General features: G+C 37.9%; 1 protein-coding gene across 3 annotated transcripts; it reads right to left on the minus strand.

The window, feature by feature from the left end:
• Positions 1–3,339: 3,339 nt before the first annotated feature.
• On the minus strand, positions 3,340–59,833 carry GPR63 (G protein-coupled receptor 63). Of its 3 annotated transcripts, XM_033093921.1 has the most exons (4): positions 59,631–59,818; positions 11,768–12,334; positions 5,946–6,001; positions 3,340–3,421 (listed from the first exon to the last, which is right to left on the minus strand). In XM_033093921.1, the coding sequence occupies exons 2-4, from the start codon at positions 12,182–12,184 to the stop codon at positions 3,385–3,387; spliced, it is 510 nt and encodes a 169-aa protein (XP_032949812.1). In that variant the 5' UTR covers positions 12,185–12,334; positions 59,631–59,818; the 3' UTR covers positions 3,340–3,384. The 3 variants fall into 3 exon arrangements, with proteins under 3 accessions (XP_032949812.1, XP_032949796.1, XP_032949804.1); XM_033093905.1 differs by lacking the exons at positions 3,340–3,421; positions 5,946–6,001 and having other exon boundaries at positions 9,622–12,334; positions 59,631–59,833; XM_033093913.1 differs by lacking the exons at positions 3,340–3,421; positions 5,946–6,001; positions 59,631–59,818 and adding an exon at positions 12,836–12,901 and having other exon boundaries at positions 9,622–12,334.
• Positions 59,834–72,089: the final 12,256 nt, after the last annotated feature.

The raw sequence follows: 72,089 nt of genomic DNA on the forward strand, positions 1-72,089 counted from the left end.
AGGGGGCAAATTCCCAGGAGTCCCTGCTTCTGAGACTTGAGGACTTTGTAACAAGAGCCATAGCCCCTGAACATTCCATAATCTAAGCTAACATTTCTGAGGAAGGAGGCATCTGCCTTTTGGTTAGAAGTCTGAGTGGAAACTTCACCAATCTGAGTCTCTTTCCACTACCAAAATCTTGCCTGCCTTTCTGGTGGTCACCATGTCTGTACATCTTTCTAGGAAGAACCTCAACACAAAGAAACTACCATCATTTGGACTGTTTAGATCTTAAAAGTCTCTTATTGACCCTGGCCTCTGGGAGCTATGTACCCTCCCGGCCTGCAGGATTTCTGCCCTATATTCAGAAGTGCTCTGAGGATACCAGGACCAATAATACTTAATAAGGATCTTTGGTGCATTTCCTGTGTTTCCTGCTTGCAAATGAGAAACACATGACTTCAGGCCATAATGAGGATATTCATGTTTTATCTTGTGCAATAGCATCTATGCAAATTACCTCTGCTGAGAAGTGTTTAGGAATGCTGAGCCTAGGATACCAAGATGAAGATGTAATGAACAATGTAGCCAGATCACCAAAGCTTAGGGCAGGAGTCCATGGAAGAGTTGAGGACAAGCTTAAGGCAGGACCGGAGGCAACAGGGTGAATTACCAAGTGCAAGTTAGGTTGAATGGGACAATCAGATTCTAAAGGAAAATCCTTCATGAATGGAGGAAAAAACAAGGTGAAGGAAACAAGAAAGTATAGGTAAGATGATACTACAATGTGAAAAAAAGCTGGAGTTCCAGTGTCCACTCAGATGTTGGTCTACATTCTTGTCTCATGAAGTGTTGACTTCATGCGTCCCATGGCCTCTTAAAATTCAATTCACCACTTGGAGCACTGGAGGATTTGCAAAATAATATCCACCTTCTAAAGTTATAAGAGTCAAAGAGTATATATTTACATAGCTATAGTATACTTGCGTCATCTAGCAGGCATCAAATAACTAATGGCTGGCATTAATGTGATTATTTGGTTGTGAATGTTCCATAGCAGGGGTGTCCAAACTGTGGCCTGAGATCCATTGTTCATTGGCCCGCAGCAAATTCCAAAAATATATTTAGTTTACTTAAATAAACCAGGTGAGGCAATTCGTACTTCACCTCGAGTGAGTGGCCCGGCTGTTTATGTATTTTACCGCATATGGCCCTTGGTGAAAAACGTTGAAAAAAGTGTGGACACCCCTGTTCTATAGGCTTTAAACAGCAACAACGGTCTTAGCCAGGAGCTGATGACTGAAATCATTATTGACAACACTTACCTTGCTTCAGCCAACAATGAATCGTTATTTAGTATTTAAAGCTTAGCATTTGTTCACGGAACAAAGCAAACTTTTATATGCAAAAGTCTGAGTTAGCTGCCAAAAAACATAGCACCCCATATATACACCATAATATTATTAATACCTGTTTTTATGTGACCATTCATCTTTATTTTAAACAGCCAGTATTTTAAAGATTTGTTACTAAATATAAGTTCTCTTCATTTCTATACAATACTACAGTGATTTGGCTGAAGCAAGGTAAGTGTTGTTCTCCTAAATTTTCTTTTTTGTGCTCCTAAATTTTCTTTTTTTATTGAATCAACCCTTCATTCTGGCACCATGTTAACATACCTTTTGGTCTATTTATGTATGTGACATCTGGATTGACTCTTTATTTCAAGTTTCTTCGTGGCATAGACAATGAGCACAGTGAGCATACTTAATAAATGTTACATAATAATAACTATTAAATGTTCTTTTAAAATCTCAAACAGCTTTTTATCTTTAGCTTCTACTTTGAGATAATTATATACTTCCCCAAAGCTATTTATAGCTCCCATCAGGAAGAACAGCTGAAAAAAAAATGTGTTCCCAGTCCTGCCAAAAGTATGGTGAAAGTGATTTAAACTCTGAATTTCTATTGCAAGTGTTCAAATGACATTCAACATATGGATGTCTAATTCCAGCAATAGAAGACTTTTCCCATCTAAATCTCCTTGATGGAGATTTACATTTTCACCATATCACCGTCGTCATTTAATTTATCAACAAACTGAGGTTACACAAAACAGTTACAGAAATATGCCTTTTATTTGCCGTTATCAGTCCATCTGTATTTATGTTCCTCAGCTAATGAGTCAGCTCCTCCTTTTCCCCTTTGAAGCCTGAACCCCTGCACATTTAGTCAAGACAGACAAAATATAGTCACATATCAGCCTTACAATTAGGAGGTAAAGAAGAACTTCCTCCATGATGTGATTTGCACATCATACAGTCAAAAAATTGTATACATATGTGCACTCCTCTTAGGGTTGCCAAGTGTAGCAAATAAAAATTTAGCAGCCCTAGCCACTTTACACACTCATTCCCCAAACTGGCAGATGCAGTGTCAGAGAACCCCCAGACTGCCTTCTCCCCTAAGTCAAGGAAGCAGATTGATTTGACTAAGTCAAGTAAGCAGGTCACTGCACTTGGGGATTAAAGACCTGGTCGCTGGTCTCAGATCTTGCCACTTAGAACCCACTTGGTTTGGATAAGTCTGTGATAATTTTTACCACCAAGATTCTGTCATCAAAATGTCCATTTCCAGACTTTTGGAAATCACTATTCTCTGTGAGCCATTATGCTAGGTGCTGGGGAAACAAACAAGCACAGTGCCCTGCTATCAGGGAATGTAGTTTCTAGTGAGACAGAAACATTGAAACTCAAAGGAGAAAGGTGAGGCTAGAAATCAAGACCTAGCTGATGTGGTGTTTTGTTGTTGTTGTTGTTGTTGTTGTTGTTGTTGTTGTTGTTTTGGGGATGTAATCTCACATCTCTGTCAGATTACATTGCTGTATTTCCCTTCAGTGTGCATCTTGTTGTACTCTATATTTGTTTTCCTAAGAAGCCTTTGCCCTCGAAAGAGATCAAATAGACCTGTTGCTTGGCAATAGTAGCCCTCACATGGATGAACATAAGGTATTGTGAAGTCTTGCAATCTAAGCTAATCATAGCTTTAGAGACTACAAATACCTTTGGGGAAGTCAGACAAGAAAACTCTACCTTTCTTTCTGTTGGAGAAAAGTGTCTCCTGTGCTGTTTGCAGTTACCTTGCTCATTAGGTGAGTCCTAGAAGAGGAGGTGAAAGAAATGCCCTAGCTACTGACAGTTTGCTGAGGAGTGCCCAGAATCCAGAAAGGAAAAGTTCTTCCACTGTAAGTCTGGAGGGGCAAAAGTGATAGCAACACTCACCTCGCTTAGGTCCCCTCGGAAGTTTAAGTCCAGACTGAGGAGAACAAACTGCTGACCCACATACTGGGAAGCAGTAGTTCCTGGCCTTGTCACAGCGACCTGCCATATTCCTTTGTCCGTGAGCTCAGCTGGTTTTTAGTGGTTTTTGCCTGGGTGATGAACTGAAAAATAATAACAATAAAAATAAATTTCATTTTCTTAAAAATGTAAACATTCCATCATTCTTCTTTCTACTAATAAACATGTACCTATTAAATTACAATACTTTCCAGGATCATTTATCTGGTCTCTGTTTACTTGATTATTGGTTTTTCCAAACCTTGCAACCTCATTATCCAGCCTCTCTCTCTCTCTCTGACAGTAAAACCTTACTGACTTGAAGTGAAATGGGAAAAGATCTAAAGTTGGGAGCTGTCAAGCTGTGTTTGAATCCCAGCTCTACCTCCTAATTGCTGTGAGAATTTGGGCAAGTCACTTAATTGCTCTAAAACTGTTTCTTCGTCTGCTTATTAGGGTATAATATATTTGAAAACCTGTATAAGGGGTACTGTCACAGAACAGATGGTAAGAAAAATCACACAATTAAAAATGTTTTTCATCATTTTCGAAAATATATAATAAACTACAGTAACAGTTTTCTGGTACAGTTTTTGTTTTGTCTTGTTTGACACAAATGATTCAATTGATTAAGCAGTTCTGATTCCTTTACCAGTCAAAAGTTAATGGGTATCTTAAAACACTGCCATTTTATGTCAGGCTGAAAGAGTTCTGGTGACACAGCAGGAGTGTCAAAGCTGGCACAAGGACCTGGGGCTTCTGACTTTATCACCGCCACTTCCTCTCTCAAGTAGTCTTGGCTACAAGATTAAACCCCAGTACTTCAGACAAATCAGTATATAATTGAACCCAAATTGTGCACCAGGTGACAGCTTTTCCAAAAGGGGTTCTGGGATCTATGCAATTTAAGGTAAGTGTCTGGGAGTTAGAGTGTCCCTAAAATTTTGGCCATAGTCAGCAAGTTCCATGAAAGTTCTAGAGACTTTAGAGACGGTGTGCCCAAGGTTCCCAGGGACCCTCTCAGCCTGACAGCCTCTTTCCTGACTTAGCCAAGTATCGTCTATGAGTTCAAACCAAGAACAAACCAACCTAGGCTTTGTGTTAACATCTACAACTTTGTGTGTAGGTTTTGCTGCTATGATTATTTATTATTTAATGCATGGAAAGTCGTAATCATTCAGTATGATGCTTAGAAAGGTCTTCTTACTAGACTCTCAGTTCTCTTATCAGAGGATAATAGGATCAAAGTGGCCTAGAAAAATATGACGTTAGGCATTGGTTTGAATGCAAGCTATGTCTCAAAACATTACTTAATCTCTTAGGAACATAATTTCCTCAGTTGGAAAAGTGAGAAAATACTGTGAATTAAAAGAGATAAAGTGTATTTTTTACTGCAATACGTGGCTAAAAAATGGCACCCGTCATCATTATTACGATTTACATACTTTTATCCTGAGAGTTAACGTTAGAACTATCAAAGCTTTCAAATTCCTTGACAAGTATCATCCTTGACAAGTATCACTAATAATGAAAGCTCACACAGAAAGGAAGTTGGTTTACATAATCATCTGATCAATTATTATTCCCTTTTGAGAACTTTCAAAATAGATACAGTGAAAACCAGGGATAAATATTGTGCCTCGTGATTACGTGAATCTGAATGGAATGCGGTCAGAATGTGTATCCCATCCTCGGCCACAAGCTTACCTTGGTCGTTTTATTAACCTCAACCTGAGATTGTATGACTGAGTTTTTTGGACTACCACTACAGCATCATGAAGAATTTTATTACGTTTTAAATTTGGGTATCATCATTGTGATGATCTTTTGATGTGTCAGTTTGGCTAGGCTACAGACCCCAGCTACTGCATCAAACACTGATCTAGGTGTTGATGTGAAGGTAATCTGCAGATGTGACTAAAGTCCATAATCAGCCCATATCAACAGAGATTATTTTAGATAATCTGGGTGGGCCTGATTCAATCAGTCCAAAGGCCTTAAAAGCAGAACTAAGGCTTCTTTGAGGAAGAAATTCCATCTGTGCAGCAGCTTCAGTTGTGCCTGTGATTCCCAGCCTGCTTTACCTGATGGCCTGCTCTTTGCAGCTCAGATTTGCGTAGCCAACCCTACAATCATGTAAGCCAATTCTTGAAATAAATCTCTTAATAAATCTCTCCTATACCATGTTTCCCCGAAAATAAGACCTAGCCGGACAATCAGCTCTAATGTGTCTCTTATGGAGCAAAAATCAATATAAGACCAGGTATATTATATTATATTATATTATATTATATTATATTATATTATATTATACCTGGTCTTATAGTAAAATGAGATCAGGTCTTATATTAATTTTTGCTCCAAACGACACATTAGAGCTGATTGTCCGGCTAGGTCTTATCTTCAGGGAAACACAGCAGTTCTTCTTCTCTGGTTAAACACTGACTGATAGAGCCAGGAATTTTTTCTGTTATCTTTTTGCATTAAATCTAACTGCACCTTGATATTTAAGGTAGAAATTGCTCCTAAATATTCTCTTTATTATGAATGAGTTGAGCAGGGTTCGTTATTTTCATGGTAGTTATGAAAAGTTCAACGTGTTCTTCTATTTGGCTATATCTTTCTTACCTTTCCGTTTCAGAAGGAACTGTCAATGTAGATTCAATGACAACCTTCTTTTGTAACTTAAAAAAGAAGAAATATATTTAGCTATTGCATATGAGTGGAAAAGAAAATAAACCCCCATGTTTAATTGGCAAAACACTGAAACTCTTATATACAAATAAATATTTTCTATGGATGTAAAAGTGGATTTTAGATAGGCCTTAGACTTTAAAAATGGGAGCACAGTATGAAATCATGTTGTCAAAATAGGAACAGCCACTGCCATTGCTTTGCCAAGTGACAATATAATTTTAAATGATTCAACAGTAAAATTTTCATAACTCTTCTAGATAGAATTTCTTAAAACTGTCTCTTAATACTAACAATCTCGTGCCAAGTTTCATTTCATCCTTAACTACCCTGAGAACTTCTAAAACCGGAGTATAGTTACACACACAGGTTTTGAGAGCTAATTTGAAAATAAGAACCCAAAAGGAAGCAGGACATTAAACTAAACTCAGATTTTAATTTAATAGAAAGTATTATTCATGACAAATTTCTCTAAGATAAGATGAAGTAGTCCTTAAAAAAAAACAACAACTCCACTTTTAGAAATATTAAACATTTATTTTTCTTATTGGGAGCACTTTTCCTGGTTGTAATAAGAATATGCACAAATAACCATACTTTCCGATTTCTAAATGTTAACAACCCAAAATTCAAAGTGGCTTTTTTTTCCCCAATACAGGTCGAGTACTGTTTTAAAATAAATTAATTTTAATTACAAAGTACTAGTACCAATATATATCTAAGAAATGTATTACCATTTACCTGTAATAACAAACATGTGCTTTGATATTTTTATTATAAAAATTGAGTTTTCAATGAAGGCAGTTTAACAGGACTATGGTTGACAAAACAAATTTGAAATAAGCAGATCTTTAAACTTTAACTAAAAAACATGGCAGAATAAAATGTCAAGCGAATGAAAAACTTTCTGTGATATATGCATAAATATTTTATGTAAACAAAAGCAAAGATCAAGAAAAAAAGTATCTTTGTTAGCAACCAAAATACATAGATTAAAAAGGTTATTTTATTTTTTTCATGCTTCCATTGAATACGACTGGCATTAAGCAGAGCAGTAGGAATTAAACGAATCTTTACATTACCCTTACATTCTTCAGAAGGTTGCATACGATAAAGACATCTCTAAGAGAAAAGAAGGTATTAGCGGAATTAGACTCCAGAAGCCATGACTCTCAAATATTAAGTCAGTCTTTTTGCTCTACTGTTAAGTGAGATGGTTTATCTGAGTTTGGCCAGTTGAAAGAAAGTAAAGCTAACACTGGCGAGATCCAGCACTAACACACATGGCAGCAAATTAGGCACAATGATGCATACATTTTTTCTTCTGGATGTGGATTATCCATGCACTAGGAGATAATGGCTTCCAACACAAAACCAACATCTTTGTATAAAAAAGACAATATTGAAATGGGTATATTTTTTGACAGGAGTGTTTCTTGAAGTGTGTCTCCAAGACCACCTGCAGCAGAAACCTACAGAGCGCTCAACAAAATAAAAGTGCGCATTCCTGGGCCCAATCCAGCCCCTCTGGGAGCCCTGGGAGCCTCTGGGAGCATCTGCATAGTTAACAAGACCCCTGGGGATACTTAGACACATATTCATATTAAAGTTTGAACATCACTACTCCAGACCATTGGGGATTTCTTTTGACTCTTTTGACTACAAATATTTCACTATCCCTTTCATGCTTCTTACTTATTAGCCAGAAGGAAAATAAAAGCTTTTCTGATTATGTCAGTCAGCAGTGATAATTAGTAGTGGTATTTTTTTTTCCCCTCAAGAAAATATAGGGGAATAGGCAACAAACGAGTCTGCACCTAAATTTTTCAAAGGTACCCCATAGTACTTCTTTTTTTTAAAGCTTTCACATTATATACATAATAGAAATGTTCAAAATGATTTGTAAACTGTCATCTGATCAAGATTATCCAGGGTAAGGGCGGCCGGATGGCTCAGTTGGTTAGAGCACGAGCTCTGAACAACAAGGTTGCCAGTTCAATTCCCACATGGGATGGTGGGCTGTGCCCCCTGCAACTAAGATTGAAAACGGCGACTGGACTTGGAGCTGAGCTGCATCCTCCACAACGAGATTGAAGAAAAAGGACTTGGAGCTGATGGGCCCTGGAGAAACACACTGCTCCCAAATAAAATAAAATATAAAATAAAATAATAAAATAAAATAAAGTAAAATAAAATAAAATAAAAATAAATTTAAAAAAAAAACAGGTGTGGCATAGATTGAAAAAAAAAAGAAGATTATCCAGGGTAAAGGGAACTGCTGTTCAGTGTTGCTGAATTCTCACAAAGGCCCCTTTCTTTTTTCTTTCACAAACACCGAGCATCTAAGCAGGCACTCCACAGCTCTCAATAAACGATGCACTGCCTACCAAGCAGCACAAAAGTACCGAAGGATTGCTCATAAAAAAAGGACAAAGAAAATAAAGCTCAGTTTCAACTCCAATCAAGAGTCTCAAGACCCACTGCCAATATGTAAGATGAATACAGAGCATGCTAACTTTCCTTAGAGAAAGTCTAATTTCAATATACTTATTAATATCTGCTTGAAATCCAGTTTACATTGAAAATGGAAAGCATGATACACTTCAGTGTGTTACTAGAGTATTTATGTTCTATAAGATCCACAGGGACACAGTAATTTTACCTGCGAATAATATAAACTAGAAACCAAAGAGGTAGGTGACTATCATCAGAAGATGATCCCCAAACAACATGTTAAATGATATGCATGAGTCCCCAAAGAGTTCTTGAACTGGAAAATGCGTTCCAACACCATTGCAATTGCCTCAAGAGCAGCATTTCCCAGGTCTTTTGTGATGTCCTCTATCTTCTGAAGTCCTAACTCCTGACACTGTACCACTTGCTCTTCAGATGTTCAATGTTGAGAAATAACTAGTGAAATAAAATGTAAAGAAGTAATACTGGAGACCAGAGTAAGGCTGCTGTCAGCTGGGCTCTTCAAAAATCTCCACGCCCACATGGAGGAATGCCCATTAGAGTTGGGACAGACCTCAGATTCACCTAATCCAACTCTCGTAGTACAACTGAAGAAACAGAGGCTCATTCTTCCCACCGGTTCACAAAGCACTAAAGTTCTGAAAAGATGCTGTAAATCCAGAAAGTGTTCACGGTTAACATACCTATTTATAAGGCCCATGACGTAGCCAAGAGGCGACACTTTCAGCCCTTATGGCCTTAGGCTGCGGCCCCATCTCTGTCAGCTGTTCTATAAAGTGGATGAGTGGTTACAGAGAGAAGGGAACCAAAGGGTCTGGATGCACCGAGCAGTACACATCATCAGCAAGAGAAAAATAATTTGAAACCCCAGACCTGCCCTAGTACAACTTGCTCTATGCTTGGAACAGGGCTGATTTTTGCTTCTCTGTAGGACACTCACCAACTGAGCACATTCACAAACTCCAGCTCTGCTATGGGCGAGCACCGGGCCACAATGCTGTTCTGCCTTAGAACATTTAGAAACAGCTGGAAACTGGAAACCTCCGAACCTGCAAGGCGAAACCTACATGCAGCTGTATGTAACTTCTCCATAATCACCTGTCACTTGTTTTTCAAACCAAAACAAGCCAAAAAATCACCTTTCCTTATAGCTTTATTTACCTAAGACTTTAAAGTTCCAGTGTAAAAGGGTGGTTGTAAATGATTTCATTTTTATATTTTCCAGACTTTCTGTAATGGTCTCACATTTCTTTTGCTAATTAAAAATGAAGGAAATTTTAAAAAATGTTTTAGTCTAAAAAAAAAAAATATGAAAAGACATACAAAGTTCCCTCTTGACTACAAACATCTAAGCCTGCCAGATGTGTCAGTACGGCCCAGTGAATTAGCCGTCTCAGGACTCCGACAGATTCCCAGCTCTACCAGTAAACCTGGGCAGGGTTTTAGTCTCTCTGAGACTTGCTTGCTTTATCTTTAAAAAGGAAGAAATAATACCTGCCTCACAGGATGCTGTGAGGAAAAAATGATACACAGTGCCTGGCATGTGGTTGGTGTCCAATAAATGGTAGGCCCTTCTCCCCGCTGGACTCAGTGAGAATCCTTGAGTAGAAGGAATCACCACAGGCTGCACTACTAGCCACCCCCTCACTGCATCCCATTTAAATTTGCAAGGGTGTTCTGTCTCTGCAACTTCGCCCTATTGCTCTAAAGAATCGCTTTGTGCTTTGAAAATTTTCTATGTTTATGTTCTCTCCTTTAAAACTGTACATGCAGATAAAACATTTAAAAACTATCTTCCTACAAATGATAATGCAATATTCCTAAAGCATAACATGTCACCTGTAAAATCAATTCTGAAAAACATGACTGAATTAGTTGATACGCTGTTTCTTAAAGTGCACCAAAGAAAATATTAATGACTTTTAAAATGTCACTAACCCCCTTGGGTTTGTTTGTTTGTTTTTAATAAAAGTAAATATTTATTTACTGAGATGTATGTGGTTTTTGGCTCCAATGTGATGGCAAAAAGCAGCAGTGTCTTCCAGAAAAACAAACAAAAAAAAGAATTAATAAAGTCAATTAAGCATACCTTAGCAGCATACAAAACACCTACAATTCAGTGTAACTGCAGGCTCAATAAAGCCCAATCCTGATTCCTACTTCAAAAACAAAGTCAATCAAAGAACAACAACAACATAAAAACCATCTCCCCACCCTAAATCTAGACTTTCTCTTGAATCCAGGAGGTAACATTTGTGATTATTTCCATATTGTGTATCCTGGGAAACAGAATTATAACTAGTCACAATTCTTTCTTTACACTGCACACACAAACCTATTAAAAACACAATCAAGTGGAAGTGGAGAAGCCATGTAAAAGAAAATTCAAAGTCAGATAAAGAACAACCATCACCCAAAATGTCAGTCAGTTCCAATATTCACACCACCGTCCGATGCTCCCCACACACGTACACAGCACTGGGGCGTATCCGGCGCCTTGTGTGACCAGGGAGCCGCGGCAAAAATTTGAAGGACTTAGGCATCATGTCCAGGCAGGCGTCATGGAATTTCTTAATTCTCCAGTAGTAAATCAGTGGGTTCAATGCAGACTTGAGGTAGCAGAGCCAAAGTAACCAAGTGCTGATCTCAAAAAAGTTGTGCTTATAGTAAAAGTGCTTACTGAACGTCGCCACAAGGCTGTAAGTGGTGAATGGGGCCCAGCACACGATGAAGACAGCAAAGAGAATCAGAATGGTAGTAAAGGCACGCGTTTTAAAGCCCATGTCGATGCTCATCTGGAAGGGTCTCTGGAGACTCATGAGACCCAGTTTGCTGGCCTGGCGGAGGCATATACCCTCAGGGTAGCTATGGATCCTCAAGGCGTTGTGCCGAAGGGTGTTGAGTATGCCCATAAATGAATACAGTATCACCAGGAAGGGTATAAAGAAAGACATGAGAGAAATCAGCACCACATAAGCCTGGTAACCCGGATTAGTTGTGTATCCAAATACACACTGGGGGGCTCGGGAAGGTATCTGTAGGTCTGGGTTTCCTACAGCCAAAGGAAAAGCTACACAGAAGGACGTCGCCCAGGAAACTGCAATCAGAACCTTAGCCCTATATGGATTTAGCTTATCCTGCCTCTGGACTATAATAAGGAACCTATCAATGCTAATGATGAGCAGGATGGTCACTCCCTCTATCACAAACAACCAGAAAAACATAGCAGATACCCTACAGAAGAATTTCCCAAAAATCCACCTGGTAGTAAGAATAGTTACCAAGGCAAAGGGCATGTTCAGCACTGCTAGCGACATGTCTGCAAATGCCAGGCTGGCCAGGAGGATGTTAATGGCAGATCGCATGGCAGCCTTTTGGTAAACCATGAGACAAACCACCAAGTTCCCAAGAAAAGACACGAACAGAATAAATATCATTATAGCAGAAAGGATGATCTGCAGAGGCAAGTTTAGGCTCTTATAAACTGCTGGTGTTGGGGATACAGCTGTGCTATTCGCTGTCAAGGAACTCATCCCAGTGGGAGCCAGGGTTTCAAAACTGTATCTAAGCAGCGGACCGATGCCAGCTTGCTGGAATGGTGGAGGAACCGTAATATTCACGTAGGTGTTTTCATAGACCACGAACGTTGTGTTGGTGGCCCCAGTTTGGGACGCAGTCAACACCGCGGAGAAGACCATGGTTTCAGTAGGATGGAAGTGGCCAGCAGATAACAAGATGTTCTTCAAGCATTTCAACACAGAGCAGCAGTATCATGTTTCATTGATGGGCTTGGAAACACGCTCTGGAAAACACACACAGAGTTCCATCTTCCACAGGAGTCCTTTTGCCTGAAAACAAGCCCAAAACATGAAAAAGTAAATGAGAAATGAGCTTTGTAAACAACATTTGACTTTTTACCTTTCATCATGAAGGATCAGTTTGGCTTTTCTTTAACCCTTTAAAAATATGTAAGACTAGAGCCTAGTCAGCATTAAAATATTGTGCTCTGTTGTTTTATTTTTAGTCAACCATAACAGAAATTTCATGACATTCATATATGAAGTGAAAGTGAAAAAATGTATTAAAAGTCAAAAGTTCTAATTTTCTTCTTATTATTAATTAATTAATTTATTTATTTCCAGTAGCAAGATGGCCTTTCCACAGTAACTATTAATACACATTTTATTATCTGGTTCTCCTGAGAGTACTAATGTTTTTCTTAATAGCTCTTTGGTACCAGTTCAAATTCCATTTCTACATTAGCACAAAACTAATTGACAAAAATCCCTGAACTCAGTTTCCTATTTAATACTTTTGTTATAACACCCTTATAAGTAAGTACTACGTACATAGGTTATTTTCTATGGAGGTCCAAAAGAGTTTCCTGGCTTTCTATTTCTTTGTGTTTCTTCTCAGAAATCCCACCATCACCATACTAGAAAAGTTATTCAAGAGAAGAAAAATTATACATAAAAAGTCTTGGTTATATTTTCAAGAATTCTTTTCTTTCTCAAAAACTCTCTTTGCTGCTCATATACTCTCTTTCTGCCCATGCCCTCCCATTTCCATTCTTTATTTCTGATACAGGTACTTCTATTTTCTCAATTTATTCTCCCTAAAACCGACTTCATTGTCTGTTGGAAACTTGATAGAGATGTCAACCAAATAATAAGGAATTCTAAAGGAAGTAACCAGAAAAATACTCAGGAGACTCTATTCCAGAAAACTTACAGATATTTGGTTATCTTACTCCAAAAAGTTTCTTAGCGCCTTTCTCTTATCCTTACCCCAATTTCTGCAACACTAGATTTTCTGTAAGGGACTTTATTAAACTACTATCTCACTAACCCATTTTTGTGGTGTTGGCTCTTCCTTCCTTATTGCAGAGGTAACCTTCATTAATAAGAATTCTCTTTGGATTTCTGGGTAGATTCCTTTAATAAATCCCAAAAGATCGGGAAAACATAAATGCATAGCAAGTTTAAAACAACACTGTAATTTGCTCTTTATTTGGACTGAGAATTAGTCATTGATTTACTAATTTCTTGGGATATAGAGGGTGGAGGCACCCAAGTTGAGAGACCCAAGATCCAGCACTGTATCCAAATAATGGGCTCTCAACCATACTTGTCTCTCTCCAATCCCCTTTGTTGTCAGGGCTACCTTTATGAATAAGAATACTAACACTAATTTTACTATTTATTCTCACGTTTATAGTTTAATTTTTTTGTCCCTACTAGACGTTATCCATCTTTACATATTCACTTAGAAATGCAAAACATATTTGGGTAAGATGCGACTCTCTCAAACTTTATTAACTACAATGGGCCAATGGTTAGGGGGCAGTGGTAGTTGGAAACCTGTATACCATAATCACCGTAAGTCTCTTTAGAACTACCTAAATATACATACAAAGAAGAAAAAGACTGTGCTTGCTACATAAATCAGCCTCAATACAAGTGTATCTCTACAGAAAAATTGTAAGTAGGCAAATGTATATACTAAGCTTAATATAACAGCATAATTGTGCTTGACCAAATAAACAAACACATATCCATTCCAAAGTTACACAGATGTTCTCTTTGAGTGTGGACTAATTATCTTGATATGTTTATTCCTTTATGCTTCTGAGTACTTAAAAACAAATTTCTAAATGTTTTAAGGCAAGTTTTGTGCCCTATGTTGTCAGGTTGACTATTCAGTGGCTGTGGTCACATTGGTTGTGGTGAGTGGAAATCCATATTGCTGAGCCCATGTACAATCTTTGTTCCTGCAGCAGTGGCCACTTTGTTCGTAAGCCCTTTGAGAAAGAACAAGAATGGGGGTAAATGTTGATTGACCTCTGCGGAATGGATCATCTTGTCTACCTGATTATTTAGCTCCTTCTCTTTGAGGTTGCTGTTTAGTGAGTATTTACATGACCAGCCAGCCAAACCATTAGCTGAATGGTCCATGAATGTGTGTAGGTATGTACCTCTGGCATGTCTCTTTTAAAATGAACCACAAGGTACTGTTCAAAGTTTTCACCACCGGGAGGGTTTCCCTTTGCTATGTCCTTCAGGGCTCCTGAGTGAGGCTGTCGTATTAAAACTTTTTGCTCTTGCAGGGGCACCAACATGTCATATAGAGCCATCTTTACATTGGGCTTGAATTTTTCTACTTTAGTTAACTGGTCATAAGGAGACCACAGGTGAAGTTTGAAGAGAGGATCAGTGTAGCAAGAATAGGAGCTATGGGAATCTGAGCCACTTGCTCATGTTACCTAACCAGGCCCTTAGAACCCGCCAGGCCTGATTTCATACATATACTTCTACTTAAGGTTGATGTGCTCTGTGCACATACAACTTATCTTGGAAGGTTCCATAGCACTAAGTTCATGTGGACTGCTCCTGCTCCATAGCTTTGTTCCAGAATCCTAAAGGTCTGTGTTGTGATGCACTTGTAGCGGGCTTGCAAAATGCCATACAAAATTCCTGTCTTCCACAGGGATTTAAAACACCAGTGAACTTTTTGTGTGATATAGCCCAAGAGGCAGAGCAGCTGCTATGGCAGTATGGACCTGTTGCTGAGCCTTCTCTCAGTACATGTTCTATGCAAACCTGGCAGCTTGTCAAGCTACTTGATAAATGGGTCAGAATAACATACCCACATGAGGTACATGATGCCTTCAAAATCTAAAAAAGCCTACCAAATGCTGTGCCTATTTTTTTAATGGTAGAAGGAGCCAGCTATTGGAAGAAGTATCTTGACACACTACAAGACCCCTAGAAAATTTACAGAGATGGCAGGCCTTTGAATTTTTGTAGGAATTCTTCCCCACCCTGTCATACATGTGTGTTACCAAGGTGTATAAGGTAGTCACTACTTATTGCTCAGTCAGCATAGAATGGAAAACGTGACATTTTTATGGAATGGAGAGGCAATCAAAGTCCCTGTGGATTAGATTATGGCAGTGTGGTAGAGAATTGATAGAGCCTGAGGTAGAAGAGTAGGGTGTCAGCTGGGGGCAAACCGCTCAGGTGTTCTTTGCAACACATACTCATATAAAGAAAAAATAATAATTTGTCAGATTAATAGCTACTCGTATATACTGGATTCCAGGGAATATGTTGATTTATTTCAGCAGTGAAATTACATCTGGTGCAACATCTGAACTCTACAAAATTCATCTGTTTTCTGTAAAGCCAAATAGGCAAGTTGAATGTGGATGTGATAAAACATGAAGTGCCATCAAAATACAACATATTATAAGTATGATCTTCCTACAGCACTTCAACTACTTTATGCAATCAATATTTTTATTGTACAACATTGGTGGGAGTATAAACTGGTACAACTTTTAAAAATGATTACCCAAGAAGTATTTTTCAATATTAACAATAAGCAATTTAAATATTGTCTATAATTCTGTATTATAGAAATAATAGTAGAAACATGCAAATAAGGATATTTATTGCATCATTATTGAAGAGTGAAAACCCAGACCCCTTTTAAATGCTTATCAATAAGATAATAGATAAATGAATTATAGTACACACATACTAGAAAATACCATGCAGCTATCATAGACAATAAGTTTATAATAGAGACACTAAAGAATACTCATCACACACTGAGTGAAAAAAAAAATCAACTTGCAGAATGACATACAACATAGCCCCATTTTTTTTGTTGTGTATATATGTAGATGTATTTATGTGTATGTACATGTATATGCATAGGTATATGTAGATGTATATGTATTAGACAAATAGAAGAATATACACCAAACTGACAAAAAAAGATTTCCTCTCTGATGTGAAAGGGTGTAAAATTTATTTTCATTATTTACTTCTGGTTTTGTAGAATTTCTTTCACATTAAACCAATACTGATCTTTACTATTCTGTCACATTTTCTTCACCTGTTTCCTGTATAAAAGTCCTTGAGGATGCAGGCTGCAGCCCATCTTCTCTGTAACCTATCAGGCCTAATACAAAGCTGTGCACTCTAGTAATGCTTGAAATGCAATAACCACTTATCATACCCTTTAAAAATGAAGAGGAGAAGCAAACCATTCAGTTTGTGGATCCTCTCGACTACTGGGCCCTTGATTCAAGCAAAGGCCCTTGAATCAAGCTTCTCAGGCTCCCAGCAGAGATCTCCCAGCTCTCTGTACACGCTCTAAAAGTTGGCCTTAAATCCATAGAGCTCAGGTTGCTGGAAAGGGTTGAGCAGCACCACTCTGAAACAACTGCTGTTCTGGAATTCTTCTGTCCATTAAGGAGAAAAATAAACACACGATCGGCTGCCAGTAAAGATCAGCAGAGGACTGATGGAATAACCCAAGTGCTCTAGCAAATTCATAACTGACATAGCAGAAAAAAAAACAGGTGAGAATTTGAAATACTGGCCTTACTTAAACTGTCTGCTTTTGTCTGGGAAACAGCAAAAGCCCAAAATAAAGGAAAATGCCTAAAAGAAAGGACACCTCTTTTCTTGGCTTCCTGAGCATCTCTCTCCCATTCTGGACCAGAGGCTGTGCTACAGGAGAAAAGGTGTCCCACAACTGTCCTCTTCTGAGTTTTGTCAAACTCTCGGCCAAGAAGAATTTCAGTCGGTCCTAAAGCCTACCCTTCTTTCACCCCTATCTTTCCTCTCATTCAGGAAAGAAAGAAATTGAAACTAAGAGAGGAAAGAGACGATGTAGCACACACAAGTCCACATTCTTTGCTTATGACAAGCCCTCACTACAGTGTCTAGAGACTCTAATTAGAAAAGGGGCATATCAGACAAAGAACACACCCGGATCAAGGCAAGAATACTCTGAGTATACTCCTGAATTCTCTTACGAGGTAGGTGGAACCAGAGGTAAAGAACCAGGCATTTCACCTCAGAAGCAGACAAAATTTCAACTTTATTTCATTCAAAACAAAACAAAAAAGCAATCACTTTCATTGGACAATCTGCTTTAAAATTAAAAAAGACTAGTCTACACATAAATTCATACCACTATGTCAATGTCTACTTTTTTTGGCTAAATTATGTTTCATTTATCTGTAGGTAGTGTAAAAGTACGCTTTGGATAAACTAACCGAAAGAGAATATGTAACAATCAAGTGGAGTGGGTGGGGTAGAGAAGGGCTTATTTTAAGTTATTTTTATAAAGAGAAAATCATCATTGCACTAAAATTTCACTTATTTTCAAGGTATATCTAACTTTTTAAAACCTATATGCAACGAAACTAGAGGGAAAAATGCTGTGTGCACATTTTAAGTATGAACCATAAGCAGTGTTCTGTTTCTACCTCCAGTCCATTTCTAACGTATTTCTAATTCCAACCAGCATACTCACCACAAAAAATGAGTTTTTCTCATGAATGTTCAAAAGAACATTTAGTTCTTCCATGGACATTTTAAAAATTAGATTATTAAGCATGAGGATTTATTTGCATTCATATTACTTTTCCCCACAAATACTAAGAAGAAATTAAACTAAACGTCAGCACATCTTCTGTTTTAGAGAATATTCTAAGTGACTTCTGATAACAAAACTGAAACTCAAGTGGCAAGAAAGATCAGCATTTAATAGGACAGTACATTAATTGCAATAAAAAACTAGGAAAATGTATTTTTTTAAGTGGCTAATAGAAGCTTAACCTTCTGGAACCTTTCTAGAAACACAAAAAGCAAGAGAAATGATGAGCCTATGGGTGATGGGTTCTCTTCATATTCCTTTTCTCTCCTGTTTCTTATTTCTTTTTCTTGGGCTCACATGCATTAGGTCACTGTTCTACTGAGAATCTTTACGTGCCTTGAAACTATTATTTGGGACAATTAGTCCAATTTAATTCCATCAGCCTTTCTGAACAGTTCAGGCATATTATTTACCTGCCACAGATATTTTTCACAATGGTATTTGACTACTGGGTTTCCCCAAAAATAAGACCTAGCCGGACAATCAGCTCTAATGTGTCTTTTGGAGAAAAATTAATGTAAGACCCGGACTTATTTTACTATAAGACCGGATCTTATATAATTAATATAACATAACATCACATAATAATACCGGGTATAATATAATAATGTAATACCGGGTCTTATATTAACTTTTGCTCCAAAAGACACATTAGAGCTGATTATCCAGCTAGGTCTTATTTTCAGGGAAACACGGTATAAATTCAACATTTGGAAAGAAACACCAAGTCTTAGATAGCGAACCTGGATTCTTAAAAAAAATCATTATCCTGCCTAGATCTATAACTGCTCTGTTAAAACTTGAATATCTCCTTTTATTGCCTCTAAAGTATTTGCATAGGGCAAGAGTGAAAAGTTTTGTTTTGTTTTTCACACCTAAGGGAGTACATGGGCACTCAGACTGAAATCCGCATGCAAGTTAAAAGCAATATAATTTAGCCTGATTTTAGAAACACACATAAAAAAGAAAATAAAAGGTTTAAAACTTTGTCCTTTTCTTCTCATGCCATAAGCAATCTCCACCCGCCCACTCCTTCAATTACCTGCATGTAGGTACCTGACAAGTATGTTTTAATGGCCCAAACCTCACTTCTTCTGAGTTCCAGCTTCATATACCCAACTATTCATTTAACATCTACAGTAGGATATCTCAAAGGCACCTCAAATTCTGCAAGTCCAAATTAAACTTAGGGGGATGGCCCCTCCTCCTCCAAGCTACCCCACACCAGTGTTCCCATCCTCAGTGACTGGATCACCACTCACCTAGTTTGAAAAGCCAGAAACCTGAGTCCTCTTCCTCCCTCAGCTATAATTCATTCCATCCTCCAATAACTGTAGATTTTAACTCCTAAATATTGTTCCTATAGGGCCACTTCCCTCCAACCCATCCGCATTATCCTGTCCAAACTACCAACAACTCTCACAAGACAGGATTTTTTGCCTAGGTTATTCACAACAGGATTCCCAACACCTACAACTGTGCCTGCCACACAGTTTGATGTCCAGAAAACATTTGTTAAATAAATACACAGCCTCCCGCTAACTCTTTACCCATCCTATTCCCCATTCATTTTGGGACTTCTTACTCTTCCATTACTATGGGAATCTTCTGTGGTCCCCTAAGCAAGCCAATCCCCACCCCTATTCTGTTGTCTCATTTCAACATGCAACTTCTCTGTGATAACACTTAGTCAGCAGTCATTTTACAGTTCTCCTCGGCATCCCTTGATTCATTGTGCTCGTGCCCACCCCACTATCCTCCTGCCCCTACTAGAGAGCAAACTCCAGGAAAGCAGAGATGTGATTTTTTTTTAGTTAAAATTTATTGGGGTGACAATGGTTATAGGTTTCAGGTGGACAATTCTGTAATACATCATCTATATATCACATTGTGTGCTCACCACCCAGAGTCAGTTCTCCTTCCATCACCATGTATGTGATCCCCTTTACCTGCTTCTACCACCTCCTCTCCCCCCTGACCTTCTGGTAACCACTAACTATTGTCGGTGTCTATGAGTTTTTCTTTCTTTCTTTGTTTTGTTCCTTTGTTGCTTTCAGTTTTATATCCCACATATCAGTGAATCATACTACTCTGACATAAGGAAAATGAAATAGTGCCATTTGCGACAACATGGATGGATCTTGAGATTATTATGCTAAGTAAAAAAGTCACATAGAAAAAGTCGAGATGTAATATTTTTTTGCTCAGCACTGTATCCTGAAATCCAGTTAAGAGCCAGGAATACAGTACACATACACTCAATAAAAAGCTACAGAGTCGTTAACTTGAAAAATTCCGTCATTTTTTTCATAACATAATGCCTCCTTCTTTTTATGAAACTCCTGTTTATGAAACTCTTAAAAAAGAGTTTGACAGCATCGCGTTTTACTTCTTTATTGGGACATTTAGGATATCTTGTCTATTTGGCAAGCAAGCTACAGAGATTAACATAGTAATACACAGGGTGTAGATGAAATCATGTACCTAATGGAAATCATGACCCTTAGGGTAGTTTTCTGTCTTCTAACTAATGAGTCAGAGAGTTGCTATAGTCTGCATGTTTGTGTCAGGTCAAAATTCATATGCTGGAAACCTAATGGCCCCCTGTGATAGTACGATGAGGTGGGGCCTTCAGGAAATGGTTAGGTCAATGAGAGCAGACCATCCATGAAGGGGATTAGAGCCCTGATAAAAGAGGCATAAGGAAACTCCTTCTCCCCTTCTGCCACGAGAGAATACAGTGAGAAGTCAACAATCTGCAACCTGAAAGAAGGCTCCCACCTGACCATGGTGGTACCCTGACCTCAGACTTTCCGCCTCCAGAACTGTGAGAAATAAATTTCTGTTATTTATAAGCCAGCAAGAAGTCTGTGGTATTTTGTTCTAGCAGCCTAAACAGACTAAGGCAAGAATAGAGGAACACAATTATATTAAACCCAGCGTCTAGAAATTATGTGAACGGAGGCATCAAGTGCAGAGAAACTAGGGGAATATGAGTCTAAGGTTAAAATCTGAACAGTAATAAAAATAAAACACCGCAATAAAATTCAGAGCATTATAAAACTCTTACAGAGTATAAATAGGAAACCAGGAAATGAGAACAGGGTTGAGAGAAGTTGGGAAAGTGCTTTGGACCCTGTTTAAATGCCACTCTATAGTCACTCAGCCCCACCTGCCACCTGGGCCTCCGTAAGTTCCCTGGACCTCAGCTGCTTGCCCAAATCCAACCCCCCACAACCCAACGAGGTCCCAGCTCAATCAAACACTTCACAAAGCATATTACAGGACACTGTGAGGCATGAAATCTGCTTTCCACTGGCTGCCCAGAGTGGCTCTTTTACCCAGTCTAAGAATGAAAGTGGAACAACACTCCTTGGGGTGACTTTTGACCTGGGAGACATAGGAAACAAAAAGGATGGCTCTCCCTTACATCCCTGACCGATAACCAGGCCGATGGAGAGTTCTTTAAAGTCTGTCTAGAAGACAATTCACTTGACAAAGCTGTGGCCAGATCAGTAACACAGCACCTTGCATTCACTATTCCTTCCTCCCTGCCTCACTTCCCTTTTCCCCTTACTCCTGCTGCCCTGGGATCACACTTCCCAAGGCAATCTTCCAATAGTATGTTAGGTTTGCCTCAGGCTATGGTATCTAGGAAACCTCAGCTAAGAAATATAAAAGCACTGAAAAAGAGATACTAATCTAAAATACTCCTGCTAAAATACTAATTTAAATTACTCCTGCTACTACCTTTCTTCTGTCTCCTAATTGCAATTAATGACCTCACCATCTATTTCCTCTAAACAAAAACCTGGGAGTCAAACATCATTTCTTCTCATCACTCTACCAGCACACCAAACCAGTCCCTCTAGCCTGGCAGTTTTACCTCCTAAGAAGTTCTTCAACTGTTTCCCCTCCTTCCCATCCCTTTAACCATGTCTCTAGTCCAGCTGTGAGCCTCCTAAATGGTCTCTCTTCCTCAGTCTTGCCCTCCCCTTTTTAATCCACCCACCAAACTGTAGCCAGATGAATATTTTCTTTTTAATCACAACCCTAATTATATAAACACTTGACAGATTCCCATCAACTACAAAAATGATCAATTGTTTTTCTCCTCAAACTTAAGGGATCCAACACCCTCATAACTGATAAGAATTCAGGGGCCAAGGGGATATTGAAAAGAAGGGTCACCAAAAATACAGGTATAAGAATTTTTAAAGTATGCATGTATAGCTGTGAGAAGCTTCTCTCCTGTCTGCTCTCGTAGGTTATAATCTATCCACCTATTTGTTGTTTGTTTGTTTGTTTTTCCTGACTAGTGTCCCTTCTCCCATCATACAGTAAGAACAGGTCCCTGGGCCATGGCGGTAGTTATGTGACTGCCAAGTACTCCATGTCCATGCAGTGACCATTCTGAGGATTGGCCCATGGTACCTGCTGCTCCCTCTAACGACATTTCTACGTCAGGTCACTCTTACCATTCCTTTAAGAGATCATTCTCTCCAGGAAGTCTTCTCCAGGCTGCAGACTGGACTAAGCATCTTCTCTCTGTGCTCCAAGTATGCAAATGTCCAACTTAGCCCTGGGCTCCAGATACATTATCTCCCCAGGAGCACTGCACCTGTTAAGTTTTATTAGGTCTTTAACTAAGGCCAGGTGGTGAGGGAAGACCGATTTTAAAAAGTAATCTGGATTCCTTTGGATTAAACACATTCTACCCACCAAACAAAATACCCATCTCTGTGAATCCCTTTAATAAAGTAACAGAACTGTCTCACACGTTAAGATTTAGAGATAATTTTAAACTTAGAGGAAAGAAAAACTACCAAAAAGAAAGAACATTTCCTTCTCCTAATCATCTACTTCTACTTTCTATTTCCCCACGTATATTCCAAATGCTGACTGCTCTTTAACGATCTTTCAAGTGATCTTTCAAATGACCAATATTTAGGGCCTAGTTATCTCAGTAAGACATGATTCAGCCACTTTAAGTGTTATTTATGAAGACTGTAAAAACATGGAGAAATACGTATAAAGTCTTAAAAGAAGGAATATAACATATAAAGTATAATTATAAGTATTTTACACACACACAGGCTCAGCGGAATAATCACCCCAATGCTGAAAGTGACATGTTAATAGTCATAGAAATATGGACTTTTTCTTTTCTTTCTACATTTTAAAGTGCTTTTATTATTTTTATAAGAAAATTTTAAAAAATTAACTTAAAACCTAAAAAGTATTTTCAATGTATTTGAAAGAAAGCATAAAGCCACACTTCATTAAAATTCTAATATAGTGTGACCCAGCTAACACTGAGGTAAGTGAATGAACTTCACCACCTTTGTGACAGACTGTAGTGCAGGGGATCCTGCCGACTACGCCAAGTGTCATGTGGGGCGTCCGGCGGGGTCTGTGGGGTCTCTGGTCCCGCTCCCCACATAAGAACGCAGGACACGGTGAGGCCAAAAAGGAACACCCACGGAGCCATAGGTAGGGGAGTCACACCACTATACTCACTGGCGGCTGGGTTGGAGAAACAGGAAACAGGAGCAACACAATTCTCAACCCTCACTGTGCTGCTTGCAGACTCAGCCACCATCTTCTTGCTAGCTCCCCTTTTTTCTTTTTGCTACTAGCCTAGCCACGGCAGTTATATTCATGGCTAATGGCTCACTGGTTACAGCTGACGGCCAACTAGCCACAGCTGCTGGCCATTTGATCACAGTCGATGGCCATTTACTACCTGAGCCAGCACCTTTCTATGTGAGGCCGAGAACCTGGAAACTGCTTTTTGGGGCTCTGTCCCCACACAGACATATTTCCACACGGAGCTGAAGGACTCGGCTTCATAACTGGTCTGCTATTGGACATCTGAGAGCTCCCTAAAGACTGCACAGGCAGATTCTGAATGGTGTGTTTTTTCTTAGTGGGGTACACGGTTGTCCCTGGGGGTTACTGAACTGTATGTGAAGCCCACACTGGGGAACACATTTACAGGAGGTTCTCCATGCCTGTGCTTTTGGCTAAAGCAGAGAAGGACAGCAGCTGTTCTGCCCCAGCTGCCACCACCCCAACAGCACTTGCCAGCATCGGCTTTCGTTGCTCCTCTTACTTTAAGTGTCTTCAGCCTCCTCCCTCACCAGCGCTTCTACTTCCTGCAGCGCAGGCTGCTGATGCTCCCGGAAGGACATCTCCATGGCACTGGCTGGCTGATCCTCTTTCCTGTTTCATCTCCTGTGTCTTCTTCTATCTCCTCTCATGTCACCGATACTCTCTCATTTGAATGAAAGGATAAGTCTTTAATATGAAGCCAATTGTTCTCTTGTTCCTTGTCTTTGGAATGCCACGTGAAAAAGTCGCAAACCTGCAATGTTATCTAGGAACTTGCTACTCAAAGAGTAGTCAATGGACCAGGAGTATCTACATCACCTGGGAGCTTGTTAGAAATGCATATGGGCTTCAGATCTACTGAATCGGAACCTGCATTTTAAAAAGATCCTGGGGTGATTCCCAGGCTCATTAAAGAGAAGCACTGATTGAGGGGGTCTCTGGCTAGCTTGCTTTCAGTTTCCAAAACTCTGTAGTTCTATTTACACATTTAATGCTGTTCTATCCTGAGGAAAAGTAGAGACTATATGCCTCCCTGTCGTGCAGGGCGGCCTGCGGGGTCTCTGCTCCCGCTCCCCACATAAGAACACAGGACATGGTGAGGCCAAAAAGGAACACCCACGGAGCCATAGGTAGGGGAGTCATACCACTGTACTCTCACTGGCAGCTGGGTTGGAGACACAGGAAACAGGAGCCACACAATTCTCAACCCTCACTGTGCCGCTTGCAAGCTCAGCCACCATCTTCTTGCCAGCCCCCATTTCCTGGTAGCGTAGCCATGGCAGTTATATTCATGGCCAAGGGCTCACTGGTTACAGCTGACGGCCAACTAGTCACAGTTGATGGCCATTTACTACCTGAGCCAGCACCTTTCTATGTGAGGCCGAGAGCCTGGAAACTGCTTTCTGGGGCTCTGTCCCCACACTCCCCTTCACCTTACCAGTAAATCAGGAAGTATGCTCATTCCTTATAGTCTAGCAGCAGGGATGGAGCTGTGAGGATGTGCAGACTGTCCAAACCTGCACTCTGGGAACAGGGCTTTCTTTCTCCCAGGGCTCCTGAGGTTTCGAGTGAGGTGAAATCAGCTAAACTCTGCACGGGCATGGACTTGTTGAAACATAAAATAATAGCAATTCCTAAAATGCTAGCTGTTTTCTCATGTTTTACAATAAAATCTAAATTCTGCACTGTTCTATACTATATTTCTGGATTGTTTAAATATATAAAGGTTCAGAAATTGGAGAAATTTAGGGGAAATAGTCAGAAAATAAAATAGTTTCTCATTGATATGTTCTTGGCCTCAGTGGTTCGTAGCTGAGGTAAACACAGAGGAAATGCAACAGCTTCTAATTCATGTTTTTTATATGAATTGATAAAACACTTAGAAGTGGACATATTAAATGAATTCTAAATCAATTATGGAATTTTTGCTCCAATTTAAGTACATCCTCTCCAGCATTAAGAACAACATCTATATTTATGTTAGAATCTCAGCCAGACACCAAGTCAAGTAGCATGTAGTTTTTAATGAAACTTTTGACTTTGAGGTAACTGTAGATTTACATGCAGTTGTAAGAAATGACACAGAGATCCTATTTATCCAGTGTCCTTGAGTTTCTTGCAAAACTATAGTACCTGTCCCAGACGAGATACTGAAAATGACAGTCGCCACACAGAATAGCTCCATCACCACGAGGATCCGTCTCGTTGCCCCGCCCTCCCACATGCCCACAGTCGTCCCTGACCCCAGGCAACCGTTAGTCTATTCTCCGTGTCTCTACTTTTGTTATTTCATGGATGTTATATAATGGGATCATACAGTATGTCATCTTTCGGGCCTTTCTTTTCACTCAGCATAAGTCTCTAGAGATTCCTCCAAGTTGTTTCGTGTATCTGTAGTTTGCTCCTATTTCTTGCGGAGTAGGATTCCCTCTGTCTACAACAGTTTGTTTCACCACACACCCACTGAGGGATATGTGCGTGGGTTCCCGTTTTTGAATAGAAACTATAAAGCTACTAGGAACATGTGCATACAGGTTATTGTGTGAAAATAAATTTTCATTTCTCTATTCTAAACGCTCAAGAGTACACCAATTGGGTCATGGGGTAGTTTCCTGTTAAATTTTATAAGAAACTGCCAGTTTTCTAGACTGGCGGTACCATTATGTAGTCCCACCATCAATGTATAAGTCATCCAGTTTCTCTGCATCTGTACAGGCATTTATTGTTGTCACTACTTTTTTTTTTCAGCCTTTCTAGTAAATGTGTAGTAATATCTGCTTGTAGTTTTAGGAGGCATTCCCCTAATGGCTAATGAGCTTGACATCTTTTCATGGGCTTATTTACAATCTGTACATCATCTTCAGTGAAATGTCTCTTCATGTCTTGCCCGTTTTCTAATTGAATTGTTCTGTTTTTTTACTGTTTTGTGAGTTCTTTATATATCTACATACTCTTGTTGGATACATGATTTGCAACTATTTTCTCGTAGTGTATAGCTTGTCTTCTCATCATCTTGACTGAGTCTTATGCAAAGCAGAAATTTCTAATTTTGATGTGGCCCAATTTATCAGTTTTTTCTTTTATGGATGGTGCTTTTCGTATCCAGTTTAAGAAATATTTTTCTATCCCTAGATCCTGAAGATTTCCTTCTATTTCTCCCCTTTAGGTTTATTATTTTATACTGAACCATTGAGTCCATGGTTCATTTAATTTTTATGTAACATATGAGGTTTAGGTTGAGGTTCATTTTTTTGCCTGTGTATGTTCAACTGCTTTAGCACCATTTGTTGAAAAGCCTGTCTTTCCTCTATTGAATTGCTTTTGCCTCTTTGTCAAAAATTAGTTGAGCCTATTTTGTGAATATATTTCTGGGTTCTATTCTGTCCCACTGTTTTACATGTTCATTCTTCCACAAATATCACACTACCTTGATAATGCAGCTATACAGCATTGGGTAGAATGATTCCTCCCGTTTCTTATTCAAGATTGTTTTAACTAATTTAGGGCCTGTGTTTTTCCATCGAGACGTTAGAATAAGCTTGACTATCTCTACAAAAACACAGGAGTAGGGAGGTTTTTGACAAAAAAAAACCAAAAACATTCCAGTTGTACAGCTACCCTTTTCCCCATCCTTTGGCTAGGGGAAGCCGGATTTTGATTTCTTGATTTTTTTGTTTTTTTTTTCCTTTGCCCAAGTTGCGGCACTCTGATATTATCAAAGGCAATAAGGACACCCAGGAAACTCATTGCTGTATTATTCCTCAAGTCCTGAGGGTCCTAGGCAGCTGGCCTTCTTTCCACCTTTCTGAGATGTCTTATTCTAGTTTGTTGTGTTATGTCCAAGGAGGACTTGTGAAGAATGGAGCAATTTCCTCTTGATGGAAGTAGAAGTTTCAATGTGTATTTTTCATGTTATTTGTGGTGCAAGGAAAAGAAAGAAGAAAAATAATCACAGAAATACGCAGAAATGAACTTCCAGACACCTTCCACTATTTATAAAACACTACCTTGTGGTCACTTAATGACCACAGACGGACAATTAGAAGAAAAAACAAACCAAAACACAGACTGTATCATTCAACCCTGTTTCCCCATGCCCCAGCAGAGGGACAGGCACATGGAGCAGTGAGTGATCAATGGATATTTGCTCATTTATTTACCGATTCTCCTCATGCAACAAATTTTTGAAATGCCCTAGGCTCTCTTTGGAAATGAACTCCATATTCCCAGAACACAAAGGAGAACCAGAATAATGAAACAAGGGTTTTACTCAAAGAAGAATGCACATTTGATTCTATTATTTACTACTTGTCAAACATCACATTTTATTGCATAAATTTAAAAGGCCCCTGAAACATTCCATTGTGTCGGCCATTAAAAAGAGTAACTGAAGATAACAGTCCAGAAACAGATCCATAAATATAATGTCACCTGATTTACAACAAAGGTATCATTGCAATTCAATGAGAAAAGGAAGAGTGTTTCAATAAATGGTGCTGAATCAGTTAGCTATCCATACCTTGACTCTTCACTCACACCATATGCAAAAATCAATTTCAGATGGAATCTTAGACCTAACTATGAAAGGCCTACTAGAAGATTATGTTGGAGAACAGTATCGGAATAATGAGCAAAAATGTATTATCTAGACACAAAAAGTAATACCCTCAAAGAAAAAAATGATTAAATAACATCTCATTAAAATTAACATCCTCTGATCATGAAAAATCATCATTGCCTCTGATCATGAAAAAATCATCATTGAGAGTAAAAAAGCAAGCCACAAACAGGGAGAAGATAATTACAGAGGACTAGAATTCACAGACAACTTTTACAAATCAGTAAATAAAGGACAGACACATTAGGTTATTTTTTTTCCAGTTCTTTTTTTTTTTTTTTAATTTATTGGGGTGACAATTGTTAGTACAATTACATAGATTTCAGGTGTACAATTCTGTATCACATCATCTATAAATTACATTGTGTATTCACCATCCAGAGTCAGTTCTCCTTCCATCACCATATATTTGATCCCCCTTACCCTCATATCTCCTACCCCCCAACCCCCTTACCCTCTGGTAACCACTAAATTACGTTCCCCAGATTAATTTCCAAAACCCCATGTCCATCTTGTGGTTACTGATTGTTTTATAATCCCCTCACCTTCTCCCTTAACCCCCCCCCCACCCCCCCACCCATCTAGCAACCCTCAGTTTTTCCTCTTTGTCTCCAAAACTGTTTCTGATTAGTTCATTCACTTATTCATTTCTTTAGATTCCGCATATAAGTGAGATCATATGGTACTTATCTTTCTCTGTCTGACTTATTTCACTTAACATAATGTTCTCTAGGTCCATCCATGTTGTTGCAAATGGTAAGATTTCTTTCTTCTTTACGGCTGTGTAATACTCCATTGTATAAATGTACCACAGTTTCTTAATCCAGTCATCTACCGATGGGCATTTCGGTTGTTTCCATGTCTTAGCTATTGTGTATAGTGCTGCAATAAACATAGGAGTTCATAAAGATTTTTGAATTGGAGTTTTGGATTTCTCCAGATAGATACCTAGGAGTGGAATTACTGGATCGTAGGGTAGTTGCATTTTCAGATTTTTGAGATACCTCCATACTGTTTTCCATAGTGGCTGCACCAATCTGCAATCCCACCAACAGTGCACAAGCGTTCCCTTTTCTCCACATCCACGCCAGCACTTGTTGTTTGTTGATTTATTGATGATAGCCATTTTGACTGGGGTGAGGTGGTATTGCATCGTGGTTTTTATTTGCATTTCTCTGATGGTTAGTGAGGTTGAGCATTTCTTCATATGTCTGTTTGCCATCTGTATGTCCTTTTTAGAAAAATGTCTCTTCAAGTCCTCTGTCCATTTTTTAATTGGGTCGTTTGTTTTTCTGGAGTTGAGTTGAGTGAGTTTTTTTATAGATTTGTGATATTAATCCTTTATCAGATATATCATTGGCAAATATCTTTTCCCATTCAGTAGGATCCCTTTTGGTTTTATTGATGGTTTCCTTTGAAGTGAAAAAACTTTTTAGTTTGATATAATCCCACATGTTTATTTTTTCTCTTACTTCCCTCGTGCGAGGGGATATATCAGTAAAAATCTTACTCTGGGTAATGTCTGTGAAGTTTCTTCCTATATTTTCTTCTAGGTATTTTATGGTTTCAGATCTTACATGTAAGTCTTTAAGCCATTTTGAATTTATTTTTGTATATGGTGTAAGGAGGTGGTCCAGCTTCATTTTTTGCACGTGTCTGTCCAGGTTTCCCAGCACCATTTATTGAATAGACTGTCTTTACCGCATCGTACATTCTTGCTTCCATTGTTGTAGATTAAATGGCCATATAGGCATGGATTTATTTCTGGACTCTCTATTCTGTTCCATTGATCTATGTGTCTGTTTTTATGCCAGTACCATGCTGTTTTGATTACTGTAGCCTTGTAGTATAATTTGAAGTCAGGTATTGTTATACCTCCCACTTTGTTCTTATTTCTCAAGATTGCTGAGGCTATACGGGGTCTTTTATGGTCCTATATAAATTTTAGGATTATATGTTCTATTTCTGTGAAAAACATCGTTGGTAGTTTGATAGGAATTGCGTTGAATATGTATATTGCCTTAGGCAGTATGGACATTTTAACTATATTAATTCTTCCTATCCATGAACATGATATGTGTTTCCATATATTTACATCTTCTTTCATTCCTTTCTTCAGTGTCTTACAATTTTCTGAGTACAGATCTTTTACTTCTTTGGTTAAATTTATTCCCAGGTATTTTATAGTCTTTGGAGCAATTGTAAATGGGATTGTTTTTTTTTAATTTCTCCTTCTGATGTTTTATTATTGGTATATAGAAATACAACTGATTTCTGAATATGAATTTTGTATCCTGCTACTTTACTAAATTCATCTATCAGCTCTAATAGCTTCTTGGTGGAGTCTTTAGGGTTCTCTATATACATATAGTATCATACCATCTGCATATAATGATAATTTTACTTCCTCCTTACCAATTTGGATGCCTTTTATTTCTTTTTCTTGTCTGATTGCTGTGGCTAGAACTTCCAGCACTATGTTGAATAGAAGCAGAGATAGTGGGCAACCTTGCCTTGTTCCTGATCTTAGGGGGAATGGTTTTAGCTTTTCCCCATTGAGTATGATGTTAGCTGTGGGTTTGTCATATATGGCCTTTATTATGTTGAGATATGATCCCTCTATTCCCACTTTCTTAAGGGTTTTTATCATAAATGGCTGTTGAATTTTATCAAATGCTTTTTCTGTATCTATTGATATGATCATGTGATTTTTATTTTTCCTTTTGTTAATGTGGTGTATCACATTAATTGATTTACAAATGTTGAACCACCCTTGCATACCAGGGATGAATCCCACTTGATCATGGTGTATGATCTTTTTAATGTATTGCTGAATTCTGTTCGCTAATATTTTGTTGAGGATTTTTGCATCTATGTTCATTAGAGATATCGGCCTGTAGTTTTCTTTTTTTGTGGCGTCTTTGTCTGATTTTGGGATCAGGGTGATAGTGGCCTCGTAAAAAGTGTTTGGGAGCCTTCCCTCCTTATGGATTTTTTGGAAGAGCTTGAGGAGAATAGGTGATAATTCTTTTTTAAACGTTTTGTAAAATTCACCTGTAAAGCCTTCTGGTCCAGGGCTTTTGTTTGTTGGGAGATTGTTGATTACTGATTCAATTTCCCTGGTGGTAATCAGACTATTCAGGTTTTCTGTTTCTTCTTGAGTTAGCCTTGGAAGGTTGTACGCCTCTAGAAAATTGTCCATTTCTTCCAGATTGTCAAATTTGTTGGCATATAGTTGCTCATAGTAATTTCTTAAAACTTTTTGTATTTCTGCGGTGTCCATTGTCACTTCTCCTCTTTCATTTCTGATTTTGTTAATTTGGGTCCTCTCTCTCTTTTTTTTAGTGAGTCTGGCTAAAGGTTTGTCAATTTTGTTTATCTTCTCTAAGAACCAACTCTTGGATTCATTGATCTTTTGTATTGTTTTTCTGGTTTCTATTTCATTTATTTCTGCTATCTTTATTATTTCCTTCCTTGTGCTCCCTTTGGGCTTATTTTGCTGTTCTTTTTCCAGATCCCTTAAGTGTGAAGATAAACTGTTGATTAGTGATGTTTCTTGTTTCTTTAGGTAGGCCTGCAAAGCTATGAATTTCCCTCTTAGGACTGCTTTCGCGGCATCCCATAGATTTTGGGTCATCGTGTTTTCATTTTCGTTTGTATCGAGATATCTTTTGATTTCTTCCTTGATCTCCTGCTTGACCCAGTCATTATTTAGTAATAAGTTATTCAGCCTCCATGAATTGGTGTGTCTTCCAGTTTTTTTCCTGTAGTTCATTTCTAATTTCATAGCACTGTGGTCAGAGAAGATAATTGGGGTGATTTCAATTTTCTTAAATTTATCAAGACTTGTTTTGTGGCCTAACATATGGTCTATCTTGGAAAATGTTCCATGTGCACTTGAGAAAAACGTGTATTTTGCAGCATTGGGGTGAAATGTTCTGAAAATATCGATTAAATCCAAGTGGTCCAATGTATCATTTAAGGCTGTTGTTTCCATAGTGATTTTCTGTCTGGAAGACCTGTCCCTTGTTGTCAGAGGTGTGTTGAAGTCCCCTACTATGATAGTGTTACTGTTGATCTCTGTCTTTATGTCAGTCAGTACCTGTTTTATATATTTAGGTGCTCCTATGTTGGGTGCATAGATGTTTACTAGGGTTATGTCCTCTTGTCGGATCGATCCCTTTATTATTGTATAGTGCCCATCTTTATCTTTTAATATGTTCTTCATTTTAAAGTCTATTTTGTCAGATATAAGTATTGCAACTCCAGCTTTTTTCTCATTTCCATTTGCATGAAATATCTTACTCCAACCCTTCACTTTCAGCCTGTGTGTGTCTTTTGTTCTGAGGTGAGTCTCTTGCATACAGCATATACAAGGGTCTTGCTTTTTTATCCAGTCAGCCACCCTATGTCTCTTGATTGGAGCATTTAATCCGTTTACATTTAAAGTGATTATTGATAGGTACATAGTTATTGCCATTTTTAAATTTGTAGTTAGGTTGTTTTGATCTTTCTTCTATTGACAGAAGTCCTTTTAGTATTTCTTGCAATGCTGGCTTGGTGGTAATAAATTCCTTTAGCTTATTTTTTTCTGGAAAGCTCTTTATCTCTCCATCAACTTTAAATGATAGCCTTGCTGGATAAAGCAATCTAGGTTGTAGGCCTTTGTTTTCCATCACTTTGAGTATCTCCTGCCACTCCCTCCTGGCCTTCAATATTTCTGTAGAAAAGTCATTTGATAGTCTTATGGGAGTTCCCTTGTATGTAACCCTCTGTCTTTGTCTTGCTGATTTTAGGATTCTCTCTTTGTCTTTAAGCTTTGCCATTTTAACTATAATGTGTCTTGGTGTGAACCTGTTTGGGTTTATCCTGGTTGGAACTCTCTGCACTTCCTGGGCTTGTATGTTGGTTTCCTTCATCAGGTTGGGGAAGTTTTCGGACATTATTACTTCAAATATGTTCTCAATCCCTTGCTTCCTCTCTTCACCTTCTGGTATTCCTATGATGCGCATGTTGTTGCGCTTGATGTTATCCCAGAGGTCTCTTAAGCCATCCTCATTGTTTTTTATTCTTTTTTCTTTCTGTTGTTCCACTTGGGTGATCTCTGCTACCTTGTCTTCTAAGTCGCTGATTCGATCCTCTGCTTCATCTAATCTGCTGGTAATTCCTTCAAGTGAGTTCTTAATTTCGGTAATTGTATTCTTTAGTTCTAACTGGTTGTTCGTTATGATTTCTACATCCTTCTTTATGTCTTCTCTAAGCTCCTTATACATTTTTATCACCAGTGTTCTGAACTCTGTCTCTGAAAGGTTGGTTACCTCTGCTTCATTTGGTCCAGTTGTGGAGGTTTCTTCTGTTCTTTTATTTGGGACGTGTATCTTTGTTTCCCCATTCTGGCTGACTCTCTGTGTTTGCTTTGATGTGTTAGGTAGATCCCCTACAGTTCTTAGTTCTTGCTAGGTTATCTTATGTAGTATATGTCCTTTATATTTGACTTGCACTACTTCGTTCTTCTCCTCTGCGTGTGCTCCAAAGGTGACTCTTGTGTTGTGTATATTGTCCTCTTCAAGAAGATCTTTAATTGCTTTTTGCTTGTGAGTAGGTGGGGTTAACTCCTAGGCTGACTCGTTGTGAGACTTGGCTCTGCCCACCGCAGGGCGTTCTGCTGTGTGAGGGTTGACTACTTAAATGTGGTTTGGCCTCTATGGGCTCTAGTGCCTGCAGAGAATTCCCTCTGGGTGTGTGACTTGTAGGTCAAACCCAGTAGTACTCTGGTTTGGTCTGGAGTTGGCCTCTGGATATGTTGAATCTTGTGCCTCTTAAGCTGGGCCCTCCTGGTCTCTGTGCTCTCCGTTCCGCCCTGGGATCCCATGCGTGCCCGGAACTGTGGGTGCCACCGTGGTTTTCGCTGCCGCCGCCGCCGGCCGAGACGCTGCCGCGGGCTCTAGGTTATTTTTTAAATGAGCATTATATTTCATAGTTTTTTCACAAAATAGGATATACAAATGTACAATTCGCATATGAAAAGTGATCAATATCATTAGTCATTAAGGAAATGCAAGTTAAAAGTACAATAAAACTACTCACCCATTAAAACCGCTAAAATTAATGAGAAAAGGACAATCCGAGTGCTGCTGAGGATTGGGAGCAGCTGGAACCCTCACTGAATGCTAGTGGGAGTGTAGCTTGGTACAAGCACTTCTGTTTGGTTGTACTACTAAAGCTGAACATACACATAACTTTGAATACACACACACACATACACACACACACACTCTCACACACGCACACTCTCACACACGCACACACCCCAAAACATTTGATATTCCGAGATCCAAAGAACAAAAACAACACAAATGTCTATTAAAAACAGAACATTAAATAAGTTTGGTATATTCATACTACAAAATATATACACCAATAAAAATAATAACTACTACTACATATGACAAGAAAAAATATTATGCTTAACAGTAACCACACATGCTATGTGGTTCCACTTTACATGAAGTTCCAAAGCAGGAAAACTAATCTATGTTAATAAAGGTCAGAATAGTGGATCCCTTTGTTGTGAGAGTAGGTAAGAATGAGAGAAGGCTCACGGAAAGACCCTGGGAACTGGTCATTTTCTCTATCTTTATTTGTTTGTGGTTACCAGAGTACAACTTAAAAAATTATTGAGATAGACACTTAATATTTGTGTACTTTACTGTATGAACATGTTGGACAACAATAAGAAAGCTTATAAAAGGAGTATCTACATAAGCAAAAAAAAAAAAAAAAGGAGAAAAATGGGCAAAAGACACGGGCAGCTAACAAGAAAAAACACAAATGGCCCTCAAACATGAAGAGATGCTCAACTTCACTCTCAATAAGAGTAAGGCAAATAATAAAACCTCAAAGACACTATTACTCACCCGTAAGATTGGGGGAAAAATTTTAAACACCCGATATTGGTAAATCTATTAGTCAACTCTATATATTACTGTAGTGAGTACAAAATGACACAACCCGTTTGAAGGGGAATTTGGCAATTCTAACAAAACCTTATATGCATTTGCCCTTTGACCCAGTAATCACAGTACCAAGAATTTACCCTAAAGAAATACCTCCACAAATACAAAACAACATATGCAAAAGGTTATCATTGCAATATTGATTGCAATAGCAAAATACTGAAAACAACGTAGCTGCTCATCTAGAAGACTGGATGAATAAATTTTACACATCCACTAACAGAACACTATGGAACTGCCGAAAACATTAATGATTTCAGAAAACTGATAGTGATTTCCAGATATATTGTAAAGTGATTAAAGCAAAGGGAAAAAGAGTATATATAATAAGCTAGCTTCGTGAAATAAAGACAAATATGAGTATATGCATGTATTTGCCTATTTTTACGAAAAGGATAGACTGAAAATGGGGAGTAGGGGAGTATTAACATGGAAAAGATAGGTATTGGTAAGGCTCTCTGAGTATTTTTATATAGTTTTGATTTTGAACGATTTAAATATTTTACATATTCAAAAAATTATGTTAAAGGGATAAATATGTAAACCTTCAAAATGTAATATGTACAAAAATAAATGAATCCTAAATCTATATATCAAATTGATAACCACACTGAAGAATTCATCTTCCGACACAGCACTCTGATTGCATGCCCTTAGAAAGCCCTATATTTTAAAGACAAAAACGAAAAACAAGCAAAAAGCTTGTGAAGAAATTCTGAACTTTACTTAATATATTTGTTATTAGTAGTGATATTGATATTTGGTAAAATATTTTGTATGTGTCATATGATAAAGCATATAAACATTTATGTCCTCTCCCCACCCAGCTCTATCCACTGAAAGAGTGTAGATACCACAAAATCTCCAGCTACAGTGAGTACCCAGGTTTTGTTATCTAAACACCACTAAAAGAAACAAAAGTTCTTTAGAAAAATGGCTGACTCCAGATCTAGGATAAGAAAAGTATGAGATGAGTCTGAAGTACCTTATTGTACCAGAAAGCAAAGAAGTGTCCAAAAACCAGTGAGAACTCACTTTCATCTCTAGAAGCTTTTAAGAACTTTTCTTTACACTGAGTATTTTAAAATTTCACAAGAATTAGTCTGAATTTAAAGTTGCCTTCATCCATTTTGCTGGGCTCTCAGAACTCATCAGTCTGAAGATTTGGATTATTTCCCAGAACTGAAGAGGAACTTCTATTATTTATTTGATATTTTCAATTCTTCATTTACTCTGTTGTATCTTCTGGAATTCCAAGTATTTAGATATCAGACCAACTTGACTGAGCCTGTCTCTTCGCCCTTCTTTCAAGTTTTCTGCCTCCTTTTTGCACTGTGTTCTAAGAGATTTCCCTACAGTCATCTTTCAAATTTTCCATTGAATTATTTTAATTTCAGCAAACAAATGTCTAATTTTCCAGCGTACTTTCTTGTGTTTATTGTTCCTATTTTACTATATCCTGTTATTTTCCAGATAGCATCTTTCTGAAACTCCCCTACAGTTTTCTTTTATATCCTCTTCTATTCCTCAATTAATCTGTTTCTTCCAGACATATTTATTCTGTTTGTTTTATCACTGTTTTGTGATACTGCTTGTATCTTGTCATATATCTTGTGGATATTTCTGAATAAAGGACAGGGTGGCTTTTTCCTCTATGGTTGCTGTTGGTTTCCTCTGTTTTTCTGAGAGTTTCTCCTACACTAAGGCAGCTGGCAGGGACTTCTGTGTGTGGAGATGGTGGATTTGTCAAAAGACAGTCTGTATTTTAGAGTGGGCAGGGGTAGGTCTTCAAATACCAAGAAGACAAGGGCTTTCTTGGGGCATATGCACTCCCCTTATCAGCTTCAATTCTCCCCCAGGGAGTTCCTTTCATTTTTTGAGAAAAGAAGTCTCTAGTTTTCAACTTAAAGGTGAATTGCTAGGCTGCTCTATTCTACAGGGTTCCAGGTAGCAGAAAAACTGTGTAAGTGTGGGCTGTACCTTTACTTCTCATTTTACTTCCTCCATTCATGGCATTTACAGAGTATTGTGAATCTTTCTTTTGACTTAAAATACCTATTAGGGCCAATGGAAGTGTCCAGAAAACAAGGTGTGGTGAACTATTCAAACACCTTCAATGGTAAAAAGATTCTCATTGTTCACCCTAAGAAATTACTGAACTCATCTGTGTTTATTCTTTCTCTTTTAAAAATTTCTGTAATATTTGACATGGAGAAAAAAAATCGCTGCCCTAAAAAGCATTTCAATTCTCATTTTTATAGATGCGTACCCATTCTTGAGTCCCCCGTGCCAGTCTGTTTTACCTGTAAGATGCCTTCTGTTCTGTGACTTATCTCTGAACAGTAGTTACGGTTTTTTAACCTGAGCGTGAGCCATTAGGGATGGCGACACGTGAACATCTGCATGAATCTACCAGATACTCGATTTACATTAAAACAGAGCCTTCTGTGAAGATTGGCACTACCTGAAATGCGGGATATAAAAGAAAATTATTATAAAACTTCAACACAAAAGACGACAATTCTGGTAGTATTTATGCTAATTCAAAGCAAATGAAAAACCAAAATAAAATATTTTATGCACAATGACATTGAATGGTACTCAGAAAATAATTCATAGACTTGTTCAACCTCCAAATGTAGATCTGAAACATACCATACATACACATTTATCAACCAAAGGAGAAAATGAGTGGTATTACTGAGTGACAGTGCCAGCTGAATATGGCATGGAAGTATTTTCTGCCCAAGTCACATTACTTTCCCTTCTGGTCTCTTTCCTGACAGTGAAGAACACAGCAGAAAGCATTCTTTTGAGAACATTTCTCTACAGACTCTCGAAAGAGTGAGCTAAAAGTAAATATCTCCACCTCTCTGGTATTCCTACTGATCAACAGCAGCCATTTGAATTTGTGCTAGCTTCAAAGTTACCGATTTTTATCTCACTAAATGTCATCTTTGTGCCTGTTTCTCTTACCTCTGGGCCATCATTTATCATGTGACAATACTGTCTCTAGCCCCATCTCTAATCCTATTATCTTTATTAATGACAATAACCAATTAATATTGGCTTTGAATGTTTACTTTTATATAGCAAATACTAACCTAATGCTTACATATTAGCCAGACACTATAATGGTACTTTACAAACACTAATAATTGTAACAACTTTAGAAGATGGGCATCATAACTATCCTCATTTAAGGATGAGGAAGCTGAGCTACAAAGAAACTTGCTCAAGGTCATACAGCTAATAAATAGCAGAGCTAGGATTAGCATCTAGATAACCTGGCTCTAGTTTGTGAATCATCATCACATTAAGAAGAAAAAAAAGTCTCACTCCAGAATGAAAAAAATTAAGATGTACAGTTATAGCTACCATTTTTTAAACACCCACCATGTATCAGACCTTCACATATATTATTGCTAATCCTGACAAAGCACCCCAAAAATATAAGTTATTTTTTCCCATTTTGGAGATAAGTAAACGGAGGCTCAGAGCATGTATGCCCAGTCACACAGCTGGTGGGAGAGCTGGAATTGGAAACTCATGCCAAAGTCCCTGTTTTTTCCAAAATACTTTGCTGCCTCCCTCATCAACCAAGGAAAGAGAAAGGGACTTTTATTCCACTTAATATAGCAATCTGCAATGTGAAACATGCTGTCTCTAGATCTGGCACACACCTCTGGTCTAACACCTTGAGGATTTTATTTTTAGATTAGACTTCCCCAAAGGGTTCAATTTTTCTTCAAAAAATCCATTCCCTGAGGGCCAAAGGCAGCATGAGAGCAGATATTAAGTTTTATGAAGAGTTGCTAAAATGACCAATAAAAAGGTAGGGCAATGACTGAAACAAGGATATTTCTGGGAGTAAAATTATATTTCCACAATTAAAAGAGTCAAAGTATGCCTAACATGATAAGGAAAATTCCACTATCCCTCATCCTCAGACATTATTTTCATAAGGTTCACTAAAAATTAAACTGTCTAGAAAATTTCTTAAAATCCAAACACTTGGTTAGTGGTGGATAAACTCTGTGGATGGAGAATGCTTTACATTTTTAAAATGTTTATGTGTGTGTTTTAGAATTCTGAAGTCAGTCTAAAACTGTCTTACCCTTAAACTCCTTCAAAAGGCAACTGATACGATTGCTATTCAGCATGTATATGATACTTCTGGGAATGACAATTTAACTTCCTGTGAAGAGGTAAAACACAGAATTACCCTTTTACATTTGTGAAGATTTATGAATCAGATACTTATCCTCAATGAGTGTGGTACATCAGAAAAAGCAATTTGATCCTACATTCGTGATTTGGATAGATGTGAGAAAGAAGGTAATGAGTCCAAAATGGGATGCCTCATGACCTCAGACTTGAGGCCGTGTTCCTAAATGAAATAATATAAATCAATAACTAAAGCAATTTTTCACAGTGATTAATCACTGAACATAGCATGACATGGGAAACAATCTTCAAGAGCTTATTGCTCCTATCTCGGCTTTATTTTTAATGCAATCTGCTTCATGTTCACATGGACTATGCCATGCACTAGATAACCAAGAAAAAATACAAAAGTATATGAGATACAACCTTTGCCTTCAAAAGACTCCACACATTATAAAGATTAATGGAAAAAACAATTATTTTTAAGTTCATTAAGGTAATAATCCTCTTTCTTCAGATGCATAAAATCTTATTTATTAATACAGGCAATGTTACACTGTTCTCAAAAATCAATGGAAAATAATGGAGATGAACAGGTACATCAGAAAGAGAAGATACCAAAGACCAACCATCATTCGAAACAGTTGTTCAGTCTCACTAGAATAAAAACAAAAATTAAAAGAAAATTACAATGTTATTTTTTGCCTTGCAAATTTTCAAAGGCTTAAAATAGATGAAAATAATTCTAGCAAACTAATACTCCACCAATGGAAATGCAACCTGATAGTAAGTAATTCAACAAACTTTGTCAACAGCCTTAAAAAGACATTCCTAGGGACTTCCTTTCCAGGCAAAGAAGAGGTTGTGGCAGACCAATGCCCCCACCAGGAACAACCAAAAAAGGTGGATAACTTTTTAAAAAACTTTTTGAAGGCATTTAAGAGCTACCAAAGCAGTGAGAATCTAAGAGGCCAAGATCTCAGAAAGATGGAAATGTGGAAAAGTGAAGTAGCTCTGCATTCGATGATACTTCTCCCCTGGAAGCATGAGCCAATACTAAAATGCCAGCTCTGGAAGTTTTCTCAAGGCAGCTGAGAAGCTGAGAGCCTGAAAAGTGGCAGCTGAAAGGCTTAAAAGCAGCTGAGAAGCTTAAAGTTGACTAAGAGAGGCAGCTGGGAGGCTGAGAAGCTGAGCAGAGCAGAGTCTGTATGTCTCAAGGAGCTGGGCTGGAAGCTGGTGTTCAGGGTTCGTGGGAGGGTGGGGGAAACAACTTCCAAAGAACTTCCCTCTTGGAATAAACATGGACAGGAAATAGAAGAGCTGTCATGACAACTGAACACCAGCCTCTAATTAGCTCGTTTGAGTTCCCTAATCTTAATTAAGTTTCCAAATCAAGTTTATTTTCAAGACACAAATAAGACATCAAACATACGAGCTATAAAGGAAAGATTTATAAGTTGACCAAAAGGCGTTATTATGAAAATGAAACAGCAAGCCAAATAGCAGGTGAAGGCACTTACAATTTTATAACTGACAACCAACTCATACCCTCAAGGTGCTCTCTCTCACTACTCATCAAGGAAATGCAAATAAAAACCACAATAAGACACAAATCCAACAGAAGGGCTAAAAATTAAAAAGACAGAAAACAGCAAGTGTTGGTCGGGATGTAGTGCAAATGGAACTCTCATACATTTCCATAGGGAGTGGAATATGGTAACTGTGGAAAAAAGTTTGCCATTTACAGTAAATTTGTACTTATGCCTACTCGATAAACCAGCAATCCCATTCTTAAGTATACACTGGACAGAAATGTTCGTATTTGTGCACCAAAAGTCAAGTACAAGTATATTCCTAGCAGCACCATTAAAAATAGCCAAATATCGGAAAGGCAAAAATGTCCATCAATAGAATTGATTAATAAATGTGATAGAGTCCTATAATGAAACGTTATACATCCATGAAAATGAACAAACTCCTACAGCACACCATATGGGTGAATCTCACAAATGTAATACTGAGCAAAAGATACAGATAAAATGTATACATCATATTATTTCATTTATATAAAATTCAAAAACAGGCAAAATTAATCTATGGGGTTAGTAATGATTGGTTACCTTTGGAGAAAAGTAGGAGTAATGACTGGGAAAGGTGCGTCTGGGAGGTTCTGAGGGTTTCTTGAGGTGCTGGTAACATTCTCTCAATCTGTGCAGTAGTTATACACATGCATTCATTTTTCCAAATTTCACTGAGCTTTGCTCTTATAATTTTTACATCTTCCTGTTTGATGTAATACTTCAAAAAACTTTACTAAAAATAAATATATTATAAATTCTACAACTTTTACTTTTCAGGATCCATCCTTAAGACATATTCTTAAATATCCTCTAAAAGTTCAAGTAATCAAACTGCTGTAGATAAAATCTTCCAGATTTGGGTTAGGCAAAGAATTCATAGGCATGATACCAAAAGAACAGTCCAAAGAAGAAAATGTTCACAAACTTGACCTCATCAAAATTCAAATTTTTGCACTTCAGATGACTTACTTAAAAAAATTAAAAGCCAAGAAACAGATTGAAAGTATTTGCAAAACATGTATCAAATAAAAGACCTGTACCCAGAATTTGCAAAGAACACTTACTACTTAATATTTAAACCCAATCAAAAAATGGACAAAAGATATGAATAGACATTTCAACTAAGAAGATATATGAATGCCTAATAAGCAAATTAAAAGGTGTTTAACGTCAATGTCATTGGGGAAATGCATATTAAAGTCACAGTGAGATACTTCATACCCATTAGAATGGCTATAATAAATCAGACAGACAATAACAAATGTTGGCGAGGATATGGAGAAATAGGAACCCTCACACGGAGCATATTGCTGGTAGGAATGTAAATGGTGGAAACACTTTGGAAAAGTTTGGCAGTTTCTCAAATAGTTAAACATGAAACTCCCAGACAACTCAGCAATTCTACTCCTAGGTATTGACCCAAGAGAAATGAAAATGTATGTCCACACAAAGACATGCACATGTTCATAAGCAGCATTATTCTTAATAGCAAAAAGATGGAGACAACCCAAATGTCCATCGACTGGTGAATGGATACACAAAATGTATTATATCTCTACAATGGAATACTGTTCAGCAATAAGGAGGAATAAAGTACAGATACATGCTATGCGATAGATGAACCTCAAAAATATTACAGTTCGCAAAAGAGAACAGTCACAAGAAACCACATATTACATAATTCCACTTGGAGGAAATGTTCAGAAAAGGCAATTGTATAAGGACAGAAAGTAGATTAGTGGTTTTCTGGGAGTAGAGATGGAAGGGGGATTAACTATATTTCAATAAATCTGTTAAACATGTCCATGTACATGATAGCAAGAAAATGGAACCAACCTAAACGTTCACATTAAGGAAACAGATTGAATTAATTATATAACTTATATATAATGGGATGTTGTATACCCAATTAAAGGTGTTTTTGAAGAGTATTTATTGACACAAGAAAGTATTATGTGAGCATGTTGAGTGAAGAAAACAGACTACAAAACTTTATGTACAGTATGTTCTTGCTATGTGTTTTTTTTTAATTCTTAAAAGGGAATGGAAGAAAGCACATCAGAATATTAACAGATGTTTCTGTCTAGTAGGATTATTGATGATACGTTTTTTCTTACTTTTCTGTATTTTCCAAATCTTGTAAATTGAGTAGTTTCCTTATATTCGACAAAAATTCTTTTTGGAGAACATTTTCATATATACATTAATATTTCTTTTCAATGATTATAAGATATATATTCCTTCTTTAAAAAAAATTCTACTCCTTAGAAAACACATTAAGGAAGCAAAATAAGCATTTTCCTGCCTATCTCATCATGCCTCTCGTTCAGGGGTAGAACATAATACAATATTTTAAAATTTGGAAACTAATGACAGGAGGAATTATTCAAATGTACCTTATCCTTTAGGCAAGTATTACTGGTATTATTATGCAGGAAATGTACTCTCATCAGTAAAGGGCATAACAGACTTATGAGTAAAATATAATTTTGTTACCCCCAAAAGCACAAAATTTAAATACCATAATTTATGCAGTCACTACTTCTAAAAGTACTCCATGTTCCAATTATTTATGTACTAATCTAAAAAAAAAGCAGTGCCTTCCTATTCATATTAATCTCTAGATCACCTTTCTGTTTCCCACAAACACCCCATGGGAATCAATGCATATTTTTTTAAAAACCTGCATATCTTTTTCTATTCTGCACTTTTTTTTAAATCCACTTTAGAGTCATCTGAATTTCTGAGTACAGCTCAGCTTTCCACTCCATTTTTCAAACCTGTTCCCTTTAGCAACTCTGTGACCCATCTGATCCCACACATCTACCTCCATGAGAATTAGACATTTAATTTTTCTTTAATAGTCATAAAGTCAGCACAATGAAAGCTTCCAGGGCCTTAAAATAAGTTTATCTAATAAAAGCTAAAGATTTCTCCCATCATACTGGTATTTCTTCTAAAAATGCCGGTGCTCTCTTCTCTATGGCCTCTTACTACAAGTGATTTTGGCATGTCTTTTGCTGGGAATAAAGTCGTCAGGGCCACAATAAACTGTCTATTGAGCACTTTCATGCTCCTCCTCCAGACCCCCACTGTGTCCACCCTAACATTGGTCAGAGGATCTGGTTGCCATTTACAAGCTGTATGTCATTGGGCAGGTTACTTAATCACTCGATTCCTCACGTTCCTGGTCAGAAAAATGGAAATGACCAGAGTGTGCCTTAGTTCGCGAAGCTGTTGTAAGGGTTAAATGAGACAGCAAATGCAAAGTGCGGACGTATAATCAGGTCTGAGTGAGTACGAGCCAGTAGTTCTGCACAGCCGGAAAAGAAAACCATGTCCTCTACACCAGCACTTCACTGACACAGGATTCTACTCGTCACCCTTGCAAATGACTATTTTCCATATCTCACCCCAAACTGAATTTAAACCTGTTTCTCACTTCAAGATTCCACACTTTGATTTTGACATACCTTTGCTTCTCTTCCTCTGACTTTCTCCACTCCAGCTACTGCCCTTTTAATTCAGAAAAGCTACTTTCAGAACAAAAAAGATGCAGCTTCTCTTGGTCTTTCATTGCTTCGAACATGGTGGAAGTCTATATATTCCTTTATAGACCTTCTAGGAAGAGTCCACTACAATCATGCGCGGTGTATTCTTATGTCTCCAGATGCAACTGTAGTACAGCTGAGTTGTTTTTCATAGTAACACCTTTTGCTGTTGTCTGTAACTACCCTCAAAGAGCTCTAGCCAAGTCAATTCAACAAAAATGGCTAGGATATCAACCATGTGCCAGGTACTGTGCTAGCTGTTGGAGATTCATACGGCATGTTATTTGTCTACTAAAAACAAGTGGGGAATAGATATGTTTACACCATGGTTGCCTCTTTCTTCCTACACATCTGGGTAACATCACTGCCTAAGATGGTTCAAGCATCCTCCCTTGGCATAAACAGGGAGTGTATAAGATTCCCTACCCCACCACTTTACCACCTCACCTCGCCTGCATGAGCCGGATACATCTTCTCCTATAGTATAATAGAAATTTCACAGAATGTGGAATTGAAAGACCTTAATAAGATCACTCAAATAACCTCCTGGTTGTGTATACAATAGTCTTATATACATATATATGCTAAAATCCTTGGTCCCTTGGTCCTGTGCTTGTAAATGTAATTCCTTACCATAGCAAATTCCAGTAAACATAAGAGATATATGAAATTACAGTAGTTTCGTTTTCTACAGTTTCAGTTACCCATAGTTAACTGTGATCCAAAAATATTAAATGGATATTCCCCAAAATAAACAATTCATAAATTTTAAATTGTACGCTGTTTCAAGTACCGTGATGAAATCTTGCAACATCCATCTCCATTTTGCCCAGGACATGAATCATCCCTTTGTCCAGCGTATCCACGCTGTATTTGCTACCTGCCCATTAGTCACTTAGTAGCCATTCAGCTATCAGAGTTAGTGTTGTGGTATCGCGGTACTTGTGTTCAAGTAACCCTTATTTTACTTAGTAATGGCCACAAAACACAAGAGTAGTGACACTGGCAATTCAGACATGCCAAAGAGAAGCCATAAAGTGCTTCCTTTAAGTGAAAAGGTGAGTTCAGTATAGTAAGATATAATGAGGAGAGAGACCACATTCATGTAACTTTTATTATAGTAATTGTTGTAATTGTTTTATATTATTATTAGTTATTGTTGTTAATCTCTTAATGTGCCTAATTTATTGTTATCATAGGTATGTATGCACAAAAAGAAACATAGTATATATAGGATTCATAACTGTCTGTGGTTTCAGGCATCTATTAGGGGTCTTGGAACATATCCCCTGCTGTAAGGGGAACTATTGTACTAAATATTTTCACGAGTGGAAAGCTAGAAAGTAATATAAGAGAAGCAACACAGACTTAAAGATTGTTCTGCTCTTAGTATGCCATTTCAAAATAGGATTTCTGAAGAGCAGCGTTGACTCATCTTCAGAAATAACGCAAATCTGTTTTGACCTTGATTCACTGACATGATCAAAATAATTCTAGTTAACTTCAGAAGATTCTGAAAAATCTAAAGGCCATACTTAAAATACTTAAGAGTCCAAAAATCTAAGAAGTAAGACTTTAGTTTTAGTATTCAAAATGGCCACCAGATAAAGACAAAGGAAATTTCAACAGTCATCACATGCCAACTGATGGCACTTGCATATCTTGCCGTAATACTCAGTATTCAACCATACGATCCATGTATGTTATATAAATTTTTGACATCTACTTTTCAACTTGCCTTGTACACTTATTTAAATTTATTTCCTTCCTTCCTTTAATAGTTATTAAGAACTTGCTCTAAACCAGCTTCTGACTAAACATGGCATACAATGAAGAACAAAATAGATATATCTTCTGATCTAACATAACTCACAAATCTAATGGAGGGACTCATTGTGATGGTTAATTTTATGTGTTCACTTGAGTGGAACACAGGGTGCCTGGATTAAACATTATTTCAGGGTGTGTCTGTGATGGTGTTTCTGGATGAGACTAGCATTTGACTCAGCAGACTGAATAAAGCCGACCTCCTCCCCCCACAGTGTGGGCATCATCTAATCCACTGAAGGCCTGAATAAAACAAAAAGGTAGAGGAAAGGGGAATTCGCACACTGCCTGACTGTTTGAGCTGGAGCAAACCAAGCTACCCTCAACTGGTACTTACACCATCAGCCCTCCAATTCTCAGAACTATACCATCAGCTTTCCTGGGTCTTCAAGCTTGCAGATGGCAAATCATGGGACTTCTCAGCCTTCATAATCACATGAGACAATTCCTTATAAACACTCATATATATCTTCTCTTGGTTCTGTTTCTCTAACAAATCCCGACTCATATTAAACATGCATGAACATACATACAAACAAAAAATAACCTTTGGGTTACATCATGCTATGTGTGCTGGGAAGAAAAACTCAAGATACTCCAAAAGTAGAAAACGGAGAAAGCATAATTCCTTCCCTTGCAACGTTTATATATATATACATATATACATATATGTATATGTATATGTGTATATGTATATGTGTATATACATATATGTATATGTATATGTGTATATATATATATATATATATACACACATACACGTTCTCTTGCAACGTTCTCTAATTCTCATGCTCTATGACAATATGATATTATCCACTAAGATGACCCCTAACGTATTATGCTGAAGACTGCTACATTTGGTTTTGAACTTGTAGTTTATTTTACATTCTGTTTTTTTGGGGTTTTTTTTTTGGTGGGGAAGTGGTGGGAGAAAGTAGGTCATAGGGAGTAAGAGGTAAAATAAAAGAAATACAGAGACTAAAAGCAACAATCTTCCATTGAAAGAATAAATAAAATTTTACAAAATGTATGTGTTCCTGAAAAAAAAGTTTTCTAAAATCAAATTGTTGACAAATAATTTTAAATTCAAGAAAAACGTTTCTTGAAAGCTTGCTAACTAAAGGACTCTTTACTACATACCGCCATAAAGCAGAGTTCATGCATAAAAATAATCATCTCCTGTAATCCAACCTTACTTCCACTTCTACTATTTCTAAATTTTAATTTTCAATCAAGTGGGCAGTGCATTCAACAATGGGGAAGAATTGCTCTAGTAAAGAGAGTTACATAATTGTCACTGAAAGTGTTACACATACCATCTCCCAACAGGCGCCCTGCTCCCCACCCCCCAAAAATCATGCCTTAGTAAATAAATGTTTTAAAGAAAATTTACAATATTCACTTTGAAACTTTAGAAATGAGAAAAAAATCAAGATTCTAAACACCAAACAATTCTTGTATTCTAAACACCAAACAATTTCTTACCTTGCATCACAAAATCACAAGGGACAAAGAATTTGGGGTGAGGTTGTGCTGCTTGTTCCTAACTGGGTTCCCTATTGATAGTGTCTCAATGATGCTGCCATTCAGTCAGGTGCCTGCTGCTAGTCTTCTGCTCAAAGATCGAAACATCAGGAAAAGCTTTGCAAGTTCACAAGGTGCTGATGCAACTGATATACAGCTGGTAAGACCAAGGACCCATAGGGAATTCACTGGCCCAATGTCAACTGTACACACAATAGTCAGAATTGCTATTCCTGGATTTTCTCTTACACCAAAAAAATGGGGGGAGGGGAAGAAGGGTACTAAATATTGCTATATAAACACCACTGCTTATACTTATGTGGAATTTTTTCAGTTTTATTATACTTCATGTATGACTACTTCTCACTTGATTTCTCCTAGCAGAAATGGCCTATGAAAAAGTGATACCAGAAAGTGGTGTGTACATGTGCATGCATGTCTGTGTGTACTCAATGTATATTCAATGGCAAGAATCATTGCACTTGAACGGCCCAAATAGAGAGTTGTCTAATCGTTGATAAAACAAATGTGAAAATTCTTCTTATATGCAGAATATTTATTATGCTGGAATTGAGTAGAAGAAGCTGAATTTAACACAGATTCTGGGAGGGGCAGCATTCAGTGAAATGATCACTCCAAGTCTCAAGTTTATATTAGATAAATAAATTAAAAAATCCCTTTTAAACAAGGGCCACAAACTAAATGGATGCTTTATGTAATGTGGCTTTTCATATGAGTGTTTCCTGTCTATCCTCTTAAAGAAAAAAAAAAGAATTACCTGAAGGATCTTGTCCTGGAACTTTATTCTAACCTTGAATGTACATACGAACAAAGACCTTTCGAGAATGAGATTCTAGTATGTGAGCTTCAGAGATCATTTCTACTCTGATACATCTTTATGCAAGATGTGGAGAAATAGTACAAAAAGACCAACTTTAAAGCTCAGAATGCAAAAGAAAAATTATTTCATAAAAAGAACACAGAAAATAGTAGAAGATTAATTTATGACATGGATAATTATCATGATACATGGAATAATTATCCAGAAGTAATCAAGTAAATTCATCTTCCTTTTTGTATTTTGCTTCATTTCACCATTGTGTCTAAGTTTTTATAACTCATCAACAGCAACTGAGCATTGAGAGATATAAAAGCTGAGGTTCTTAAACTGTTTCTACTGTAACTGTTCATCACAAACAAGGCTGCACCACATATCTATATGATGTAGGGTTAAAGGGGAAAAAGTTGTATATGTTACAATCACAAAAGAAAAAAACTAAACATTTCTTAAAATGTTAACCAAGATGTAACCATGTGGAAAAAAAACCCACAGAATTACTCTTTTACAAAAGTGAACCTACCCAGAAGAAGCCTGCAGTTTGTCATCTTTAACTTGCTTTTGAGAGTATAAATAAGCGCAATGCAAACCATGGGTAGCTTTTTCACATTTTCTACTATCATTTAAAAGGCAAAGCCCAGAAATCTGAAGAAACAGAAAACTAAATGGAATCAGCAGTGTCTTTCAAGCTGGAAGATGTAAAGAGTAACCGAATAATTGAACATAAGATGCCCACACTAACTTCCTAAAGAACAAAATACAAAACTAAACGCTAAATGACATAAATAAGATGAAGTTTAGAGCTTAGGATGAGAAAGTGCTGACATCAATATCCTACACAAAAATTTCAAATTTATCAGCAGAAGAAATTGATAAATTATAAAATTGGAGTTAAAAGTCTTTATCACTGGATGAACTTTTAAGGAAGCTGGCAGGTGGCAACAGGCCTTGGGATGTCCTGGATTTTTCCAGAGCTACCCTAGGCCCTTTACTGGTGGCAGACATTCTCAGTTCACAGAGTAGCCTCCCCCACATGCTTCTAGGTTTAGTACAGGCAGCAAACAACTGTGGATCACTTTATAGCTCTTATCAGGTAGCCGCTGGCCAGTCACAGACCTGAGCCTGTACTGGAGCCCCTCCCAAGAGGCCCCAGAACCAACATACATGGAGGATGGCTTCAGACCACAGCTGAGCACCATCCAATTAGCCCCACAAGCAGCACACACAAAGAGCGATCTCAACAGGCACCAGAGCTTGCTGGAGTAAATCCCACTCAGTGGGGTAAGCCCCCCACATAGTAGTCCATAAGCTGTGGATATGGCCAAATCCCACAGCCAATCAGCCTGAGGATCAATCTCACCCACTGATGTGCCAATAGCAATTAAGGCTCAACTATATCAGGAAAGCACACACAACCCACATAAGGGACACTCCTGGAGCAACCAGAGCAGATGACCAGGGAGATTATTCCAGGGCCCCACAGGGCACCTACCACATAAGGTCACTGGGTTAAGACTGGGAGACATAACAAATCTACCTAATACATAGAAACAAACACAGAGAGACCACCAAAATAAGGAAATAAAGAAATGCATCCTAAATGAAAGCACAGGAGAAAACTCTAGAAACGGAACTAAATGAAATGGAAGCAAGCAACCTATCAGAGACAGAGTTTGAAACACTGGTTATAAGGATGCTCAAAGAACTTAGTGAGAACTTCGACAAAGAGATAACATAAAAAAGGACACAAAACCATACAAAGTAACCAGCATAAGTGAAGAATACAATAACTGAAGTGAAGAATGCACTAGAAGGAATCACTATCAGACTTGATGAAGCTAAGGATCAAATCAGCGATTTGGAAGACAAGGTAGCAAAAAACACCCAAACAAAACAGAAAAAAGGAAAAAATTCAAGAAAAATTAGGACAGTTTAAGAGACCTCTGGGACAACATCAAGAGTAACAACATTTGCATCATAGGGGTACCAGAAGGAGAAGAGAGAAAACAAAGGATTGAGAACCTATTTGAAGAAATAATGACTGAAAACTTTCCTAACCTGGTGAAGGAAATAGACATACAAGCCCAGGAAGTGCAGAGAATCCCAAACATGATTAACCCAAACAGGTCCACACCAAGACACATTATAATTAAAATGGCAAAGATTAAAGACAAAGAAAGAACCCTAACAGCAGCGAGAAAAAGGCAACCAGAAACTTATAAGGGAGCTCCCATAAGACTGTCAGCTCATTTCTCAACAGAAATTTTGCAGGCCAGAGGGGATTGGCATGAAATATTCACAATGATGAAAAGCAAGGATCTATGACTAAGACTACTCTACCCAGCAAACCTATCATTTAAAATTGAAATAGAAAAAAAGAGCTTCCCAGACAAGAAAAAGCTAACAGAGTTAATCACCACCAAACCAGTATTCCAAGAAATGTTAAAGGGACTTCTTTAAGATGGGCAAAAAACCCCCAAAATTATGATTAATAAAATGGCAATAGCTACATATTCATCAACAATTACCTTCAATGTAAATGGATTAAATGCTCCAATCAAAAGACACAGGAGGGCTGAATGGATAAGAAAACAAAACTCTTACTTATGCTGCCTACAAGAGACTCACTTCAGATCAAAAGACACACAGAAAGAGAAAGTAAAGGGATAGAAAAAGATATTTCACAAAAATGGAAACAAACAACAACAAAAAAGGCAGGTAGCAATACCTATACCAGACAAAACAGACTTTAAAACAAAGGCTACAGAAGAGACAATGAAGGACCCAGTACTACCACTCCAGGGTATTTATCCGAAGAAGCCCAAATTGCTACTTCAACGGGATGTGTGCATCCATATGTTCATTGCACCACTGTTTACAACGGCCGAGATTTGGAGGCAGCCTGGGTGTCTGTCGATGGAAGAATGGATAAAGAGTAGGTGATTCATGTAAACAATGGAATATTGCTCGGCCATGGAAGGAAATGGGTTCTTGCCATCTGCAGCAGCACGGATGGACCTGGAGGGTATTGTGCTGAGTGGAGTATGTCAGACAGACAAGGACAGATGCAATGTTATTTAGCTTATATGTGGAATCTAATGAACAAAATTAACAACCAAAACAGAAACAAACTCAGAGACACAGAAAACATTTTGATGGTTGCCAGATAGGAGGGGGGTTGGGGGTTTGGGTGAAAAAGGTGAAGGGATTAAGAACTACAAATTGGTAGTTACAAAATAGTCATGGGATGTAAAATAAAGCAAAGGGAATATAGTCAATGATATGGAAATAAGTAGGTATTGTGCCAGGTGGGTACTAGACTAGTCAGGGGGATCACTTCTTAAATTATATAACTGTCTAACCACCATGCTATACACCTGAAATTAATATGAATTAATATTGAATGTCAACTGTAATTGAAAAATTAAAAAAGGGGGGAAAGGTCAAAAAAAATTAGCCATATTAAGAGGATAGGAAGAGATGTAGATTATGTGAGTTTGGGGAGTGGGGGTAAGGGTACTGGGAAGTGCAGTTGGGATGAAGGAGACCTAACTCTTATCCTTCATATCGGGAATCACCTACAGCTAAAAAACCCACAGTGCTAATTTAAGAATGTTATTCAGAGATTTAGGGGTATATAAAAATTAAACAGTGGTGTGGAGCAGAGGAACCAAAAGAGGGAGAAGGAATAAGCCTTCAATACCTATTTAACTTTTTAAATAATATTGACATGTAATTTTAAAAAACAGAAAAAATTAAAAATGACCAAAGCATTTTAAGGACTTTACTGCCATTGCTTTAGAGATTATCAAGGTAAAGAAAAAAATAAATATCTAATATAAAGAAAAGAAAGTGATTGTCACAAAAATCTGTTTCTCTCTCTCTCTCTCTCTCTCTCTCTCTCTCTCTCTCTCTCTCACACACACACACACACACACACACACACACACACACACAAAAGGAAAAGGAAAGGATGTACTTCAGGCAGAAAAAAATGATCACAGTTAGAAGGTCTGATATACAAAAAGGAATGATTAGAAAAGATATTGATAAATACATGGTTAAATATACTAGGCACTGTATACCACAATGAAAGGAATATCTAACTTATTAAGAGTAAAATCGGGCTGGAACAAAAATACTCACTGTGTCCTCACATGGCCTTCCCTCTGTGCATACTACACAGAGAGGGAGAGGGAGAACTCTGGAATCTCTTCCTCTTCTTATAAGGACAGCAATCTTATCGGATTAGGGCCTCATTCTTAGGACTTCATTTAACCTAATTACCTCCAGACCGTCTCTCCAAATACAGTCACATAGGAGGTTAGGGCTTCAACATATGCATTTTTGGGGTAGACCCAATTCAGTTCACAACAGAAGTCAAACCTACTGACTAAATTTACACTAGATTAAGATGAGTATGCATAGCAAAATCGCTTAGGTATCAGGTATCCACGAAAAAATGGATGTAAAGCCTGTAGCCAGTCATATGACCCAAAACAAAAATAGTAAACAAAAGTGGAAAATCAATCTATCCAAAAAAGGAGAATAAAAAGACACAGAAGAAGCAGAAAAATACATAATACAAGATACTAAATTAATCCAAATATATCAATCTTCATTCTAAATATGAGACTAAACTCTCATGTTGAAAGCAAAGATCCAGCTATATGCTAGCTATGAGACACATTTAAAACCGTAAGAACATAGATCCAACTTGACAGTCAGAGTAGAGAAAGATATGCCCAGCAGATCTTAATTTATAGAGAACCCTATATTGCTATAAAAATATCAAAGAAAAAAAGACACTAAGTCAAATAGCACATGCTAAAACAGAGGTCAGCGTCAGGTCCTAAGAAAACATGCAACCTCAGTGTGACTTAGAGAAAGGAAGAAAGAAGACTTTCCCAGTGGAGAAGACAATGTCTGAAGAGAGAACACTGGCCCAGAAAATATGGTTCAGTATGAGTGTGTTTACTTTCTCTTTCCTCTTACAGCCAGCACCAAATTCTAAAAAGAAAACTGTACATGAAAACACAAATGTGACCTTGCATTCATTAGGGTCATGTTTGATGGCTAAAGATAACTTTAGTTATAAAATGAAGGGGAGAATTTCTCTCTACATTTAACAATCAGTCCTTCAGTTTTCACATGTCCTTTTCCTGGTTTTTGCCTATTTTATACATGTAGTTTGTTCCCAGAAGTGATCATGTTTTTGTGGTAGCCAGAAGGATACTTACCTGGTTTCAAAAACTAACTTGGGGCTAAAATGAAGTTTTGTATTTTTGACAGAAAAGGAGAAAAATATAAATACATAGATAAAATACAGCTATGTAGATATTAGACACATACACACAGATAAGGCCCTAAGCTGAATCCTATAAATTAAAATTTTCCAATATTTTTTCTAAATGTTAAGAGTCCAGGAGTTGGCAGCAAAGGGCAGAAAACAGAATATTTTTAAATCTTAGAGATGACTACACAGGAAACAGTATTTATTCACTCAACCATACAGCAATTATGTACACATCAGGATATGTGGGCAGGAGGTCAGATGGTAATATAGGAAGGAGATGAAAATGAAAAAAAGAGAACATTCTCCGTGCACACTATCAACTGTTGTACCTGCTTAGGTGGAAACAGCCTTTACAGCTATGACTGGTATTAAGGCGGGAACTTATAGCTGAGTCTTTGTAAATATCTAGGGTTATTTCATTTGCATAAAGCCCTAGTGAGTCAGGTCTGGGTTCAAATCCTACTGACTTGAATCTTTTATATTACACAGACCAAAAAAAAATCATTGTAGACAGTAATCAAAGAAAACTATGATTAACTCTACAGATTTTATATTGGGAATAATAAAGTGCTCTGAGTTCAATGAAAAATATCAACGCCCTTTATCTCTACCCAAAAATTCTACTGCTAGAGCTTTACTCAAAGGAAATAACAATAGAGATATATAAAAACCGAGCTGTAAGATATTGACTGCTGTATAATAGTAAAAAAAAAAAAAAAAAAGAAGAAGAAGAAAGGAAAATTTGTCTAATATTATGGTGGCTATCCCCAATAAATTATGATACACCTATGGAATAAAATAATATTCAGTATTCAAAATGTGTTACAAAAGATCATTCCATGATATGGATTTTGGTTCATCTTTGTATGAGAATTAGAAAGAAACATATCTAGTAAAATATCATTTTTAGAAATTAAAATATTATAGTGTTTTAAATATATGCCAAAATATTAACAATAATTATCTCTAGGCATAATTCTCCTTTTCTTTCTTTTCTATTTTCCTTTTGTCATTGCTATCTTTTTGATTTGGGTTTTTTTGCGTGTGTGGCTTTTCAAAATTTTCTATAATGAACATGTGTTACTTCCTAAATAAGAAAAAAATATCTATTATAGCATAAGAATAAAGAGCAAAGATTTAAAACTTCACAACAGCAAGTATACATGAAATGTGGGGGAAAAAAAGAGCAGTTTTTGATATCATTATATCTGTAAGCAGGAGTCAATATATCCAAATCCTATTATGGAAAATGAGGGAAACAAATTCAAAACTCATATCATTAAAGAATTCAATAATTCAAAAGAAAGAAAAATGTTTGAAGAAGTATTAGGTGGGAATGAGCTGAAAGAATTAAAGAACAGATTTTCTGCTAGTGCTGGACAGTGTGAAACTTTAGAAGGCATCACAGTTTGGGCAAGGTTAATCAAAACAGAGCAGGAAGATGGCCTATTTCATACATATCCTGGAGGAAGTGAAAACAAATAAGCTCAAATGATGAACAGAATAAATTTTATTGTAAGTACACACTTAGGAAAACATTTGTCCCTCTGGAAAGCAATGGATGCTACACCTGGTTCCACTCCAACTACGTCCTTCCAGGACCAAGTTAGATAAAATACCCTGCAGCAGACACCCTTCAGCCATATACTGTACCTGGCATAGATGTTAACTGTTTCATATGTAACTTTTAATTAAAATACATATTCTGACCCAAACTTCAGGCATCTGTAAATGCCTGCAAATGTTCATTCCCTAAAATTACCTATCCATTTATTTTTGTTTAAAAAAAATCAGAAGAGGTGACAACACCTCCCTTTGGAAGGTGACAGCTAAAATAATCATATCTACCTCTCCAAGACAGAGCCTTATAAGTTTTCACATAAAAAACTGGCTTAAAATATTTTCAAATGCTTTAGTGATATAGATTTGGTTTAAGTCAATTGAGAGAAAAGTTAACTAAGCTTTGGTCAAAAACCGCAAAAGGTATGTAAAGCTTACAACTATAAGACACATAATGGTTTCAACTGAAAAATGTCTAAGAATTGATTAACATCTATGCCAGGTGATTGGCATAGTATCTGGCTGGGGACGTTTTCGTTAATCTAAATTGAGCCTGGGATGATATAATTTCTTTAGCATTATCACTATAAAGAAATAGTGATAATAATCATGTTATTATTAATTTCAATAGGTAACCGCTAGATTACTCTCCTAACTGTGAATGTACATACACTCTTGCACAAGACCTAAAAACTATGCTAAAATCCAATCTTCCAACTCTTTACTACATCTGTAATGAACAGGAGTGAGCTTTTCAGTATATTAAGCAGGAGTTTCATGCTTGAGTTTTCTGAATCTTCTGTCATATGGACAGAAAATGGAAATAAATTACTTTTACAAATCCATCCATATTTACTGGCATTGAAACTAAACGGCACTTTATCCTATGTGTCAAACTCAAAGACTGAAACAGCTTGCTGTCTGTATGCTTCAGAAACCATTTTTTACAGGCATTGCACACACTGCCTCAAGCTAACTAAACACTAAATCATGTTGGGCTGCCCACACTGCAAATTATTTAGAATGTTCTCCATGTTTTGTGGTTGCAAAAGTACCTATTTTGTGGATAATCCAGTTCAATTTGGGGCCACATCTGACCTTAAACAGAAAATTCCCAGGAAACTTGAAACTATAAATTGACCAAGATCCCATCAGTTCTGAAATCTGTGATCCCAGGCTCATAGTCAAACATTTCAAATGGTATTTTTTGAGAGCCCAAGAGACACAAGATAAACTCTGGGAAACATATTATTGTCTGTTTCAAGTAAACACTAAGAACTCACCCTAAATATGCACATGTCATAGTAGCCAAAAAAAAAACAAAAAACGCTACATGCAATAAAATAAGGGGCATTTGCAGCAAATATAAACACATTTCTGATAAATGCCTAGCAAATTAAAGCAAAAATCGATCTAAAAAATTATGTAATTTCTAATTTTCATACATATGCTGAAATGTAGCAGCTTCAGCTGTGCAATGTGATAAGAAATATTTCGAAGCTTTGCTTGTAGTGATTGGAGCACTGTATTATAGGTATTACTTTCCTGGGTATTAATGGGTACGTCTCTCAAATCAAATTCTTAGGACATCATTTCACAAATTGGAATACCAAAACTTTCCCAAGGTTTGTGTACCCTTGCCTTTGAGGCGTAGAACACTCTAAACGCAGACTAATGGGGAGTGCCCTGAAGGTCATTTTTGAAATGTTAAAAGGAGAATACACTGACTGACTAAATTTTACCTAGGGATTTCTCTACTGAAGATAAATTACTGAAGCTTAAGAAAGGTCTGATTCAATCATTGGTGGAATAATTTAGTCTGTTTCAGTAAATATGTGGTTAGGATTGTTGGCATAATGCTCCCTGGTCCAAGCCTTGTGCAAGAACAAGAACATGTTTGGATAACACAGTATTTTTAACTTCTGATATTGACAAAAATGCTGAAGAGATGACAAGCTCTAATGGTAACTATTTTTATCTTTTGATCTTTTAGACGATATATATTATCAATTCCCTAAATATTTTAGCCTGTATATATATATATATATATATATACACACACACACACACACACATATGTATATATACAATTTATTATATATATTACATGCTATATACATTTATGTATTATTTCCCTGATATATATATATATATATATATATATAAGCTATTGATTGATATGGATTTATGATATATATTGTGATACATATATTTAGTTGCAAACAGAATCATTTACAAAGCAATCATCTCAAATCAAATGAACCATACACAAAATCTCAACCTCAGTTGATTAACTAATGTTAATCAATACAATTCTAGGAACTAAGATACATCTACCTTAGGACCCCAAATTTTTATTCAATGCAGTACTTACTTGCCTGGAGTCCAGCAAACTTAAGGTAAAATGGAACAGTAGCTAGAGTTTTAAGTATGTGAACTTTTCTAAGCAAATTTTTTTCCCCAAAATGTTCAGTTTGCTGCAAATGTTCAGAAAATGCTTGAGACTGTAAATTGTTTTTGTAAAGTTTCAATTCTGGTATATTTGAAGCAGAGTGACAAAGCTGTGCTCAAAGATGAAACTCTATATCCCAAACAAAATGTTATAATATTAATGGTTAATTTGGAATAGTTTTCTTTCAAAACTTCCCCACTGCAAATAAGATGTTTCCTACAATATTCCCTATTTCAGTAGTATATTTTTCACACACAAAAGTGTATGTACAGTATATACCTGATTAAATACTTCATGATACTCTTTTAACAAGCTCCCACATTCTATTTTTATTTTTCAAAAAAATCTGGATGACGTGATCAGTTATATCATTAAAATTTTGGCTAATACAACACTTCCAAAATATAGGGACTTTTCATCAGCACTTTTGATTTGTAGCTGACATCAGACACACAATATAAATGGAAAAGACAGAAACAGAAATTGACGTGTGGTAGACACATGGGGGTGTTAGAAAATGGGCTTCATTCACCCACAGGACACATGAAAAAAGAAAACTCACCCATTTATGTAAAAAATGTACTTCTATATTAGGTTTCACCGAATAATTACATGTATTACCTACCTCATCCAAGGGTAAAACTGTCAGAAGCAATGTCAGATTATGCAAGAAACATCAGCTTTTATTCATGATCCATAGAAATACTACTCCTAAAATTTGTTGGAGCCTTTTAATCTAAGACGTAATGAAAATCAACAAATAAAGAGAAAATCCTATTTTTAAAATATGTGGTTAAAAAATCATCTTACCTCACTGAAAAAAAGCGGCATACCTATTACAGGGATACCTGTATTTTCTTAGCGTAGAGACCAAGTCTAAATATTTAATCAGGGACTAAATGATCACTTTGAAAATTTGAGTCAGCCCTGGGGCGGAGGGAGGAGACGAATTTCAGAAAGATGTATTATTGGGTAGTTTTTGTATTGCTTTTGGGGTTTTTTGTTTGTTTGTTTGTAGCATCCTGAGCCTCCAGGATATTAAAAAAAAAATTTCCCAAAAAGCAAAAGGGGGGGGGAGGCGACAATCAGGGCGACGCTGAAAACCCACCAGGGCTGAAAGACACACGGAGCCTCAAGCTTACCTCCATGTAAGAAGCAACCTCTCACAACTGTTGGAGCTCGCAAGGAGCCTGCCCACTTGAGCAATCGAGGTGGATGTCCCCCTTAAAGAGGGACGAGACCACAATGTAAAAGTTCAAGAGGATTCTCACTCCCAGCACTTAGCTTCTCGAGGAGCATGCCTGGCGGTGAGAAATCCGGCAATGGGAGCCAACCTGCAGCCGCCCGCTTTCCTAGAAGGCCTAACTGCTCGGGCGGGCAGGGGATGGGGCAGGGGCGTCGGGAGGCCAGGCGACAGCGGCGCCCAGGGAAACCGAGTCCCGCCGCTGGGTCCCCACCGTGTGGCGCTGGCTGCTGAAATCACTCCAGCCAGCTGCAAAAATTTTCCCGAAAACCCGAGCTCCTCCGCACAACTTCGGTCTAACCAGCCTCCTTCCTCGCCACACACACCCTTCCCAACGCGGCGGATCAAAGGACTCCCTGCCCGCCGCTACCTGCCCCGGGGGCCCTAGGACCCCAAGTCTCACCTTATACAAAGGGCTGCGCGCGGGCGCCTGCAGAGCCCAGCGAGCATGGCCCCATCCAGTCCCTCCCGGAACTTTCCTGACATAGCACTTCTCTCCCCCGCTGCAGAAAACAACGCTTCTAGGCGGAGGAGGAGGAGGAGGAAAGGGAGGAGGTGGTGGCTTTCCAGGCGGTGGCGGCGGTGGCGGGAGCTGGAGCAGAAAGTGTGGAGCATCGCGGCGGAGCGCCGCCGCCGCCCGATCTGCCGGGGGTTCCCGCCCCCAGGGTAACCAAAGCCTCCTCTTAAAGGCGCCCGCCGCGTTTTAGGACGGGAGGTGAGGGGGTGGGGAGAGAGAAAGAGAGGGATGAGGCAATTTAAGAGCAAGGGGAGCCGAGATAGAGTGATTCCGGGGGGCCACTGCCCAGATCCCCGCCAGGTCTGGTTGTCCCTCACCCTGGGCAAAGGTAGGGCAAGTGCTCGGACCCCTGAACTGGGGGCCGCCCTCGCGGATGGCTTGCGCTCCGTTACGGTCCTTCAAACCTCGCCTTCTCCTAACCGCCCTCTCCTTTACAGGGTCTTAGCTTCTACACCCCTATCCCCGCGACGCAGCCTTGGCCCGCGCCCCCAAAACCAGGACTTGCTGCTGGCGACTGCCCAGTGGAATTGCGTTTCCTCTCTTGTTTCTTGCTTGTTGTTCCTCTATCTCCAACACAGTGATGAGGGTCTCCCCCAGGAGCGCAGGAGACTGAATAGCTAAAACCCAGCTGGGGCCCCTAGACTGACCCTTGAAGGTGTCACTGGTACGTGGCATGGGAGACTTGCCAAATGCCCTGCTTTACCCAGTGTTCTGTTCTCTTCCAAGGACCAATCTCCAGGTGGCCTCCAACTTGGATTTCTTGAACCACTGACTTTCATCAACAAAGATGGGACAATAAAGATCTCCAAACTGAACTCAGGAAGGGGCTCCAGAAACCATATTGCCTTAAGACATAAATGATACAGGGAAATGCTGCTTTCAAGTGACAAGGGATATTGTTTTTCCAGCTATCATCAATATTTATGATGCCTCCTGAGGCCCCAGTGAGGTATGCCCAGTGGGGATGTACACATAGCATCAGCAGTTCTCATCACCTCAGGAATAGACCACAGTAACAGTGGGTGTGGCCTCAGAGGGCTTGTTTGTCCTCCTCTTGGCTGCAGCTCTTGCTTCTGTGTCATTTGTACCCTGCACTCTGTCCTCTGGTGGAGGTGGAGGTAGGCAGGCAGTTGAGGTGAAGTGCCAGCCTGGGTTCCCAAGGGGTGGAGTGAGGCGCAGAGGAAGGGGTATTTTCTAATTTCTACAAAGGCACTTACTTGCATTACTAGCTGGAGATTGGACCTCAGATCTCTCTCTCCCGCCACCTACAGCTGTGAAATAAGCATATGTGGACTTGTGGAGGAAGAGGGCAGAGAGACAATATGTAAAAGGTTGGAGCAAATTCTGTTACAAGAAGGAGAGTAAATAAACCTTGTGCTCTGAAAAAGCAGGAGGCATCGTGCTGCCTAGACCAAATGTTAAGATGAGAGAGGAGGTTAGCAATGAGCAAGAGTGACGATATCCTGGTTTTATGATAAGCCCCTGTTTAGTCAGGAGAGTTGGATGTAACAGGCACCCAATTCAAATTGACAAGAAAACCTACAGTGGAGGACATTAGAATGTCTTACCTCATATGCTTATAAATCCCAAGAATAGAGCTGGCAAAAAAATAAACGAGTGTTTTAAAACTTTTTTTTTCACCAGATACTCAGTGTCATGACTCAGTTTCTCTTCATACCATTGCTGTGCTTTCGTTGCACCTATTTTCTCTAATGTGGGCCTAGACCCACAGGCCCAGGCTTATCTCTTCCTCCAACCTCCTTAGCAATTGATCCTATGAGCAAGAGAGCAGGCCAAAGAATGAGTTTCATTCACTTGGATTCTGTGCCCATCTACAACCAGGCTTATAACCATTATAGCCACGGGTTGGAATACGCATAACCAGGTTGGCGTTATTTGCATATTTCTGAAAAAGGTCAAAGGAGGCAGCTATAGTGCCCCCCCCACCCCCATATACACCCAAACCACCTGGACCAAGTGGGAGAGCGAAGATTACCCAAAGGAAAATCAGTGTTGTTAACAAAAAGGAAATGAACGTTGAGTAGGTAAAGACCAGAGATGACCCACTCCCCACAGCGCCTCACTCCCCATCACACACACGTACACGCACACACACCACCAAGGGGATAGACTACCTCTCCGTCTCCTCTGCCAGCAGCCTCAGGATCAGAAGAATGCTGATGGTCGTGGGATTTCAAGCAACTGAAACAGCCAGCCACATCCTTTGGCTTCAGAAGCCTCTGGGAAGGTCCTCCGTAGTGTTTAACAAACCACTTGCAAACAAACAATAATTGTATTCGATAGTTTTTTTTTCTAAACCATACTTCTGCCCCAGTCGCCAACCCCGCATTCATCGTTAAACCTTGTGTTGTCATATAATCAATTCAACTTGATAAGAGTCTGGAAATTACTTGTTGCATATATATATTCAGTCAACTTGAAATGTGGCCTATGAATAATCACATTTCAGTGTCCAAGTGACACAGGGCCCAGCTTCGTTTTCAAACTCCAATAAATTGTTCTTAGTCTTTTCAGAGATAGCACAGAATTTACACGTTGCATACCAAAAATGCCAACCATTTCAGCGTTTTTTCCTTCCCACACAAGAACTTTTCTTATAGTTGCTCATAAAAACGTTTCACATTTTCTTCCTTCATTTCTGTATTTTATAGAAGTTCTTAGATATCGTAGAAAAAGAGACTTCAAAACATGAAAGAGACTAATAATTAACTTAAAATCCCCCTTCATTTCAGGCATGAGGAAATGAAAGCTCGGGGTGCAGGGAGGACGAAGAAGATAAGGGGGTCAAATATATGGTGACAGAAGAAGACTAGCCGTTGGGTGGTGAGTATACAATGAAGTATACAGATATTGTGTTATAAAGTTGTGTACCTGAAACTTATATAATGTTATTAGCCAGCGTTACCCCAATAAATTTAATGAAATTTAAAAAAAAAAGAAATGAATGCTTAAAGATTGATTTGTCTAAGATCACGCAGCTGTTCTTAGCATCTGTGATGTGCTCAGCTCTGTACTAGACATTTTGAAAAGTACAGAAGCAAAAGCATACAACACGGTCACTATCCTCAAAGAGGTTAAATTTAGTCAAGGAGACATAACCATGTAGGACATAAGATAATTACAGAGCATCACAATATATCATATAATTTAGTATTAAAAAAATCGTGTGATGAACCCTGTGCATTAACTATAGTCACTGAAATAAAAGATACGACGAAATGGAGTCGTCTAGAAAATGCTTTTTAGCCAGGAACCATCTTGATGACCTTTACAAAAATGAGAAAAAAACCATGGGCTTTCCAGATGAGCAAACAAACAAAGGGACAAGGCATTCATGGGGAAAAGATCTCGCCATGTGTTTGGAACAGAAATTAAATCTATACTGTCATGATTTAGAAGCGTGTTTCAAACTGCAAGTCATGAAATCATTTTTCGTGGGTTTTGACCAGGGATTTTTGTTGTTGTTTTCTTTTTAATTAAATAAAACAAAATACCAGAGAGCATCATATTTAATAAGATTAAGTATCACTTGTTAAACTTGTGTTTCATTGTTATGCGTTCCAAGTTGTGATGTAAATTTCAGGTCTTACTTTGTTGGGTCATGTTCAAAAAAAGTTAAAAAGCCCCTGGTTCGGAAGCCATACAGACTGGGTATGAAATTGTTTTGTAGCAAGACATCGACTTCCAAGCCTCGATTTCCTTATGTGAGAAAGATTTCCAGCACAATCCTTTGCACACAGTAAGACCTATAAATGGTGACTTTTATTTGCTGGCGAGATTGGAGATTTTTAGCCCTGATTGCATATGAGAATCATCTGAAGAGATTTTTCAAAATACCAAGGCCTGGGTCCCACCCTCAGAGACCCAGACTCATTTCTCAGGTGGCGGCTGGGCATCAGTGAGGTTAAAAGCTCTCCAGGTGCAGTCATGGATGCAAACCCTTCTGCTAGACCCACAGCAGAACACACGTAGTACCTGAGCAGCATGGTGATATGCTGTCTCTTTCTTTAGTGGGCACATTGACCTTCATGATTTATGTTTCTATTTCTTTACCAAGCAATAGATAACACGCTAGGTAGTCAGCAGAATTCTAAGTACTTTCTGCTCTGAAAATCTTCAATTGTGGTGCAAACTGCTCATGGTTTATCTCAGTCAGTAACACAGCATGGATCCTGAGTCATAATCTCTTATGTGTCTCTTCACATGTACAATTTATGGTCAGTTATCAGCATACAATAGTTTCTGAAGGTGTTAAAAAGCAATAAAACACCACCAAAAATTCCCTAAGGAAGAGAAAAAGGGCTAGAAGCAAATGGCATTGGAAATCCATAAGCTAATTAGCAAATAACTCATTAAATTTCAGCTGTTTTCATCCTGACTTTTAATAGTGTAGCATTGAAATATAGTAATTAGTGATGTGCTTTTTGTAATTTTACATTCAGTAATCTCTAAGTGTTCATATATAGTTTTCCCCTATATCATCAGTCCCTTTGTGTATGAAGCCGGAAAAGCTTCTGCAAATACAAATTGTCTAAGAGACTCAGAACCACTGCTATTCTGCCTAATCATTTTGTCTGTATAAATCTTGACTTTTGTGTTTAATTTGGTTGGGCAAAAATAATCAATGTAGCACAATTCTGAATCTCACCAAAGCAACAGAGCAACTAAGATAAGAAAGAAAAAAACTAAAACCTAAACTTCTAACAGTCAGACATATGTTCGTCATGATATGACAAAATCAGAAGTACCCACAACCAATAAGAAGTCTTCTTGCCTAAGAAACTGAATCGGAATCTAATCAAGCCTCCAGACCCATTAAGAAACACAGGGACAGAGGGTCAAATTTTGAAACTTCCCCAAGGAAGCAATCAGTCAAATCCAGAATGCCAAACATTCAATGAGAAAAATGACCTGGTTCTTCTACCAAATCAATGGCATGAAAAAACAGGGGGCAGATTGTAAAAGAATAAAAGAGAATTAAGAATCATCATCATAAAATGCAATGTGTAGACTTTGTCCTGTTTTGAACAAACCACCTGTGAAAGAAACCCTTGAGGCAATCAAGAAAATCAGATTATGGGCTAATATTAGATACTATAAATGAATTATTGTTAATTTTATTAGATGTGATAGTGGCATGACAGTTACATATTAAACCAAAATATCTTCAGAGGTACATACTGATGAATTTTATAATCCTGCAAAAAATGGAAGTAGGAATCAATTTTTAAAAATTGATCATTTTTAAAGGTAGATGGATACACAGAGGTTTACCATCCTATACTCACTCTTTTTATGTATGTTTGGAAAGGTCCATAGTAGAGTTAGTTTTTTAAAAAAAAACTTTCTATTTCATATTTAGTTAATGTTTTATCAAAGTCTTTCTCTTGGTTTTGCTGATAGGACAGTGATAAATACATGTGAGTTTGGGCCTGGTTGCATCTCAAGTAGCTTTAGAAACAAGCTTTCGGGCTTAGAAGTCTTTTACTATAACATTTTTGGTCAATATTTACTGGCCACATTCAAGGCATATTTCACTTCACTGGATGCTGAGGACAAAGCTCTAATGCCAACCCCTTTTCTGCGGAACCCCTCAGTGGCATAAGATTGGACCAAAAGAGTCAGCAGTGAAGTTCTCTGTGGGAAGAGCACACAACCGCCCCATACCTGGTTCTCTGTCTTGCAGGTACCCATTTTCCAAGTATCTCTGTGCCCCCGTGATGGTCTCCAATGATGGGCTTTGGATGCCTTCCCCCTAGAATGTCAATGGTAAAGTCTGTTAGTGAGGGATTAACTGGCTGGATGCTTCTGTTCTTTTTGTAAACCTTAATGCAGACATGATATCTTGGCCTTTTCCTTCCCCAACCTTACCCCACTACACCCCACGTAAGCAAATACTGGCACATGCACACAAGCATGCACACACATACACATGTACACACATATACACACACTAAATAAACACTGCAGTGGTAAGTCCAAAAGGCCAAGACCAGTAAAAAAAGAGATGGAGAGCAGCAATTCAGCCTGCTTAGTCCATGTCATAGTCTGGTGTTTCTCAGCACTGGTATCTGGACCACTTATTGGCACCGTTGAATTTTAGGAGAGAGTAACCTGTAACATGGCTATTTAATTTACTATGAATTAGAAAATATAACTGGCAGAGCAATCTCATGGATATTCCTTCCTATGATGAGGCTAAGATTTTTTTAAATGCATCAATTAAAAAAATATTAAGTGAATAAAAGTACAGATATTTTGAGAATATGACAAAATTCACAAAAGTGTTTCATATAACACTAAAAGTTTTGAAATTCTGCCTTTAGAAGCAGAAAAAGGCTTCATAGTTCACACACTACTAGCCCAGTTCAGCAGATTCCTTAACTAGAAATGCAAGATAACATAGTAGATAAGTAAGTCCTTTGGCATTTCATAATTTCAAATTCTACTTCTAGCTCCAACATGGTAGTGGGAATTTAGGCAGTTACTTAACCTCTTCAACCCTCAGTTTCTTCTTCTGTAAATTGGGAATAAGAATGAAGTGTTATGAAGATTAAATAAAATATTCATCTAAAACACTTAACATAGTGCCGGATATAAAATGAATGTCAATGTGTGTTACAGTCATCACTAAGGACATTGGGTTTGTATTTTTCTGGATGTTCTTTGACCTCATTCACTTTTAGAAAGTTGTGGAATACTAGACAGCTGATTTCAAATTTTTCCATTAAGAAATATAATTAACAGTATCCCATATCGGTATTACAAACTGTGAGAACTTTTTTTTCAGCATGAATGTTTTCGATATTTAAAAAAGTCATTCAGTGGCACACCTGCTATATGGACAACCCTCCTCCTCCTGAAGATGCTGAGAACAAAGAAAAGTGAACAGATGATATTCCTGTTTGGGACCAAGAATTCCTGAAGGCTGAGTGAGGAACACTTTTTGAACTTATTCTAGCTGCAAACTACTTAGACCTCAAAGGTTTGATTGATGTTACATGCCAGACTGTTACCATATCATATGATCAAGGAGCTAACTCCTGAGGAGATTCGCAAGACCTTCAATATAAAAAATGACTGCACTGAAGAAGGGGAAGGGAGATGAAGAAAATTGGAGGAGCAATTAATAAAATCCCCACAGAGCGGTCAGGGCAGTGCCTATTGGGGGAAAAGCACCCCAGGTAGGGTAACAGTAAAGCAAAGCCTCCAAGCTGACAGCTTGGAATACTCAAAGAACAGCCAGGAGACCATTGTGGCTGGAGAAAGGGGGAGAAGAGGAGATGAGGTCCATATTTACTAAAATGTGTTCCAATGGAATATTAATACTTCAGTCAGTTTGGGAAATACTATAGTCTCTGTCCCCCTTGTAGAATCATAATGTCATCTGAATATTAAATGCTCTAAAAAGTCCTGCCAAAAGCAACCTGCTTAACCTTTATAACCCAGGCAATGGACTGAATGTTTGTGTCCCTCCAAAATTCATATATTGAAATCCTAACACCCAGTGTGATGGTATCAGGTGGCAGATCCTTTGAGAGGTAATTAGGTCATGAGGGTAGAGTCCCCATGAATGGGATTAGTGCCCTTCTAAGGGACCTCACAGGGCTCTCTCTCTCTCTTTCTGCCATGTGAGGACACAGTGAGAAGATGGCAGGCTCCGTACCAGGAAGCAGACCCTCACCACACACAAATCTGCCAGATCCTTAATCTTAGATTTCCCAGCTTCCAGAACTGGAGAAATAAATGTTTATTGTTTCAGTCACCCAATCTGGCGTTTTTGTTATAGTAGCCTGAGCAGACCGAAACAACCCAGCATTCCTCAAACTTTCCTAAACACAGATATCCTCTGTACTGATCACCTGATTTTTGGAATACACATTTTGAGAAAGAGTGTTCTATTTTGTGAACTCTTAAAAATAAAGTGTGTTTGGGTGACCAGATGGTTCAATTGGTTAGAGCGTGAGCTCTGAACAAGGTTGCCGATTCAATTCTCCACATGGGATGGTGGGCTGTGCCCCCTGCAACTAAGATTGAAAATGGCAACTGGACTTGGAGCTGAGCTGCACCCTCCACAACTAGGTTGAAGGACAACAATTTGGAGCTGATGGGCCCTGGAGAAACACACTGTTCCCCAGTATTCCCCAATAAAAAAAATTTTTTTTTAACTATAAAGTTTGTTCTTCTTTGTATCTGGTTAAATACATTCTCAGTAAATACTTATTGAATGGATCAACTCTCATTAGACTACAATTGTCTAATGTACAAGATTATTGGGCCTTAAAGGGAAAAAACAAACCAATCATTTCCTTTGGTCCTGTCCTGTATGCAGTGGGTCAGTCGTCAGCTTCCTGTGGTGAACCTGCCGTGCAGTTTCCCCATCTGTCCTGGACATCCTCCTCTGTCCTCCTCTGGGTAAGTCAGGAAGTCCAGCACCTGGATATATTCAATTCAAGTATTTCGCAGGTACCTCTCTGGTTTAGCCAATTCCGTTTTACCACAATCTTTACCTGAGGTATTACATAGACTTCTGGTTATTAATCAATGAGCTTAATCATTGTTCCTTGGCTTAGCCCCTGTTTATACCACTCTATCAACAAGGGAACCCCAGGGGGGAAGAGGGCGGAGTGGTGGAATTTGGGGAAACTTCACAACAACAGTTACTCCTCATTCCTTTCCTTTAAGCATGGGTAATAGAGCATTAGCTCATGTGTACAAGATATCCACGGTTTAAATAATATATAACACACTAGAAGTGCTTTCAAGAGGCCTATGGAGTATATACACTGTTTTCACTTCAAAGGACATTACAACAACATTTGTTTCTGAATATTTAAGAAATTCACAAAATAACAGATACCAACAGAATGTCTGAAGAATGACCTGTTGTTAAGATAGCAGTTAACCCCATGAATATTTTTAAAGCACGTGGTGCTAACCCATGGTTCCTTCACTGACAACTGGCTATATATTTACTAAGACTATGCTATTGCCAACCATCTAGGGATTCACATTCCCACAGGGAACTGCACTCTTCAGCTGGCTTCACGTGTACACAGTGTATAAGGAGAGCATCAATTAGTGTAGAGTTCAGTAGAAAATATCGTAGCTATTAATGTGTCACTGTGTGACTTTTTGTGTTTCAACCCAAAAACCAAGAATATGGAAACATATGTGTTTGTGTGTGATTATATATATACAATTATATATATGTGTATATATATATATATATTCATATATATGGAAGCATCATATATATATGTATATATATACAAAGAGCTTTGATGCTGTCATATATATATGTGTGTATCTATCTATATATACGTATATAGATAGATAGATAGATATATCAAAGCTCTTTGTGTTGACTATCTTCCAACCAGTCTTTTAAAATTTCTGACAAAAAGACTTGTCCTCTAATAAAATTATTTCTAAATAAAAATGGAAATTTAGGTTTTCATCCATCAGTATATCCTTCATGGAAACTTTTAGGTTCATGAAGTGGGCATGGCATGTAGGAGGATGTTGATCATTGTTTGTGGTAGCAGGGAGTTGAAGGCAACCAAATGCCTATCATTTGGAAAATAAATGCTAAGTGTACTATATACACACAATGAAATACCATGCCATGGTGAGAAATACATGAAAACATACTGTTAAGCAAAAATGTAAGAAACAGTACAAGACAATATTACTTATCCAACTAAAAACACATACATACAAACAACACTACATACTTCTCAAAGTCATATCTATTCAAAGATGCATTAAAAACATTAGAAGTGAATATCAAACAGCCGGGGGCTGGATCAGCTAGGGTTCCTTGGGCATCATTCTATATTCTGTGAAGTCTCTCTACATAGTCCTTTCAGGATGGTAACCGCAGAATGGTGGACTCCTTACATGGTGTGCTTTCAGAACTCTATAGCACTGGGTCTCAAACTTTGGCATATAAATGAATCTCAGAAGGGTTTTTAAAACAGATTTCTGGGATTCAAGTATTATGAACAAAAGAAACCCACACCTAGCCACATGGTAGTGGAACTTCAGAACACCAAAAACAAAAAGAAGATCTTAAAAACAGGCAGAAACAAAAGACTGTTCACTCACAAAGGAACAGCAATTAGAATGAAACAGACTTCTCAATAGCAGCAATGGATTCTGAAGACAGTGGGATAATAAATATTGCCACAGTGTTTAAAGAAAATAATTATCAACCTAGAAATGGGTACCTAGCAAAAAAAAATTTTTTTATACTTTTATTTTTTATTTTTATTTTTTATCTTTTTATGCATATCTTTTTTATTATATTATTAGTTTCAGGTGCACAAGACAAAGTAATACTTAGACGTTTATCTTTTATATCCCTCACACTGTGCGAACCCCCCCTCCCTCCATCTACTACCCCTCTGACATCGCACAGAGCCATTACATTTCCACTGTCTCTATTCCCAATGCTGTACTCCGCTTCTTGTAAGTATATACATGCATATATATACATATATATATATATAAAATTATAGTTGACATTCATTATTGTTCAGCTTCACCTTCAGGTGTACAGTGCAGTGATCAGGCATCTAGATTATCCCTGGGGTGGTCTCCCTAATGAGACAAGTGTCCATCGCATACCCTGCAATATCTTTACAACATTATTGATTACATTCCCCAAATTAATTTTCAAAACCTGGTGGCCATCTTGTGGTTACTGACTGTTTTCTAATCCTGTCACCTTGCCCCTTATCCCCACCTCCCCTCCCATCTAGCAACCCTCAGTTTTTCTTCTATGTCTCCAAAACCGTTTCTGATTAGTTCGCAAAAAAATTTTTTAAGCAAGCAAGCGAAATAAAGATATTTGCAAATAAGCAAAATCTGAGAATCTTCTACCCAGAGATTATCACTAAAGGAGCTACGGGAAGATGGAATTTAGGAAGAAGGAAAATTATCCCAGAAAGATGGTCTAAGATTCTGCAAAGAATGCTAAATTAATAAAATGGTAAATATAAATCCAAACAAAAGGTTTCTATGTAAAGTAATAATGCTGGTAGTTTCTAATTTAAAATGCTTTAAAATAAAATTTTTAATAAAACAGAATGAAAATGCTGGACTATATAGTACTATACCAGGTAAGGGGTGAGTGTGGTTTTTGAAGTTAGTGTTCTTTGCATGTCCAGGAGAGAGGCACAGATTTGTTTATCATTAGACTTGTAAAGCTAATTATAAATGGTAATTTTTCAAAGACAAACATTAAATGAATGAAAATACAATGTGTAAAAATAGAAAATAGAGTGTATAAATTCAGACTATGTGGAAGGGAAAAATGAAATAAGGAAAAAGCAAAAACAACGAATAACAACAACTAAACTCAATTTCTCCAAAACAAATAAATAAAAAACTAGGAGCACAGAAAAAGTGCAACAAAAATAAATGTCGAAAGTAAAAGTGTAAAACTACGTCCAAATATATTTTGGAATCATAACCAAAAATGTAAATGGATTAAACTTAATAGTTAAAAGATCTTTCTCTGTGTGCTCTTTGTGTGGCTATAGAGTTATGGTTTTTATTTATGGAATACATTATAAATAATTATATCATCATTCTTTTTGGTGTTCAAATTGTCCCAAATTTGACCCATAGGACCTTCTTCTGGTTAACTTTTGCATCTTTTGACATTATCCAATTAGTCTTTGGGTGTTTGCCTACCTTCTGTCACAAGAAAAAAGGAAAAGATCAAAAGAAAGTACTTTACAGAAGAATACAGGCTAATAAATGCAAATGGCACTGTAGAACTGGAATAATCACCATTCTTCAATGCCAATGTACTGTTTGTTCTGAGTGAAAATTTGAAAACCATTAGATAAAATACTGTTGAAGAACAGTATGTTCTTAGAGTGCAAAATTTCATCCCACGGGTCATCTAACAGCAAGGGGGGAAATGTGGGCTTATCAAGGAGATTTCTAGGACATACCACCTTAACCAAGTGATGTAACTTATCATTAGTTGCTTCCTGGTGTGGTCAAATAAGAAATATACAATATCACCTATGAAGTCGTCTCTTGTCAACAATGTTTAATCTAAATCTATTCAATCCTTAAGACTCAATCACTCATATCATCTGCAATGGTAGATTGCCTCTGCAGACCAGCTCTCACCCTCCTACACCCTCCAGCAATGGTGAGCCCCTTCTGGAGACCACATCCTTTGCACTGGCTGGCTGCTTCTAATACCTCTGCTGCAGCCCTGGCATGCTTTGGAAGAGGACTTTCCTTCTTCAAAAAGGTCAGAATCTCAGCCTTGGCAGGGGGAAGGTGAGGGGCTTTGCA

The sequence above is a fragment of the Rhinolophus ferrumequinum genome, chromosome 3, assembly GCF_004115265.2.
Source record: "Rhinolophus ferrumequinum isolate MPI-CBG mRhiFer1 chromosome 3, mRhiFer1_v1.p, whole genome shotgun sequence".
Lineage (NCBI taxonomy): Eukaryota > Metazoa > Chordata > Mammalia > Chiroptera > Rhinolophidae > Rhinolophus > Rhinolophus ferrumequinum.

Bases quoted from the DNA above. Each gene is read 5' to 3' on its own strand.
- GPR63 (XM_033093905.1), bottom strand. From the start codon at position 12,184: ATGGTCTTCTCCGCGGTGTTGACTGCGTCCCAAACTGGGGCCACCAAC.